Raw genomic sequence first — 72,089 nt, 5'->3', positions numbered from 1 at the left:
TATTGATTTAGCTCAAGGAGTTAAAGGAGGTGAATCGAGCAAAGGCAAAGAAAAGGTTATCGAGTAGCCGAGTTGGAACCGTCTTACCCAACACGAGGTAAGTCATTAAGCATGTAGTTGGTATTATTTCAAATGGTCATAATGTGTATGTATTGATGCTGAATGGAATGAATAAATATACATATATATATGCATGTACGTATGTGATGATGAAATTGTTGAATGAAAGAAAAGAGGTAAGATGTACTGAGTTGTTGATCTCGGCACTAAACGTGCGGGATAACCATTTATGACCATGAGATTGGCGCTAAGTGCGCGGGATTAAATTGTACAGCACTAAGTGTGCGATTCGACTATGTTGCACTAAGTGTGCGAAATGAATATGATGCACTAAGTGTGCGAATTGACCATGCGGCACTAAGTGTGCGAGTTTGACTATGTAGCACTAAGTGTGCGATTTGATTACGTAGCACTAAGTGTGCGAGTTGATTATATAGCACTGAGTGTGCGGGCTCAATATACATTCGTGAATCATTATGGACACTATGTGTGCGACACTATTGAGTCGATCGCGGACAGCGGATCGGGTAAGTGTCTTGAGTACATGGCTAATAGGTGCTATGCTTATACTTGGTGTTGAGCTCGGTAAGTTGAACCTATGTGACAAATATACTTGAAGTCACGTACATAAAATTTATCATAGAATGGGTGAAAGGCCGTTTAGTTGTATGTTTGTAACGAAAATAAAATGATTTATGAAAATGCCTCGAATATCCTATTGATGAGTAGGTGGATTGTGAATACATAAATTGGTATGAAATTGAATCGATAGGTTGGAGGAACTATGGTATGGTTCGGTATGGATGGAGTAAATTGTCTCATTCCATTTTGTTTCCTCTTGTGATAATGTTATTGATGTATAGTAGTGCATTGCTTATGACTTACTGAGTTATAAACTCACCCGGTGTTTCCTTGTCACCCATTATAGGCTGCTTGGACTCATCTATTTTTGCGGGGTCGGGATGTCATCGAAGTCATCACACCGGATAGCAAGTTTTGGTATTTTCTTCTTAGTTGGCTTAGAAGAACATTTTGGCATGTATAAGCTATTACGTTGTGTTTGAATTTTGGCATGTAAACTTTAAGCCATGCGAAAATGGCACGAATGTTCGATTGAGTTGGATCAAGGGTAGGCATGAAATGGACCTAGTTACTTTCGTGACAGATGCTGGCAGCAGCAGTGTCATGAGATTGAAAAATCACTAAAAATAGTAGGAGTGGAATTAATTGATGAATAAATTATGTAATCGAAGCTCGATGAGTCTGCTTTCATGAGGAAGTAACGAAAAGATCATATGGGCAGTATATTAAGAGATAATCAGATTTTTGTGGGACAGGGCCAGAACGGTTTCTGGATTCCCTGCTCCGACTTTGGAATTTCATTAAAAATTAACCAGAGATAATTAGGGGTTGTACCATATATGTACAGATTCCTCTCTGAGTCTAGTTTTCATAGAAATAAACGGCATCAGTATTGGAGCCCCGTGCAGGGAGATATCCAAGTCGTAATGGGAAAAGGTCAGTGTAGTCGACCCCTGCAACTTAGGAGACTTTGACTAATAAACTGTACTAATTGGCCCGACCAAAAATTCTAGAAAAAAATACATAGATGGGCACATGAGTCTAGTTTCGGGGAAAAATTACGAAACTGATTTTCGAGTTACGAAACTCAAGATATGATTTTTAAAACGACTAGTACACAGATTGGGCAGTGTCTGGAAAATAAATTTTGTAAGGGGTTAAAGCCAGTTAACACCTCGTGTTCGACTCCGGTGTCGGTTTCGGGTTCGGGGTGTTACATTTTATTGGTATTAGAGCCATGGTTTAGTCGGTTCTAGGACTACCATAGCACGTATGAGTCTAGCTATACATGCCTTAATGTTAATGTTTAAAAGGGTGATGACTTCTGACGGTTGAAATGTTTTTGTTTTGATTAGTAAATGGATCCCGGTGAAGAAAGAACCCTAGCGGATGACGTTGAGAGCGTAGCGGCTGCTCCTGCACAAGGGACGCCACCTGTTGAACCTCAGTCATCTGCGAATAATCAAGGTGAGGGGGCTAAACAAGCCTTCTTTACCATGATGAATGAGTGGGTCGCGCAATATGCCCGAACCAACCCGGCTGTCCAACAATTCCCAAATTTGAATAATCCACCCCAAGAGCCTGTAAGGCCATCAGTCGCTGATCCTGTGAGGCTGAGTAAGCCACCTGTAGACTTGATTAGGAAGCGTGGGGCCGAGGAGTTCAAGGCCATAGTAACTGATGATGCCGAAAGGGCCGAGTTCTGGCTTGATAATACCATTCGGGTGTTCGATGAATTGTCATGCACACCCGATGAATGTCTAAAATGTGCCGTATCTTTGTTGCGAGACTCAACCTACTATTGGTGGAGGACCTTGATTTCCATAGTCCCGAACGAGCAAGTAACTTGGGACTTCTTTCAAACGGAATTCCAGAAGAAATTTATTAGCCAACGGTTCATTGACCAGAAGCGTAAGGAGTTCTTGGAACTCAAGCAAGGCCGTATGACTGTATCTGAATACGAACATGAATTCGTAAGACTTAGTAGGTATGCCCGGGAGTGTGTAGCTGATGAGGTTGCTATGTGCAAAAGATTCGAGGAAGGATTGAATGAAGATTTAAAGCTACTAATGGGTATTTTGGAAATAAAAGAATTCGTAACACTAGTCGAACGAGCCTGCAAGGCGGAAGAACTTGGAAAGGAGAAGAGGAAGGCTGAATTTGAAGCTAGAGATTATCGTAAAAGATCGACGGGTAAAGCTCCGTTCTCAGCTGTAAAGAAGTTCAGGGAGGACATTAATAAGTCGAGGGCGACTGCGGGAATTTCCATCAGGGCAAGACCATCGATGGGCTCCCGAGCTACTTCGGTAGCTAGTGTGGGCAATAATCGTCACGAGAAACCTAAATGTCCCCAATGTGGAAGACGACACCTAGGTGAATGTTGGGGCAAGTCTACTAGCAGGGCCTGTTACGGATGCGGTTCGAAGGACCACCTCATTAGAGATTGCACGGAGCTGGATGAGAAGAATAAGATTCAAGGTGCAAGACCTAGTGGAGTGACATCTAGAGGTAGACCACCGAGAATTTTTGGAGGCAGGGGTGGTAGTCAGAGGGGGGCTTCTGATACGGCCGATCGCGCCGAGAACCGTGCTCCTGCTAGAGCATATGCCATTCGCGCACGAGAGGAGGCATCCTCCCCCGACGTCATCACTGGTACCTTCACTCTCTTTGATACTAATGTGATTGCATTGATTGACCCTCGTTCTACTCATTCATATGTATGCGAAACCTTAGCAACCAGTAAGACTCTACCTGTTGAGTCTACTGAGCTCGTAATTCGAGTATCAAACCCTTTGGGCCAATGCGTACTTGTTGATAAAGTGTGTAAGAGATGCCCTCTAATAATCCGAGAATCCTGTTTTCCGGCCGATTTGATGCTTTTGCCGTTCGACGAGTTTGATGTTATTCTTGGTTTGGATTGGTTAACCGCGCATGATGCGGTTGTGAATTGCAAAAGCAAGACTATCGATTTGAGGTGCGCAAATGACGAAATAATCCGAGTTGAGTCTGCGGACTTAAGGGGGTTGCCAGCTGTAATATCAGTAATGTTGGCCCAGAAATATGTAAGGAAAGGGTGCGAAGCATACCTCGCGTATGTACTTGATGACAAGGAGTTAGAAAAGAAACCCGAATCGGTGCCGGTGGTCTGTGAATACCCGGATGTTTTTCCTGAAGAGTTACCGGGTTTGCCACCTGTTCGGGAGGTAGAGTTTGGTATTGAGCTTGTACCTGGAACTACGCCTATTTCGATCGCTCCGTATCGTATGGCACTAACCGAGTTAAAAGAGTTGAAAGCTCAGTTGCAAGAATTGACGGATAGAGGTTTCGCTCGACCGAGTTTCTCACCTTGGGGTGCCCCAGTATTGCTCGTGAAAAAGAAGGACGGAACCATGAGGTTGTGCATTGATTATCGTCAACTGAATAAAGTGACGATAAAGAATAAGTATCCGTTACCGCGTATTGATGATCTGTTCGATCAATTAAAGGGAGCATCGGTGTTTTCAAAGATAGATTTGAGATCGGGTTATTATCAGTTGCGGATTCGAGATTCGGACGTACCCAAAACTGCTTTCAGAACGAGGTACGGTCACTACGAGTTCTTAGTGATGCCGTTCGGGCTCACTAATGCCCCTGCGGTGTTTATGGATTTGATGAATCGGATCTTCAGGCCGTATTTGGATCGGTTCGTAGTTGTGTTTATTGATGACATCTTGGTCTATTCAAGAGATGAGACCGAACATGCTGAGCATCTGAGGCAAGTGTTGCAAATTTTGCGGGATAAGCAGTTATATGCTAAGTTCAGTAAGTGTGAGTTCTGGTTAAGAGAGGTTAGCTTCTTGGGTCATGTGGTATCCGCATTGGGTATTCGAGTTGACCCGAGCAAAATTTCAGCCATACTTAACTGGAAGCCTCCGAGAAATGTTACCGAAGTCCGGAGCTTTCTAGGGCTCGCCGGTTATTACCGACGATTTGTCAAAGGTTTCTCGATGATAGCCACACCAATGACGAAGCTACTTCAGAAGGATGTTAAGTTCGAATGGACGGAGAAATGTCAGAAAAGCTTCGATCAACTGAAAACTCATCTGACTGAAGCTCCAATTTTGGTGCAACCCGAATCGGGTAAAGAGTTTGTCGTTTATAGTGACGCATCCCTACTTGGGTTGGGTTGCGTATTGATGCAGGAAGGTCGAGTTGTGGCCTATGCGTCGAGACAATTGAAGCCACACGAGAGAAATTATCCGACCCATGATCTCGAACTAGCCGCCATTGTGTTTGCATTGAAAATATGGCGACATTATTTGTTTGGTGAGAAGTGCCATGTGTTTTCGGATCACAAAAGTCTCAAATATTTGATGACTCAATGAGACTTGAATCTGCGACAAAGACGTTGGCTTGAGTTGTTGAAAGATTACGAGCTTGTCATTGATTACCACCCGGGAAAGGCTAATGTGGTTGCGGACGCCTTAAGCCGGAAATCATTGTTTGCTTTGCGAGCGATGAATGTACACTTGTCTGTTCTACCTGACAATGTGTTAGTAGCTGAATTAAAAGCCAAACCATTATTGACTCATCAAATTCGTGAAGCTCAGAAAGTTGATGATGAATTGGTTGCAAAACGAGCTGAGTGTGTTCCGAACAAGGAATCGGGGTTTCAGATTGATGATGATGGTTGTTTGAGGTTTAGAAGTCGTTTGTGCATTCCAAGGAATTCGGAACTCATTCCGATGATACTGAACGAAGCCCATTGTAGCCGAATGTCAATTCACCCGGGGAGCACGAAAATGTACAACGACTTGAAACGTCGGTTTTGGTGGCATGGTATGAAGCGAGACATCTCCGACTTTGTTTCGAGATGTTTAATATGTCAACAGGTGAAAGCGGAACATCAAGTGCCTTCAGGATTACTTCAGCCGATCATGATACGCGAGTGGAAATGGGACCGAGTCACAATGGACTTTGTGTCCGGACTGCCATTGTCCTCAAGTAAGAAGGAGGCGATTTGGGTTGTTGTTGATAGGCTGACTAAGTCGGCTCACTTTATCCCCGTGCGTACGGATTTTTCATTGGATAAACTAGCCGAATTGTATGTTACTCAGATTGTGAGATTACATGGAGTACCTATTTCTATCGTGTCGGATAGAGATCCGAGATTCACCTCGCGATTTTGGAAGAAATTGCAAGAAGCTTTGGGTACCAAGCTGCATTTTAGCACCGCTTTTCATCCCCAAACCGATGGTCAATCCGAGCGGATAATTCAGATACTCGAGGATATGCTGAGATGCTGCATCCTTGAGTTTAGTGGTTCATGGGAACGGTATGTACCTTTGATTGAATTCGCTTACAACAATAGTTTTCAATCAAGTATTAAGATGGCACCTTACGAGGCTTTGTACGGTCGTAAATGCCGAACGCCATTGTTTTGGACCGAGCTCGGTGAAAGTAAAATTTTCGGAGTTGATTTGATTAAAGATGCCGAACAGAAAGTAAAGGTAATCCGTGAAAGTCTGAAGGTAGCCACAGATCGTCAAAAATCGTATGCGGATCTGAAACGGAAGGACATTGAATATCAGGTGGGAGATAAAGTGTTCCTCAAAGTTTCGCCTTGGAAAAAGGTACTCAGATTTGGCCGTAAAGGCAAGTTGAGCCCGAGATTCATTGGGCCGTACGAAATTTCCGAACGAGTGGGGCCGGTTGCATATAGATTGATTTTGCCTCCTGAACTTGAAAAGATTCACGACGTCTTTCATGTTTCGATGCTTCGGCGCTATAGATCTGATCCTTCGCACATAATTAGTCCGTCGGAGGTTGAAATTCAGGCTGATATGAGCTATGAAGAAGAACCGATTCGTATCCTAACTCGTGAAGTGAAAGAGTTGCGAAATAAAAAGGTTCCGTTGGTTAAGGTGTTGTGGCTTAAACACGGGATCGAGGAAGCAACCTGGGAAACCGAGAGCTCGATGAAAGAACGATACCCAAACCTATTTACCGGTAAGATTTTCGGGGACGAAAATTTCTTATGTGGGGGAGAGTTGTGACAACCCAAATTAGACCCTGGTCGGAATGTGGTTTCGAGACCACATTACCGAGCCAAAAATTTATTTTCGTGTTTTAATTGCATAAATTGTTGTGTGACAGTGAATGTATGAGAAATTAAATGTTAATATTAGCATTAGGATTGTGAATTCATTCAAAAAGGACCTAGTTGACGAAGTTAGGAAAGATGATAGATGAATTATAAGGATTAATTAATAATAGGTTGAGGAAGCATGGCTTTGCATGTCAATTTGCCCATAAAATTCATGGTGGCCGGCCAAGGAGTGATAATGCTCCACTCATTCTAATTTAATATGTTTCTTTGGTGAACAAATGATGGGGATAATAATAGAAAAGGGAACAAAAAAAAATGGGTGTCATACTTGCCATCTCCTAGCCGAAAAACCAAGAAAAAGAAAGGGAGAAAAGAACTTGGAAGGAATTCGGCCATTGCTTGTGCCTAGGGAGAGTGTTTGATGTTGTGGCATGAAAAATGAGGGAGTTTGAATGCTTAATAAGGAGGGAAGAAGGAGTGTTCATATTTTCTTTCTTTTGCAATTGTTCTAACTAGAGGAAGAAGAGGAAGCAAGATTCGGCCAAGGTGGTCTTTTAGACCAAGGTATGTTCAATGATATTTTTGGAAGCTTACCCTACCTTTGGGGTGATGAGTCTAGATTCTATCTATTCCATGGTTGGATTTGGGGTTGTTGGAGAGTTAGGATTCGGCTAAGGAGTTTAAAAATAAAAGCTAGTTGATACCTTGATGCTATTAGCATGCTAGTTATATGGATGTGTTAAGTTGCTTGTTATGTTAGCATGAAAGTTGAAAATTGTTAAGCTATTTTGTTGGAGGTGCCGAACTTAGGACTAGGAAGAGAATGAGTATTCGGCTAACATAGTGGAAAGGTGGTGTTGCCGATTGCTAGATTTAGACTAGGGGAGTGGCTATAATGGGCATTAAGATGTGGGACTTAAGAAATGTAGTTATATGTGGACTTACATGACGTTACAAATAGATGTGAAAATATGCTAGATTAGGAAAACTCGATTAAGTGTTCATGAGATGAAATTAGCTGTTTAAATGATGTTATAGTTGACATTGTACATGTATACATGCATTTCGGCCATGGTCTTTGCTTGAATTTGAGATTTGTAATGTGATTTTCCTAAATTGTCTATGAATTTTTGGTTGTTGATTCCATGGTAATGGTATATTGAATCCATGAAAATTTAGTAAGGTTGCATTCGGCAACTTGCTTGGAATTAAAAATTGATGTCTAAGCTTAGGTGATTTCGATGATGATATATATATATATATTCATAAGTATATTTAGTTGATTCGGCTTTGGTAGTTGCATGAGGCTATTGGCCGAATATACTAACATACATATACATGTGAAATTGGATTGTAAATATTTAGCAAGGTGGTTAAACTAGTTAAATTATTGATTTAGCTCAAGGAGTTAAAGGAGGTGAATCGAGCAAAGGCAAAGAAAAGGTTATCGAGTAGCCGAGTTGGAACCGTCTTACCCAACACGAGGTAAGTCATTAAGCATGTAGTTGGTATTATTTCAAATGGTCATAATGTGTATGTATTGATGCTGAATGGAATGAATAAATATACATATATATATATGCATGTACGTATGTGATGATGAAATTGTTGAATGAAAGAAAAGAGGTAAGATGTACTGAGTTGTTGATCTCGGCACTAAACGTGCGGGATAACCATTTATGACCATGAGATTGGCGCTAAGTGCGCGGGATTAAATTGTACAGCACTAAGTGTGCGATTCGACTATGTTGCACTAAGTGTGCGAAATGAATATGATGCACTAAGTGTGCGAATTGACCATGCGGCACTAAGTGTGCGAGTTTGACTATGTAGCACTAAGTGTGCGATTTGATTACGTAGCACTAAGTGTGCGAGTTGATTATATAGCACTGAGTGTGCGGGCTCAATATACATTCGTGAATCATTATGGACACTATGTGTGCGACACTATTGAGTCGATCGCGGACAGCGGATCGGGTAAGTGTCTTGAGTACATGGCTAATAGGTGCTATGCTTATACTTGGTGTTGAGCTCGGTAAGTTGAACCTATGTGACAAATATACTTGAAGTCACGTACATAAAATTTATCATAGAATGGGTGAAAGGCCGTTTAGTTGTATGTTTGTAACGAAAATAAAATGATTTATGAAAATGCCTCGAATATCCTATTGATGAGTAGGTGGATTGTGAATACATAAATTGGTATGAAATTGAATCGATAGGTTGGAGGAACTATGGTATGGTTCGGTATGGATGGAGTAAATTGTCTCATTCCATTTTGTTTCCTCTTGTGATAATGTTATTGATGTATAGTAGTGCATTGCTTATGACTTACTGAGTTATAAACTCACCCGGTGTTTCCTTGTCACCCATTATAGGCTGCTTGGACTCATCTATTTTTGCGGGGTCGGGCCGTCATCGAAGTCATCACACCGGATAGCAAATTTTGGTATTTTCTTCTTAGTTGGCTTAGAAGAACATTTTGGCATGTATAAGCTATTACGTTGTGTTTGAATTTTGGCATGTAAACTTTAAGCCATGCGAAAATGGCACGAATGTTCGATTGAGTTGGATCAAGGGTAGGCATGAAATGGACCTAGTTACTTTCGTAACAGATGCTGGCAGCAGCAGTGTCATGAGATTGAAAAATCACTAAAAATAGTAGGAGTGGAATTAATTGATGAATAAATTATGTAATCGAAGCTCGATGAGTCTGCTTTCATGAGGAAGTAACGAAAAGATCATATGGGCAGTATATTAAGAGATAATCAGATTTTTGTCGGACAGGGCCAGAACGGTTTCTGGATTCCCTGCTCCGACTTTGGAATTTCATTAAAAATTAACCAAAGATAATTAGGGGTCGTACCATATATGTACAGATTCCTCTCTGAGTCTAGTTTTCATAGAAACAAACGGCATCAGTATTTGAGCCCCGTGTAGGGAGATATCCAAGTCGTAATTGGCAACGGTCAGTGTAGTCGACCCCTGCAACTTGGGAGACTTTGACTAATAAACTGTACTAATTGGCCCGACCAAAAATTCTAGAAAAAAATACATGGATGGGCACATGAGTCTAGTTTCGGGGAAAAATTACGAAACTGATTTTCGAGTTACGAAACTCAAGATATGATTTTTAAAACGACTAGTACACAGATTGGGCAGTGTCTGGAAAATAAATTTTGTAAGGGGTTAAAGCCAGTTAACACCTCGTGTTCGACTCCGGTGTCGGTTTCGGGTTCGGGGTGTTACAGAACAACCTAATTAAGTACATGTGAATTAAATGAATTTGATGATTGATGTGAATCGAACATATAAGAAATGGTTTCATGTTTATGTTCAACTATGAGACCTTGTGTTAAATCGACAATCAATTTCGTTCAATACATTAAGTTGGCCAGGTATGCGATATGTACTTATGCATGTTAAATCGATTGGAATTGAATCATGAATGTGAATTGAGAAGCATAGGTAAAGATGCCTATGTCATATATGTGAGTAAGGGTAAAACCATCGTAAATTATCGATAAGGATGGGCTATGTGCGGAACCATCTTATAATTGCTAATTTGAAGGGTTGTGTGCGAATCAGTGAGCAAGATGTATTGTATTGAGATGATGCTTCAGTGAAAATATACATATGTTCTTTGTGTTGAATGAATATTAAATTAAAGTTATGAGCCGTATGTGACTAGCATATCTAGTCGAATTTGATACTATTAACTGATGTACTAAGATATGTGTTCCAATGTGGAAATTAAACCCTATATGGTTGAAAGGATGAAAATCTTTGTTCATAGATATGTGTTTCAGTTATACATGATTGAAGTATAACTTATGAAAGTGGGAAAGAACTGGTGAAATGTTATTCGGGCCTTTGAGCCTAGCAGGCTATAATGCCGGTGATATATTATTCGAGCCTTTGAGCCTAGCAGGCTATAATGCCGGTGAGATATTATTCGGGCCTTTGAGCCTAGCAGGCTATAATGCCGGTGAGATACTATTTGGTCTTTCGAGCCTAACAGGCTATAATGCCGGTGAAATGATATCGGGCCTCGAGCCTAGCAGGTGAAATGCCGGTGATTTGAGAAAAGTCTAAGACTAATGTACCTCATGTTAGATTGACAAATGAATATATTCAATACGTTAAGTGGGCCAGGTATGCATTATGTACTCATATGTGAGTTTGATTTGAAGTGAATCATAAGTGTGTAATGTGATACATATGTGAAAAAATGTTATAACTATATCTATGATCATGATACATTTGGTCAAGGTGTGAAAGTATGTGAAGGTATTTGATTTATTTATGTTATATGAATTCAGATTAAGTGTTATAAGAATGCTGAATGTGCATTATGTGCATGTGTATATTCGGCCAGATGGCAACATACCTAGAATATGGCCGCTTGAGAAATTTAATAATCGAAGTATAATTGTGTTTATTTGTTTGCATTGCTTAAAACTTACTAAGCTTATGAAAGCTTACTCCATTGTTACATTCCTCTGTTTTATAGATTGTTGACTCCAGTTACCTGCTCGGCTTGGAGTTCGCCGGAGATATTATCACACTGTCGAGCTCAAGCTATTGGTGTAAATAAATCCTAATATTTTGAGTCTATGGCATGTATAGGGTTTTAATGTTGAGTATGTGATATTATAATTTAGCAAAAGGTGTTGGCTTGTATTGATAAAGTGTTTTGGCCATGTGAATTGGCCTATGTTGGCTAGTGATGTTTTGGGCCTCGTAAGCCCATATATGTGACAGATTACATGTGAAAAGAAAAGTTTTAAATTGATTGAAATTTTTCGACACGGTTTTTGTGTGATTGACTGAGTTTAAGTCAGGTAACACCTCGAACCCTGTTCCGGCAAGGGATTTGGGCGAGGGGTGTTACAAAATAGCTTAACCAGAATATGAGTAAAAGTGTCAATATGGTTGATTGCCTAAGGAAATATGTAGTTATAATGCTTATTATTTTCATATGTTTAAGCTTACTCCCTCCTCTCCATTTCTTTAGTGTTGTCAGGTCAGCTCAGGGTTGGAGATCGTCGGAGGTAGCATCACACTATCAAGCGATCAACTCCAAAGTATTGTCATACGTGTATTAAACACTTTCAAGTGAGTGGCATGTATAAGGACTAGTGTAACACCCCCTTGCCCGAGACCATCCCCGGAGTCGAGCACAAGGCGTTAACAGATTTAAATTATCACTTAAATAATTTCAAACAATTTATTTCACCTTTCGTAATAAACTGCCCATCTGCGTCATAGTCGCTAAAAAAATCATATCTCGAGTTATGAAACTCAAAATTAAAATCCGTAAATTTTTCCTGAAACCAGACTCATATATCTATTTACAAATTTTTTTTCCAGAATTTTTGGTTGGGCCAATTAGTACATTTTATTAGTTAAAATTTCCCCTATTTTAGTGTTCAACTTTCTGACCTCTTTTCACTACGAATGACTTTTCACTCTGTAAAGAATTTAGATGACTATGCCGTTTATTTGTACTAAAATTAGACTCAATAAAGAATCTATACATATAAAGTATGACTCCTAATTATTGTTTTACAATTTTTAGTGAATTTCTAAAATAAGAACAGGGGATTCAGAAATTGCTCTGACCCTATTCCATCAAAACTCACTTTTCTTATAAAATACAACTCATTTACCTATTTTGTTTCTTCCATATGAAAATAGACTCAATAAGATTCAATTTAATATTTTATTCATCTTCTAATTTTGTCTCTACTGTTTTTAGTGATTTTTCAAACTCACGTCATTGTTGTTGTATGATACTATTTTATAGCAAATTTCACCTTTTTATGAATTTCCACGGATTAGATAGCACATTTAGTATACATAACACCAATATGATCTTCATTAGCCATTCCAATGGCTAATCATTACCAAACATTTCCTTACCACCATATAGCCATATCATAAGATCATATACACAAAATGATTATAATGCTATACATGCCACACCCAAAATATACAAGCCATTATACCAAAATGATCCATGGATAGTGTGAGTGAGCCTCAGACCGTTCCCAATTTCTGAGCTGGCTTATCAAAACTACAAAGAATGGAAAGGAGGGAGTAAGCATAAATGCTTATTAAGTTCACATGTAAATAGCAAGTAACATAATCATGCAATCCAACATAAAACATCATTTGTATAAATATCACCAAGACATTCATGTTACATTTGCACTTACTATCTTACCACGATTTCATCACACCAAGTCCTCAACCTGAGGGTTTAAGCTCATACCTGTCCAAATTTTCTCATTCACCACACTTACCAACATGTCACCTTCGTCATAAGCATTCTCCTTATTCACTTAAGATTCACCCGTTGAACACATCGGAATATAATTTGGATACACGGATTGCATGCACATAAGTGCCATACCCGCAGCTAAACAAACTCAATAGCCTGCGAAAATTATGTAGCCAAGCTACCATGTAACCCGCCCATAAGCAAACTTGGACTCAACTCAATGAGCTCGGGCGTTCGCATCCATAAGTGAACTCGGACTCAACTCAACGAGCTCAGAACTCAAATATCCTAGTGAGATGTCACTTGTATCCTAATCTATTCCCAAGGTTCAAACGGGATTTTCCTCAATCACACATCTTTGCTGTCTTCCACGGAATGTCGGAACCGAACTTGATAGCATTTCATATTTATCAAGTAGCTCACATAATTTGCATATTACTAAATAATAATCCACAAAGCATAATATTTCATGATAATAATCATCATATCATATAAATAACATTAAATTACTTAAAATGACAATTATGTTACTACATTTACACCTGAACTTACCTCAGTACAAAATGTTAGAAATCGAGCCTATTCCTTGTAAACTTTATTTTCCCCTCGATCACCACTCGAATCTTGTTTCTTTTGATCTAAAATAACAAATTTAGCTTATTTAATACTCACATTTATTAAAACAGTCATTGACTCAAACTTTGGCAAAATTATATTTTTACCCCTAAATTTTTACATATTTACACTTTTTCCCCAAGGCTCGGAAATTAAAATTCATCCTATTTTCTTGTTTTTTATGACATACGGATCATTTTTCCCTTTTATGGCAACATCAAATTCTCACTCTAACAAGTACTTATGAACATTGGGTATTTTTACCGATTATGTCGTTTTACTCGTTTTCACGTAAAATCGCTTAGCAGAAGTTGTTTAACACAATTTCAAGCTTCATATTGTACCATAAAACATCAAAATATACACATTTCACCTATGGGTATTTTTCTAAATATAAACCCTAGGTTAAATTATTGCTAGAATAAGCTTAATCAAGTTACCGAGACTCCAAAAACGTAAAGAACATTAAAAACGGGGCTAAAATGGACTTACAATCGAGCTTAGAAGCTTGAAAAACCTAGCTATGTCTTCCTCATGTGAAATTCGGCCAAGGGGTTGAAGATTGACAAAAATTGGCTTTTAATTTTGTTTTTAATTCATTTTAATATCTAAATGACCAAAATGCCCTTAATTAAAAACTATGGTGTTTTATCTTCCTTTAGGTATTTTTGTCCAAACTAGTATAATGGTCTAATTAATATCCAAGGACCTCCACTTTAAAAATGCATTACTCACAAGTACTTAGTACCTTTGTGAACTAGAACACAGATTTTGCAACTTTTGTAATTTAGTCCTAAATATCAAATTGGACCCTCTATCGATAAAATTTCAAAATGAAACTTTAACACAATCATGAAATCATGCCATAGACCTTAAAATGATAATAAAATAATTATTTCTATCTCATATTTGTGGTCCCAAAACCACTATTCTTATTAGGCCCTAATTCAGGATATTACATCTCTCCCCCCTTTAGGGATTTTCGTCCCCAAAAATCTTACCGGTAAACTGGTGTGGGTATTGATTCCTCATAGTTTGCTCGGGCTCCTGTAACACCCCTTACCAGTACCCGAGGCCGGGATAGGGTACGAGGCGTTACCGGACAAACATACAAACATTAAACTAAAATACGGGCCATAAAATTTCATTCATATTTCAAAATGTTCATTCACTTACACATAGTCCCTTATTCTACGAAGCCCAAAACATACTTTAGAAAGGGTTCGAGACTAAACCGAGAACTTACGAAAATCTTGGAAATTTCATGCTTTAAGGCTCCACACGCCCGTGTCCCAAATTCATGTTCCATACACGGCTGAGACACATGGTCGTGTTTCTGCCTGTGTGGAATATACCTAGGCTATTTTCCAAGCTTTGGTCAACCTTAATCTCTTACACACTTATACAAAATCAAAAGCATATAACATGGTATTCATTTAATGATTAAATATTCTCAATTAAACCGCAAACATACCATTTGTATGTCATCATACACGTGTCTCTCATACTCATTTTACCTTGTTTATTATAGTACCACTTATACATTTATACCAAGATTATCATCTTACCAAATATCTTCAGCTTAATCATCAAGCATTCATATTTAAAACTAGATCATATCTTTATAAAATACCACAATTCAGATATGCAAAATAACATGTTTGCCTGAAACATTTCAATTCGACTCCATACCCAACAAGCATTACATTGAGACTAGTCATATATATATATACATGTCATGGTACATATCATTCTCTTTCTGTTTTCTTATAAACACATATCATTTATTTCATTATATCAATATTGCATATACCATAGTTTCCATGTATTCCACATATATTTATTTTCCTCCTCCTCCTCTCCATTCCACATCCTTAATGTATATAGCATTCTTGTAAGTACGATTTCACAATTTACTAATAAATGCTAACATCAAACTGTCCACACGAGTCATAGTCACTTACTTATTTATAATTCGAGCTACAGAGCTCCAAATTAAGATCCCTAAATTTCCCCTAAAACTAGACTCACATATATTTCCACCATAAAATTTTCATAATTTTTGGTTGAGCCAATTAGTACAGTTTATTCATTAAAATTTCCCCTGTTTCACTTTCTAACAGTTCTGACATCTCTTTACTAAAAATTAATTATCTCACAGTAAAGAACTCGGATAATGTTCTTGTTGATTTATATTGAAAATAGACTCATTAAGGATTTTAAAAATATAAGTTTAATCCTCTAATTATTTTTATCCAAATTGTTTTGATTTTCCAAAGTCAGAACAGGAGATCACATAATCATTCTGAACCTGTCTCAGAAAAACATAAATATCTCAAAATGTAGAACTCCTTTTCTTGTTCTATTTCTTTTATATAAAAATAGACGCATTAAGATTTAATTTGATATCTCATTGAGTCTCTGATTCAATTTCTACTATTTTTTGTGATTTTTCAAAATCACATCACTGCTACTATCCAAAATAGTTTTATTGCTAATTCACTCTTTCACACTTTCTTTGTATTAACCTCATTTTAACATACATATCACAAATCATTTTCACCATATTTCATACATCACAAGTATAGGCCCATGATCACAAGGTCACCATGAAATCATCCTCATGTATAACTTACTTGTTTATGACTTTTCCACATCCTAGTCACTTAATGAACACATAATTCACATAACCAAGTTCCTGCACTTATTCATCACAAAACTCAGAAAACAATACATAGAGAGTCTCCCGTTGAACACTTAGGATCTATCCTCGATACTTGGTGGTTTCAGAACATAGCTCCACCCATCATATAGTTCGGCTCTCTTGTACACATGGTGAACACTCAGTACCACCCATGTGACCTAGCCAATTTATCTCGTAGCTCTCTTGTCTACATGGTGTCCTTCACCTGGAACCACGCATGCGACCTAGCTACATATATCCCGTAGCTCTCTTGTCTACATGGTGTACACATAGTATCACCCATGCGACCTAGCTACATAATAATATCTTGTAGCTCTCTTGTACACATGATGTGCACCCAGCACCATACATGTGACCTAGCTACATACTATCTGTATCATCCAATCTTTCCGAAGGTTCAACCGGGATTTCTCTCTCTTTTCCAACAATTTCACTAATCAAGTAATTATCCACAAACATATTTCTAATATTATTATAAAATATCATAATACAAGTACTATTGATGTATTACTTACATATAAACTTACATCTCATTTAATATCAAGGCAATAACATTAAATTACACATTGCCTTATTAAAAATCATATGAACTTACAATTTCCCATAATATCCATAATCATAGAAATCACATTTATATATGATAATTCAATGCATTTCATGTACCATAGACATATTTTTAAATCAATTCATAAACTTGGCACCATAATCATTTAATTTAACATAATTCAATTAATTCACTAAATTTAACTTTCAAATATAAATTACAGCATTATTGCTGTATTATTATCATACCAACTTACATACTTTCAACACCTCGAAAATTATAATAAATATATCAATTTTACATTGAAACATGCATAAATTAATGCTTATTATACATATGAACTTACCTCGATACTAAAACAACCATTTTACCAACTTTCCCAATTTTCGATTTTTCTCTCATTCTAAGTTCAAATCTCGTTTTTCGGGATCTAAAACATCATATTTTACTTATTTAATTAATGTACTATTCAAAACAGTCCTTAACTCAAACTTTGGAAAAATTACACTTTTGCCCCTAGGCTCGGGAATTAAACTTCATCCCTTATTCTTATGTTTTATGACATGCTGATCACTTTTCCCTTCTATGGCAACATCAAATTCTCACTCTAACATATACTTATGACTATTAGGTATTTTTACCGATTAAGCCCTTTTACTCGTTTTCACTCAAAACCGAGTAGCACAAGTTGTCTAACATAATTTAAAACCTCATATTCTATCATAAAATAGAAAAATAAACACATTTCACCTATGGGTATTTTTCCAAATATGAACCCTAGCTTAAATTATTGCTAGAATAAGCTTAATCAAATTGTCGGGATTCCAAAAACGTAAAGAACTTGAAAAACGGGGTTAGAACGGACTTACTATTGAGCTTGGAAAGCTTGAAAACCCTAGCCATGGCTTCCCCCATGCTAATTTCGACCTCCATGAAAAAGATGAGTCAATTAATATTTCAAAGAAATTTCATACTAGAAACTTCTAGAATGCAGGTTTTGCAACTTATTCAATTTAGTCCCTAACTTCAAATTGAGCATTTTATGCATAGAATTTCTTCACGAAATTTTCACACAATCATGCAATCATATCATAGACCTCAAAATAATCATAAAATAATTATTTATATCTCGGATTTTGTGGTCCCGAAACCTCTGTTCCAACTAGACCCAATTTTGGGCTATTACAGCTCCCATGTAGCCTCTTCTACCCCGTGCTTTTGCCATAATACTTTCACGAGAGCGATACTTTTATTTCTTAGTTGCTTGACCTCCCGAACTAAAATCTTAATTAGTTCTTCATTGTAAGTCATATCCGGTTGTAGCTCAATTTCCGTCAGTGAAATTACACGTGAAGGATCCGAACGATACCGGCGTAACATAGATACGTGGAACACATCATGAATCTTCCCTAATTTAGGTGGTAGTGCTAACCGATATGCTACCGGTACAACTCTTTCAATTATCTCATACGATCCGATAAAACGAGAACTCAACTTGCCTTTCTGACCAAATCTAAGAACTTTATTCCATGGAGACACTTTTAAAAATACCTTATCACCGACTTGAAACTTGATTTCTTTTCGTTTCAAATTCGCGTAGGATTTTTGTCTATCTGAAGCAGCTTTCAAACAATCTCGAATCACTTTCACTTTTTTCTTTGGTTTCTTTAATTAGATCAACTCCAGAAATCTGATTTTCTCTGAGTTCAGTCCAATACAATAGCGTCCGACACTTACGACCGTACAATTCTTCATAAGGTGCCATCTTCAAACTCGTCTGATAACTATTATTGTAGGCAAATTCTACCAACGGTAAGTATCTATCCCAACTACCTTGGAATTCCAATACACAACATCTCAGCATGTCTTCAAGTATCTGAATTACTCTCTCTGATTGTCCATCAGTTTGTGGATGGCAGGCAGTGCTAAAATTTAACTTCGTACCTAATGCCTCTTGCAACTTTTGCCAAAACTGCGATGTAAATCTCGGATCTCTATCCGAAATGATCAACAAAGGTACTCTGTGAAGTCTAACAATCTCACTGATATACAATTCAGCCAACTTATTAAGAGAATAATTAGTACATACCAGAATAAAATAAGTCGATTTAGTCAATATGTCGACTATTACCCAGATGGCATATTTCTTCCTCGGAGTTAACGGCAACCCTGATACAAAATCCATAGTAATTCGATCCCACTTCCACTCGGGAACCATGATAGGCTGAAGTAGTCCCGAAGGCACTTGTTGTTTAGCTTTCACTTGTTGACAAATTAAGCATTTCGATACGAACTCTGAGATATCTCTTTTCATTCCATTCCACCAATACATTTTCTTCAAGTCATTATACAGTTTTGTACTGCCTGGGTGAATTGACAAACAACCACTAGCTTCCTGCAAGATCTTTTGAATCAACTCATCATTTTTTGGTACACAAATCTGATCTTTAAACATCAAGCAACCATTAGAACCGATTCTGAAATCTGATCCTGTATCAGCCTTACATTGCTTCCTCTTAGCTTGCAAATCTTTGTCACTTTTCTGAGCTTCACCAATCTCTTGTAAAAATATCGGTCTTGCTCTCAACTCTGCTAGAATCAAACCATCGTTAGACACCGTCAACTGAGTATTCATAGCTCTCAAAGCAAACAATGACTTTCTACTCAAAGCATCGGTAACCACATTCACTTTCCCCGGATGGTAGTCAATCACAAGCTCGTAATCTTTCAATAATTCTAACCATCTTCGGTGTCTCAAATTCAAGTCTTTTTGTGACATCAAGTACTTGAGACTTTTATAGTCGGTATATACTCGACACATTTCACCATACAAATAATGTCGCCAATTCTCTAAAGCAAACACTATAGCAGCCAGTTCCAAATCATGAGTCGGATAATTCCTTTCGTGAGGTTTCAACTGCCTTGAAGCATAAGCCACCACTTTTCCTTCTTGGATAAGTACACATCCCAAGCCATTTAGAGAAGCATCACTATACATCATAAATTCTTTACCTGACTCGGGTTGTACTAACACTGGTGCCTCAGCCAGTAACTTTTTCAATTTCTCAAAGCTTTGTTGACATTCTTCTGTCCATTCAAATTTAACATCCTTTTGGAGTGGTCTGCTCATAGGAGTAGCAATTATAGAAAATCCATTTACAAACCGTCGATAATAACCAGCTAGACCCAAGAAACTTCTAACCTCAGTTACATTCTTCGGTGGTTTCCAATCAACAATAGCCAGAATTTTACTAGGATCAACTCGTATAGCATCACTTGAAACAATATGACCTAAAAATCCAACTTCTCGAAGCCAAAATTCACTCTTACTAAATTTGGCATACAACTATTTATCTCTCAAAGTTTACAAAACTATCCTCAAGTGCTCAGCATACTCTATCTCATCTTTCGAATAAATTAAGATATCATCAATAAATACCACAACAAACTTGTCCAAGTATGACTGAAATATGCGATTCATTAAATCCATAAACACAGTAGGAGCATTTGTTAAACCGAATGGCATAACTAAAAATTCATAATGGTCGTACCTTGTTCTAAAAGTAGTTATAGGCACTTCTGACTCTTTTACTCGCAGCTGGTAATATCCAGACCTCAAGTCAATCTTTGAAAACCATGTTGCTCCTTTCAAGTGATCAAACAAATCATCAATTCTAGGAAATGGATACTTGTTCTTGATTGTTACCTTATTTAACTACCGATAGTCTACACACAATCTCATAGAGCGATCCTTCTTTTTCACAAATAATACGGGAGCATCCCAAGGCGAAAAATTCGGTCTCACAAAGCCTTTGTCAGTCAACTCTTGCAACTGCGACTTTAACTCTTTCAACTCTGTTGGAGCCATTCTATATGGAGCAATCGAGATCGGAGTTGTTCCCGGTATCAACTCAATACCAAATTCTACTTCTCTGACAGGAGGCAAACTCGGTAACTCTTCTAGAAGTACATCTGCAAATTCACATACAATCGGCACCGATTCAATTTTTTTCTGAAATTCCTTTGTATTCAATACATACGTGAAATAAGATTCATAACCCTTTCTCAAATATCTCGGCTAATATCTCTGAGCCGATATCGAAGAAATCACACTAGGCAATGCCTCTGATTCGTCTGATTCAACCCACAAAATTTTACCATTTTCACATTTTAATTCAATAACCTTTTGTTTACAATTTACTTTAACATCATGCAATGTCAACCAATCCATACCCAAAATAACATCAAATTCGTCAAATAGAAACAACATCAAGTCAGCCGAAAAATAATGACCTCTAATCATCAAAGGACATTTCTTGCATACTTTATGAACTATAACACATTTGCCTAACGGGTTTGACACTTTAATCATAAATTCTGTAGACTCAACAGGTATACTCATATTAGACACCAATTTCATGCACACATATAATGAGTAGAACCGGGGTCAATCAAAGCAATAACGTTAACATCATAAAAATAGAAAATACCAGTGATCACATTGGGAGATGAAGCATCTTCACGCACCCTTATGGCATAAGCTCTAGCTGGAGCTCTAGCTTCAGATTTAAACGCTGAATCTCTGACTACATTCTCGCCGCTTGCCTCATTCCCAGCATTTCTCGAAGATCTTCCTCTTGAAACTGCACCATTAGGTTTTGCACCTTGAAATTTTTCTTTCTCGATTCTCTCAGGACAGTCTTTAATAAAATGATCTAGAGAACCACACTGGTAACATTCGTTAGTTCTACATGGACCAAGGTGACTTCTACCACATTATTGGCACTCGGGACTAACAAATCTCGAATTTCCCACGCTAGCCACAAAAGTAGTCTGTGATTTAAAACCCGTATTTTGCTTCTTATGATTCCCATACGAATGTCTGGCTGAAACATGAGAACGAGAATACAAATCTCTAGATTTTCTAGATTGCAGTGGGAATGCACTACTCATCGATCTTTTCTTCAAATTTCTAGTCTCAGCCTCAGCCTTTCTCTTTTCTTTAATTAGTTCTTCAGCCTTGCAAGCCCAATCAACAAGTACTACGAACTATTTTAACTCAAGAATTCCCATAAATACTTTGATGTCTTCATTGAATCCGTCTTCAAATCGTCTGCACGTTTTAGCCTTTGAAGGAATAGATTCTCTAGCATACTTACTCAGCCGAACAAACTCTTTTTCATACTTAGTAACTGTCATGTTTCCTTGTTTCAACTCGAGTAACTCTTTACGCTTCTATTCGACAAATCTCTCACTGATGTATTTCTTCCAAAATTCTTCTTAAAAGAACTCCCAAGTCACTTTCTCTTTCGGTACCACTGAAATCAATGTCTTCCACCAATAATAGGCTGAATCTCTCAATAAGGATATAGCACATTTTAAACACTCTTCAGGTGTACAAGACAATTCATCAAATACCCAAATAGAATTCTCAAGCCAAAATTCTGCTTTCTCGGCATCATCATCAACATTTGCCTTGAATTCTTCATCCCCTTGCTTGCAAATTTTGTCAACTGGGGTTCTATGAAATTTCATCAAATCCATACCATGAGGCATCGAGGGTACAAGTTGAGGAATTGGGGGAGGTGGGGGAGGTTGTTGAGCATTCGGGTTCGTACAAACGAACTCGGTGTACCATGCATTCATCATCTGGAGAAAGGCTTCTCGAGCCCCTTCTCCTCCTCCTTGACTAACAGTAGGAGGTCAGTTTTCAGTCGACACCACCCCTTCAACAAGAGCTAGTGCATTGCTCTCTACATCATCGGCCACAGTTGGATCGGGATCCATTTACTATAAAAAATCATTTTAAAGGTCAGGAATCGTCACACTATCACAATATATATATGGCATGTATAGCAAAACCCGTACATATGCCACGTTAGTCCGAGAACCGACTAAACCGTAGCTTTGATACCACTAAATGTAACACCGCCTTACCCGAGACCGTCACCGGAGTCAAGCACGAGGCGTTAACAGACTTAAATTATCACTTAAACAATTTCAAACAATTTATTTCACCTTTCATAATAAACTGCCCATCTGCGTCACAGTCGCTAGAAAAAATCATATCTCAAGCTACAAAACTCAAAATTAAAATCTGTAAATTTTCCCTGAAACTAGACTTATATATCCATTTACTAAGTTTTTTCTAGAATTTTTGGTCTGGCCAATTAGTATAGTTTATTAGTTAAATTTTCACCTATTTCAGTGTTCGACTGCTCTGACCTCTATTCACTACGAATCATTTTTCTCTCTATATAGAATTCATATGACTATGACGTTTGTGTCTTTTAACGTGGACTCAATAAGGAATCTATACATCTAAAGTATGACTCCTGATTATTTTTGTATAATTTTTAGTGAATTTCTAAAGTAGGAATAAGGTATTCAGAAATCGCTCTGACCCTATTCCAACAAAACTCACTTTTCTCATAAAATACAACTCGTTTACCTTTCCATATGAAAATAGACTAAATAAGATTCAATTTCATATTTTATTCATCATCTAATTCTGTCTCTACTATTTTTAGTGATTTTTCAAACTCACATCATTGCTGTTGTATGATACTGTTTTATAGCAAATTTCACTTTGTTATGAATTTCCATGGATTAGATAGCACATTAAGTATACATAACACCAAATATGATCTTGATTAGCCATTCCAATGGCTAATCATTACCAAACATTTCATTGCCACCCAATATCCATATCATAAGATCATATACCCAAAATGATTATAATACTATACATGCCATACTCATAATATACAAGCCATTATACCAAAATGGTCCACGGATAGTGTGAGCGAGCCTCCGACCGTTCCTAATTTCTGAGCTGGCTTGTCAAAACTACAAAGAATGGAAAGGAGGGAGTAAGCATAAATGCTTAGTAAGTTCACATGTAAATAGCAAGTAACATAATCATGCAATCCAACATAAAACATCATTTGTATAAATATCAGCAAGACATTCATGTTACATTTGCACTTACTATCTTACCACGATTTCATCATACCAAGTTCTAACCTGAGGGTTTAAGCGCATACCTGTCCAAATTTTCTCATTCACCACACTTACCAACATGTCACCTTCGTCTTAAGTATTCTCCTTATTCTCTTAAGATTCACCCGTTGAACACATCGGAATATAATTTGGATACATGGATTGCATGCACATAAGTGCCATACCCGTAGCTAGGCAAACTCAATAGCATGTGGAAATTATGTATCCAAGCTACCATGTAACCCGCCCATAAGCAAACTCGGATTCAACTCAACGAGCTAGGGCATTCACATCCATAAGTGAACTTGGACTCAACTCAACAAGTTCGGATGCCTAGTTACATCTTAGGAACTCGGACTCAACTCAACGAGGTCGGAACTCAAATATGCTAGTGACATGTCACTTGTATCCTAATCTATTCCCAAGGTTCAAACGGGATTTTCCTTAATCACATATCTTTGCTGTCTTCCACAGAATGTCAGAACCGATACTTGATAGCATTTCATATTTATCAAGTAGCTCACATAATTTGCATATTACTAAATAATAATCCACAAAGCATAATATTTCATGATAATAATCATCATATCATATAAATAACATTAAATTACTTAAAATGAAAATTATATTACTACCTTTACACCTGAACTTACCTCGGTACAAAATGTTAGAAATCAAGTCTATTCCTCGTAAACTTTATTTTTCCCTCGATCATGACTCGAATCTTGTTTCTCTTGATCTAAAATAAAAAAAATTAGCTTATTTAATACTCACATTTATTAAAACAGCCCTTGACTCAAACTTTGGCAAAATTACATTTTTACCCTTAAACTTTTACATATTTACACTTTTCCCCAAGGCTCGAAAATTAAACTTCATCCTATTTTTTTATGTTTTATGACATTATGATCATTTTGCCCTTTTATGGAAACATCAAATTCTCACTCTAACATGTACTTATGAACATTAGGTATTTTTACCGATTATGTAGTTTTACTCGTTTTCACGTAAAATTGCTTAGCAAAAGTTGTTTAACACAATTTCAAGCTTAATATTCTACATTAAAACATCAAAATAAACACATTTCACCTATGGTTATTTTTCCAAATATAGACCCTAGGTTAAATTATTGTTAGAATAAGCTTAATCAAGTTACTAGGACTCCAAAAATGTAAAGAACATTAAAAACGGGGCTAAAATGGACTTACAATTGAGCTTGGAAGCTTGAAAAACCTAGCTATGTCTTCCTCATGTGAAATTTGGCCAAGGGGTTGAATATGGACAAAAATTGGCTTTTAATTTTGTTTTTAATTCATTTTAATATCTAAATGACCAAAATGCCCTTAATTAAAAACTATGGTGTTTTATCTTCCTTTAGGTATTTTTGTCCAAACTAGTATAATGGTCTAATTACTATCCAAGGACCTCCACTTTAAAACCCCATTACTCGCAAGTATTTAGTACCTTTTTGAACTGGAACACACATTTTAAAACTTTTGCAGTTTAGTCCTAACTATCAAATTGGACCCTCTATCGATAAAATTTCTAAACGAAATTTTCACACAATCATGAAATCATGCCATAGACCTTAAAATGATAATAAAATAATTATTTCTATCTCATATTTGTAGTCCCGAAACCACTATTCCAACTAGGTCCTAATTCGGGATATTACAACTAGTTTTTATATTAGATGTTGTTATGATTAGGCAAATGTATCGGCTTATATTGATCTATTTTATATAGCCATGAGATACGGCTTATTATGGTTATGGCTTGTAAGCCTAATTATTTCTACTATGGGTTAATGCATGTCGTGAGATTATAATTGGTTGCTATGAATAATTAGTATAAGACATGTATACGATGAATGCCCTAGAACCATTCGAGGTGGTCGTGGCCATGGAATGAATATGTGGCCTGGTAGTAAGTTGATAATGATTAAACATGGATAATTTTAGAATGTGTAGAGATTAAGTGTTGGGTAATAAACACTTGTAAGACAACATGCAAATTATTTAATTGAATCTTTCTTAAGGTCGATTAATCATTAAATTGATGCTATAATTTGGGTCCATGATGTGTAAAGTATGGGAAAGAATTAAGGACAACATAAGGCTTGGAAAATATCCTCAGTGTTGGCCACACGGGCAGAGACATGGCCATGTGTCTCAGCCGTGTGGAGGACACGGTCTAGCACACGGGTGTGTGGCTTGACTGTGTGGATCAATTTGTTTGGCTAATGTCATAAATAGAGAGTTACACGGGTTGAGGAAATGGGCGTGTCCCAAGCCACACAGACATGTGTGACTACACGGCCCAACCCACACGGGCGTGTGACTCTCCAAAGCAAGAAAATTGGTTAAGTTGCCCAAAGATTTTCAAAGTGCTCAGTTTAGTCCCGAACCACCCTAATGTATGTTATAGGCTTCGAAGGCATGTATAAGGGATGATATGCATGTGTTTGAGATGTTTTAATTTTGGGCAAAAAACTTTTGTGGCTCGGTTTTGCATGTTGTGAATGTTTAAGTCTGGTAACTCCTCGAACCCTATCCCGGCGTCGGATACGGGTAAGGGGTGTTACAAGTAATGCATAAATTGAAAAGAGTTTCTTGGAAACACCTTTGAAAAGTTCCTTCATAAAACATTCTTCTCAAAAATATGGATTTAGTATACTTATGCTCAAGAACAAAAATTTTGAGTTTTATGCTACTTAAGTATACATATCATTCAAATTAATCTTAATTATTATTATGATAGCAAAAATAAACTAAATGCTTTCTTAATAAATATATGTTAAATCCCTACCAATTTGATTTTATTCCCTTATTTAAGATTAAGCTGCAATCATTAAGTTTAATTTATGCCTTCATATGTTTAACATAACAATTTCTCTCCACTAATGTAGATAGCAGAGAAACTTGAATCAATAGGTCTTTTAAACAGGTTGTAACGTGGTTGGGTTAGGGGTAGGCAAAATATAGATAAATTTAGGCTAAAAAACCCTAGACCCAGCTTATATCAGACCTTTGGAATAAATACCTTCAATACACTAACTCATTTTGCTTTTACACACTCTTTTGTACATCTATTTTTTTCAAGTACATATGCTCATTCGTCTATTTTTTTAGAGTTGGATACTTCTTTTCAAGTCCCCCACACTTAATTTCAAAGAATATTCTAAATAGTACTGAGTCTAGTGTTTGGGACAATTTAAAGATAATTATGAGAGAAGTGATGGATGAAAATGTTAAAATAAAATTAGGCCATATAGTCTCAAAGTTGGGTTTTAATGGGTAAAAATTCATCAAGGTTGGCTTGAAAGACCCAAATGGTCCAAAAAAAAAGTTGCTTAAATCATTTTCAACATTCCATGCTTTCTAGGATTTCACCTCAAGAAATTACTAAGTCAGATCTAGAGACTTCTAGAGACTTAAACTTTCATGCATGCCTAGCTTTCCTAAGGAACTAAAAATTTTATGGTATGATTTACATAATTTATTGAGAGTAAATTTATGTCATAATTCAACTAACAGAACAATTATTGAGATAATAGAAATTTATTCATACTGAAGTTTAGCATACTTAACAAAATTTCAAAATTTTGAATAGAATATAACCTAAATATAATTAAAAGAAAACATTTATTCTAAGAGGAAATAATTTCAATTTTTCAGTCCCCCTACATAAGATGAACAAATTTCCTCATTGTTAAAAGTGAATAAATTGTAACACCCCTTACCTACGTCTGACGCCGGAACAGGATACGAGGCATTACTGGACTTAAACATAAACATTCATGCCAAAACTGGGCCATAAAATCTCTTTTAATTCAAAACCTTTCAAACACATGCATGTCGTCCCTTATTTGGGTCTACGAAGCCCAAAACATTCATCGAAGTCGATTCGGGACTAAACCGAGAACTTTTAAAAGTTTCAGCAAAAACTTAGAATGTTTTCCCATGAAACAGGGTTACACACTCGTGTGGACATAGGGACACGGCCGTGCCCTCAGGCCGTGTAACACTCTGTTTATGACGTCAGCATGCACATCGAACCACATGGCCGGGCCACACGACCGTGTCTCCAGGCTGTGTCCCTCACACGGTTGAGACAGACGGCCGTGTCTCAGCTCGTGTGGCCAACACTTCATCTATTTTCCAAGCCTTCATGTTACCCATAATCTCTTACAGCCTTATGCACATCAAAATCGCAAAAACTTGGCATAACTTTAGTGATTAAACACTCATTATTAAGACATATCCTTAACATTAACATGTCCTCTTAAAAGTAATGCATCTACTCATGCAATACCAAGTCTAGATTCCTTATTTCACATTCATAAGACTTGTCATTTTGATGACCACTTTTACCATTATACTATGGTTACCAACTTATCCATCAAGCACTCAAGTTCAATCATTATCACGTTGTATTTATAACGTGTGATTACTACATGGCTATGACCACCTCAATTGGTCATAGAGCATACATCAAACACACATGTCATATTACTAACCATGCATGGAAAACAAATATAATCACCTTATAAACATCAGACATGACATGAATAGCTAGGCTTACAAGCCAAAATCAATATGAGCCACATCCCATGGCCATATACATATAACTCAATATAAGCCAAGACATTTGGCCAAAGCAAAATAATACATGTCAATCAACTAGATCCCTATACATGCCACTCACTTGAAAATTTTAATATATGCTTCATTATTCCAAAGGTAGCGACTTGATAGTGTGATGCTGTCTCCGACGATCTCCAATCCCGAGCTAACCTGAAAACACTAAAGGAAAGGAAGGGAAGGGATTAAGATTTATAGCTTAGTAAGACCGTGTGAAAATAATAAGCAATCTATCAACTTGCTTCTCATGGTAATACAACCCAATTTACATTTTTACACATGTTCCAGTCAAGCTATTTTCTCGAGTCACAGTCACTAAATTATTTATATCTAGTGCTACAGAACTCCAAATTAAGTTCTGATAATTTTCCTTGAAACTAGACTCACATATCTTCTTACCATAAAATTTTACAAATTTTTTGTTCATCCAATTAGTACATTTTATTTTTTAAATTTACCCATTTTCACTATCTAATAGTTCTGACCCCTCTTCACTAAAAAATATTTATCTCATAATACAAGACTCGAATGATGTTCCCGTCTATTTATATTGAAAATAGACTCATTAAGAGTTCTAAAAATGTAAATTATAACTCATAAATAATTTTTTTAAAATTTTAAATGATTTTATCAAAGCAGAACAACGGATTTCAAAGTTATTCTGACTCTGTCTCACATCAATTAAAATATTTCATAATATGAAACTCTTTTGCTTACACCATTTCTTCTATGTGAAATTAGACTCATTAGGATTTAATTTCACATTTTATTCAGACTCTAACTCAATTTCCACAATTTTTAGTGGATTTTCAAAGTCGGACTATGGCTGCTTTCCAGAACTGCTTTAGTGTAAATTAACGATACTACGTTTATCACACCATATTAATTCATTTTCACCACATTGGTAAGGTTACATATTCATACATCATAATTATAGACCTATAATCACAAGGTCATCACAAAATCATTCTCATAAGCATGAATTACCTATTTACATCTTCACTAAATGTGCATCATAAACTGAAATAATTTCTCATGAGCTTGGCATACATACCTGTGTTACTTAACATGCTCATATTCATTCCTTACTAATCATATAACATGAATTGAATTCACATCTCATCAATTTCATGTAAGTACCTGTACCACTCACAATATGGTCATAACCTTTCTCATTTAGCTTAAACCGTAACTCTCACCATTAAACCATTCGGAACACTACCGGATATACAATAAGCCTCAAACGTGGGGTACAATACTGATGCCATATCCCAGACATGGTCTTACACTCTCATCCATCAAGTGATCCCCTGTCCCAGACATGGTCTTACACTGACTATCAGAATCGAGGCCGACGCCATGTCCCAGACATGGTCTTCACTAGCTCTTGCATATCCATGCCGATACCATGTCCCAGACATGGTCTTACATTGATACATCTCATATTCGATACATGTCCCAGACATGTTTTACACTGGCTTACATCTCGAGGCCGATGCATGTACCAAACATGTCCTACACTAGCTCTAATTTTGATGCCGATGCCATGTCCCAGACATGGTCTTACACTGGCTCTTATAATGTGGCTGATGTATGTCCTAGACATGTCTTACGCTAGCACACAAATAACCCGAATGTCATGGCATGAATATTCGAAGTGTTTCTTAAAGTTCAAACGAAAATTCTACTATCTCAATATTCATCATACATAATCATTTCCACAACCAAGCAATTCATGCTATATCAATTTAAACACATATAATAACAATGTAGATGTATTATTTACAGACAACTTACTCATTTCAATGGAATATCATATTCCATCAAATCTCCAAGCATTCAATCAACACATAAATGTTATTTACATTTGACATCACTTTCTCATATACAATATCATCAACATAAACTTTAACACAATCATGGAAAGATAGGTTCTCAAGTATAATAACAATGGCATAAATATCATGCTCATTTAATCACACGAACTTACCTCAAATGCAATTTCAGCTAATTATACCCTTTTTGTCTTTAACCACACACTTTCTCGATTTAAGCCCAAATCTCAATTTTCTTGATCTAACATGATCAAATTCACTCATTTAATCACTAGATAAATTTGGAAATTTAAAATTCACATTTTTGGCAAAATGACCATTTTGCCCCTAGACTTTCACAAAATGACCATTTTACCTTTAGGCCCGAAAATCGATTTTTATCGAATTTCCTTATTAGCCAAGCCCAACTGACCAATTATCACTCTTATGAAAACCCCAAATTTCCACTATTTCACAGAATACAACCTATTTTATAACTTTTACAAAATAGCCATTTTAGGTGTTTCCATGAAAATCCTTTCACAAAAGTTGTTTATTACACAACCAAGACTCATTTTATTCCATAAAAATTCAGTAAAAAACATAAATCCTTTCATGAAAAATCCCTATACAATCAACCATTTCACAAAATAGTCCCCCCATTAGCTAGTTCATGCTACAAGGGTTCCAAAAGTACAAAAAATATCAAAAATAGGCATCTAAATCACTTACTTGTAAGGGATATAAGCTGCCAAAATTTTTGAGCTTTCAAAACCCCTTCTTTGCTGGTATTTTCAGTTTTGGGGAAGAAGGAAGATGGAAAGATGACATCAATTTTTTTCTTTTTGTTTTATTTTGTTACCAAAAAATTCACCTAATGCACATCAACTTTGACTTTTCAACCTTTTTCTATCTCATTGATCAGCCACTAACATATTTATGGTCTATTTACTCAATAAAGACCCTAATTTAATGTTCTATAGCTATTTGACACCTTTAGCTAGCAAAACAAAACTTTTGCCCTTTACGCGATTTAGTCCTTTTTCGCAATTAAGCATGAAATCGCTAAAATTATTTCACCAAAATTTTCATGCACTCATATAATCATGCTATAACACATAAAATATCATTAAAAATAATTTCTCCAGCCCCAAAATAGTGGATCCAAAACCACTATTTTGACTAGGCCCAAGATCGGGCTATTACATAGATACTATACACCAGGTAGGATTCTAGAAAAGAGGAGGTGATTCAATTTGACTGCTTAAGTACCAAGCTCTCTCTAGATCCAATCTTAGACATGTACATATTTGTTGCCACACTTCTTATTTTGTAACTTTTCCATTTTTATTTATGATTTCCACCTCGTATTTTATTATGTAGGAAATAAAAATCCTAATAGAACCTAATCCTAAAAATATTAAATATCCTAAGAAAGAAAATGAGGTAAAGATCCCCCCTTTTATTTATTTGCAGTTCCCTCAAAATCTAACTCATCTTTTACTTCATTGTCTTTGTTTTGCATGAATCGATTCGTTCGCTCTTTGATATTGGATTCCATGGTTCAAATACAAAATCTGGAAACTCAGGCACACAAATAAATAGGTCATTGAATATTTTCGTAAAAGCACTTCCCATTGAGTCATCCTGTATTTTTGAATATCTCTAGTAAGTTTGTTGTTGCCACTGCATATGTTGCATTAAGTCCATCAACTTTGATAGCTCATCACAAAGATCTGGGCGAGGCGATTGAGTTTTGAATGTTGAGGTCACCATGTTAGGTTCAGTTATTGGTTGAATTGGTTTTACCCTATTAGGGATTTTAGCTGACTGCATTGGCTCGATCTCTGTGGGATTTTCTTCTTCTTCTTTAGAATCCTCGCTCACTCCATCTCATTGCTACATAACAGGATCTGTGGCTACTCAGTAGAGGTCCCAATCTGTGATTGTGCCCTATCTATAGCTTATCTTCTTTACGTTTGTAAAAATTTTAGCTATATGATTGTGCCCTATTTATAACTTGTCTTCTTTAAGTTTGTAAGAATTTTAGCTTTCAAGCACAAAATTGTTATCGAAAAGGGAAAGTAAGCTGGGCCATAACGTTTAGCAGCACAATTTCTCATTTCCCTTAGAATGATTTTTCCCACATCAATGGTCTTTGCCATTAAGATCGAGTAGAACAAAACCTATAACAACCAATTTTTAATCAAATCAGAACAATGGTTTCGAGACCACAAATCCAAAGTCTAAATAATTATTTCATTATTATTTTGATGTTTACAGCATGATTGAATGATTGTGTGAAAAATTCGTTAAGAAATTTTATCATTTGAATGCTTAATTCGGTAAAAAGGACTAAATCACGTAAAGTGTAAAAGTGAAGTTCTATTAGCTAAAGGTGTCTATGTAACATCCTGATTTTCGGATTTATTCGCGGTTTTCAATATTTTGTAAAGATTTTGAAATTTTGTATTTAGATGTGGAATTAATATTTTGAGTAGGTAAATGGGCTTATAGAAGGCCCATGTGTTGGCCAAAACCCGGTTGAATTTTTGAATTTTGGACTTAAAAGGTTAGGGGTTCTAGCTAAGTGGCCTTAAGTGGAGTGATGGGAAAATTGCATCACAAAAAGAGACTTGGTAAAGTGGCCAGGGTGAAGCCACTAGGCTCCTAAAAAGGTGGCGTGTGGAGCTTTGAGGGAGGCATGGGATCGATTCCCTGTGGTGACAAATAGATGCATTTATTTTTAAGTGCAGGAGGGGTAAGTGTTGGAGTCCAAGTGGATTCCGCTTGAGGAGAGTTTGGATTAGTCCAAACGCTTGGATTAAGGAGTGATAAGGGGAGAGATTTAAGGGATTAGGAGAGAGGATAGGAGTTGGCCGAATATTGGGAATTGAAGGGGGAAAAATCGGCAGAGGGTTATGAGGTTAGTATTTCGGCACCTAGAGTATTGAGTGGTGCCGTTCTTTTCTGCTCAGACATCACCAGGTTTTCTTTTCTCTCTTCTTCCTCTCTAGCCGAAACTACCACCTCCCCTATTCTTCTTTTTTTTCTATTTCTCTTCTTCAAAACCATTCATCAATTCTGCTGTTCATCAATACTTTTGCCGAAGTCGCAAAAGCCGAAATCCTGTGATCACTGCTTGTGTCGATTTCTTCAAAGCCAGGTCCTTCTATATTCTTTTGTTTTTATTAATCCACGATTATCTTTTCTTAATCCTAGATACCTGACGGCAATTTTACTTCAAGGTTATAGTTCCATATTGTCATCTCCTTCTTCACCGAAAAGCCGAAAAACCAGAGATTTGGGGGCTTATAGCCGAAACTTCAAGACTTTGGGAGTCGAGTTCTACCATCGTGTGATAGATAAATCTACACCAGATTGCGTGGAGATAAAAAAGGAGTAAGGGGTAAGTGTTCATCATCTCAGATCTGGTCATATTTTACAAAGTTAGGAAAAGCCGAAGTCCCTAAAATCTAGGGAGGCTGTCGACTTGGGCATGTGGCTCTAAGGATTTTTAACTGACGTTTTTTGTCAATGATTAGTGTCTTCTTAAGTGTTGGATTGAAGGCGTGGGTTGTTAGAGCAATCGGATTCGGAGCTAGCTAGCGATTTTGGCAAAAAGGTAAGGTTTCAAAGGCTTTTAGGGACATGGTTCGACCATGGAAAAGTAGGTTGTGGGTTTAGTGATTATGGTTTGTAAATAAGAACTGTGCTAATCAATTGTAGGACATCGAAAGAGATCTCAGTAGCAGTCATTGCGAATCAGGTGTGTACCGAACACCCTTTCTTAGTTCAATTCGGCAAAAGCCGAAATGCCAAAATTCTGGCATTTCATAGGCTTGTGGGTATGCGAATGCTCTCAAGACATAGAGTAATTTTTAGATCTAGCACCGTAAAGTGGTAAGTAAGCTCGTGTGACATTTTAGCGTACTTCGAAAAAAGAGGGCCTCGATGGGCCAAAACTGGGCCCAATGGGCTTACGGACCAATATGGGTAAGATATGGGCAAAGTAGGATGTTAGTTAGATGGTGGAACCAAATTGCATAAAACGGCTAAAAAATTACTAAAATAACGTGTGTAGTTGCGTAAGTACGAAATTACCCCTCAGGGCATAAATACCGAAATACCCCTAGGGTTTAAATTGGCTAAACTACATGATTGATTAATACTATATTGTACATGATATGCTTTATTAATATTTGTTGCATGGGATTGGGTTATTGATGGAGGAAGTATTGAAAGTGGTTCATCCACGTACTGGAGGCTTTGCCTCAACTTACTGATATTTGAGCAGCGTTGCTGTAACTGTGGAGTGTAGGGCTGGGTGGGTTGAGATATTCCCCACATGGAGTGTAGGGCTGGTACGGGGCAGTGTAGCGGTTGGTGGGTTGAGTAGTCTCCCTAGATGGGTTTGCATGCATTACTACTATTGTTACCTATGTTACTGAACTGGGCCTATGGGCCACACTGTTATGTTAAAAAAAGGGCTAAGGCCTTGCTACTATGTTCTGAAAAGGGCTTGGTCCACTGTGTACTGTTTTCTAGATAGGGCTTAGGCCCAATGGGCTCGAGCTGATTGGGGCTTTGGATGGGTTTTTGTATACACTGAGTTTTCCCAAACTCACCCCTTTTTCCTTCCATCCTTGCAGGTGAGCCCTAGTTGGTGGACTTGGAGCTGGGCGGGATTCGGAGTGGCCACACGTTTTCTACAAATTCGTTTTCTTCTGGTGAACTAGATTTTCCATATTTTCGTTTATGGTTTTGGGTTTTTTTATAATAAGGCCGCTAACTATTTTTATAGTTTGGGTTGTTTCTTTATTATTTAATTCTATTATGATAAAGCTGATCTATGATAACTAACGAAATAGATTAGCTTTAGGACGCGTTTTCAAAAACATTAAGTGATTTCAAAATAACACGAATACGAGTAAGACTTCCGCTAAGCAAACGTTTTCAACCTTAATCATTTTCTTAAGATGGACCTAACCAAACAGTTTTCTCAAAATTATACGAGATGTTAGAGTGTGGCAATGGCGGTGTGCATGTCTAGGATTGGATCCGAAGGGAGCTTGGTACTTAAGCAGTCCGACAGACTCACCTCCTCTTCTTCCTGGTTTCCTACCTGGTGCACAGCTTCCATTCACTTTAACCTACTTTTAAAAGTGTCTTTTACAATACCAACTAAGTTTTCCAACTAAGTAATACGGAATATTTTGAACGCTTCGATCTGGCGCATCAGATCCGGTCATAACGTCTAGGCCGGGTTTGGGGTGTTACAGTCTAATAGCTATGGAACCTTAAATTAGAAATCCTTATGTCGTAAACAGACCATTTTTAGTGTTAATGGAAAAAGATGGGCATGCATAAATGAATTTTAATGGTTTATTTTAAAGGTTAATGTTGTAATTTAGTTATTAAAGTAAAATAAAAAAATCAAAATTTTAAAGGTTATCATCTTCCTAGCCAATTTTTAGCAAAGAAGAAAGCCATTTTAGGGCTTGAAGCATTTGGTCATCTCCTAGCTCAATTGTAAGTCGTTTTTGTTTAGTTTCTAATGATTTCTATGTTTTTGAGATCGTTGCAACTAGGTCTAGCTAGCCCAGGGACTAATTTGGAAAATTGTTAAAGATTTTAGATGTTACTATTGATGAATACATGAGTATTTTGATGTTTAATGATAGACTATGAATGTTTTATGACAGTTATACAAGTTTTGTTAAGTGATTTTTAGTGAAAATACAAATTAGGGATTTAATTGTGAAATGTGGAAACTTTGTGGTTAAAATGTCAAATAAATGAAAAATACAGGTTGTTAGGGACCTAATTGTCATTCAGCTAGCGTGGGTTGTGGTTGAATGCATTAATTTGTGTTTTTATAAAATAATGACTAAATTATAAAAGATGTGAAACATTGGAGTAAATGTGTAAAAATGCCTTAAAGTGAATTTTGGACTAAATTGAATGAAGAGATGATTTGTAACAACTAAATTAAATGGAGAGATGATTTATAACAACCCGATTTTAGGCCTAGTCAAAATAGTGGTTTCGGGACACACATTCGACGTAGAAAAATTTATTTTTCTTATATTTTTATGGTCTACAGTTTTACAAAATGATTCTGCGAAAATTTTGTTTGAAAATTTTGACGTTTGAACACTCAATTTAGCAAAAAGGACTAAATTATAAAAAAGTGCAAAACTTGAGTTCTACATGCTAAAGGTGTCTAATTGCTATGAAATTTCAAATTAGAGGTCCTTAGATGGTAATTATACCATTTGTTAAGTTAGTGGACAAAAATAGACATGAAGTAATAGAATTTTAATGTTTTAAGAAAATGGCATTTTGGTCATTTGGTAATTAAATGAATTAAAAAGCCAAAAATCAAGCCAAAATCCTGTTCATCTTCTCCCCCCTTTGCCAAAATTTAGAAGGAAGACATAGCTAGGGTTTTTCCAACTTTTAAGCTCGATTGTAAGTCCGTTCTTGTTCCGTTTTTAATGCTCTTTACATTTTTGAAGTCGTTATCACACGATCTGCCTATTTCTACCACTAATTTGAGAAATGATTAAGGTATAGGGTTTGAACCATGTTAGGCATGTGTGTATTTTGATGTTTAATGGTAGATTATGCAAGTTTGATGTTTGCAAAATGACTTTGCTATGTTATTTTTGATGAACATGCTTAAAAGGACCTATTTGTAAAAAGATATAAAATGAGTAGTAAAAATGTGAAAGAATGGAAAATGTGGGCTCTTATAAGCAAGAAAGAGGTTTGGCTAGCTTGGGAATTGAAGAAATTGAATCCATTTCATTTTACGAGCCTAGGGACCAAAGTGTAAAAATGTCAAAGTTTAGGGGCAAAAATGTAATTTTTTCCATAGTGTAATTTTTGGGCTGAATTGAACAATGTAAATATTAAATGAGTTAGTTTTGTTATTATAGATCAAGAGAAACGAGGTTCAGACTTAAAAATAAAGTGTTTGACGATTATGTCCTCTTTCTACTATTTTTGTACCGGGGTAAGCTCATATGTAAATAATGCATTGTTTTAATTATGTTTTAAATGCTTTATTATTGTATGAATCATGATTGACCCTTGAACATATTCGACAAAGTTTCGATAAGCATGAAATCTCGGTTGAACCTTAGGAATAGATAGGATACAAATGTCACGACATTAGGGCTATTGAGTTTACGTGTAAGACCATATCTAGGATATGGCATCGATATGAGACTCCGTATAAGACCATAGCTAGGCTATTGGAATCGATATGAGATTACATATAAGACCATATCTGAGACATTGGCACGGTACTGTCTGTACGAGATTCCTGAGTATCCTTTCGTATTTTAAGTGGTTCAACGAGTAATTTAACGAGTATGTCAAAGATGAATTGTGTGCAAATCCAATTCGAGATGGCTCAGCTATGTACGTAAAACTCATACCTAATGAGCTCGATATGTGATGAACCCTCGATAAGGTTATAATTGAGTAAGTTATGATTATAAGATCTTAATAATATTGATGCCAATTATCATCATGTTAATTGTAGGTTAAATTTTTGGATATGATGCTTATTATTTGTAGAGGAACTTACTAAGCTATATAGCTTACTCCCCTTTCTTTTCCCTTGCCTTATATTGTCACCAAGCTAGCTCAGGGATCGGAGACTGTCGAAGATCCACTCACACTATCAACTTATTATTTTGGGCACCAATGAGTTGAACATTTTGAGTTATGGCATATATAGGGACTTGGTCATTTTGTTATGTGTCATAATTGAATTGGCCTAATGTGTTGGCCTATATTGGTTGGTAATTCACATTGTAAATGGCCATTGAAAATGGCTAATATTGGTATAAGTATATATATATGATGATGCTTTTCATGGATGTGGGAATTTTCATGTTTTGAATTGATATGTGTGTAAAGTTTGTGTATGATAAATGTTAGTATGTGAATGATGTGTTGATTTCTTGGTTATGGCTGATTTGGTTGTATGTATGTGCTTGGATTGGTGTTGTGTGTTGTTATGTAGGTATGTGCATGCAAGGGTTACAAAATGGCTTGGTAAATAGTCTTATTTTTGTCCACAGGGTAGACACACGGACGTATGTCTAGGCCATTTGTGACACACGGCTTGCCCCATGGGCGTGTCGTGTGTCCCTTTCAGCTTAATTGTTGTAAAATAGAATGCTCAGAATTGAGTAAATAGGTAGAGACATGAGTATGTGTCTTAGCCATGTAGACGACATGGCCTCGAACACAGGCATGTGCCCTAGCCGTGTGAGGTCTGCACCAATTTTATGAAAATTAATTTTCCACACTACCTAACACACGGGCGTGCGACTTGGCTGTGTGAGCTCAATTTGGTCATGAGTTACAAGTCAGAGACTTACACAGGGTCAGGACATGGGCGTGTGTGACCACACAACCTGCCCACACGGGCGTGTCTTATATCCACACAGGCATGTGACCCCTGTTTAGTGAAAAATTTCCTAAGTTTGGTAAAATTTTCTAAAGTTCTCAGTTTAGTCTCGAACCACTTCCAATGCATATTTTGGGCCTCGTAGGATCGTTTTAGGGATGATATGAATGTATGTGAAAATTTTAAATTGGATTGAAATTTATGTTTCGATTTTTTATGATTGATTGTGTATAACTCTGGTAATGCCTCGTACCCTATTCTGGCATTGAATACTGGTAAGGGGTGTTACATTTAGTGGTATCAGAGCTATGGTTTAGTCAATTCTCAGACTAGCATAGTGTGTGTAAGAGTCTTGCTATACATGGCATATACTAGCTGTGATAGTATGATGACTCCTGACAATTTTAAACTATGTTTTGGCTCGAGAGAGCTGATGTGGATGATGATCCTGAGAGAGTCGAGTTTTGGCTTAAAAACTCCATCAGGGGATTTGATGAGCTGTCCTGTACACCGGATGAGTGTTTAAAGTGTGTCATCTCACTACTGAGAGATTCTGAATATCACTGGTGGAATACACTAGTATCTGTGATACAGAGAGAGAGGATTGCATGGAAATTCTTTCAAGAGGAGTTCTGAAAGAAATATATTAGTTAGTGGTTCATCGATCAGAAACGTAAGGAATTTTTTGAGCTGAAACAGGGTCGAATGTCAATTACAGAATATGAGCGAGAATTTGTCAAACTTAGTAAATATACTCGAGAGTGTGTTTCCACCGAGGCTATCACGTGCAAGAGATTTGAGGATGGATTGAATGAGGATATTCGTATGTTAGCTGGGATCTTAGAGCTGAAAGAATTTGTGGTGCTAGTCGAGCGAACTTATAAGGCCGAAGAGTTGAATATAGAGAAGAGGAAAGTTGATTGTGAAGAGAGAGATTCAAGGAAAAGATCGATAAGTAAGTCATTTCCATCTCAGTCAAAGAAATCAAAAGAAATGTATTCTCGTTTGAATGTATCAGTTGGGTATTCCCACAGAGACCGAGAAAAGCATTACTCGAGTTTTAAACTCAAGCCACTTCAATGGCAAGTGTGGGTAATAACAGACCCGAATGTTAGCATTGTAGAATAAGACATTCCAGCGAGTGTAGGATGAATGACCGGGCTTGTTTCAAGTGTGGCTCTCAAGAGCATTTTATCCGAGATTGTCCCGAAATAGCTGACAAAGAAAAATTTCAAAGTGCAAGGTCGAGTAATACTACTAATATGGGTAGGCCACTGAGGAATACTGGAAATGGAACTAGTAGTAAAGGTGTGACAAAGGATTCAGCTATGAGATCTAAAGCTCGAGCACTTACTAGAGCCTATGCCATCAATGCTCGCGAAGAAGTGACATCTTCCGATGTTATCACTGATACTTTTTCTTTCTATAATACTAATGTAGTTGCATTGATTGATCTTATGTTTGTGTGAAATTTGTAACTAGTAAGAGCTTGCCTGTTGAGTTTACTGAGTTTGTGATTAGAGTGTCAAACCCCTTAGGAAAACATGTATTAGATGATAGAGTTTGCAAGAATAGTCCCTTGATGACTTGGGGTTACTATTTTTTGGCTGATTTAATGTTGTTGCCATTTGATGAATTTAATGTTATTTTTGGTATGGATTGGTTGACACTGCATGATGCCGTAGTGAACTGTAAAAGAAAGATTATTGAACTGAAATGTGAAAATGGTGAAACTTGTCGGATTGATTCAGATGCGTCGGGTGAGTTACCTGTTGTGATTTCTTTATTGTTTGCCCAAAAATATGTAAGGAAAGGTTGTGAAGCTTATCTTGCTTATGTGTTGAATTCAAAAATGTCTGAACTGAAAATTGAGTAAGTGCTGATAGTTTGTAAATATCCTGATGTGTTTCCAGAAGAGTTGCCTAGGTTACCTCCAATTGGAGAAGTTGAGTTTGGTATTGATTTAGTACCAGGGACCTTATTGATATCTATTGCTCCGTATAGAATGACTCTGACTAAATTGAAAGAATTAAAAGCTCAGTTGCAAGAGTTGACCGATAAGGGTTTTGTGAGACCGAGTTTTTCTCCCTAGGGTGCTCCAGTGTTATTTGTAAAGAAGAAAGGCAGATCCATGAGGCTTTGTAATGACTACCGATAGCTCAACAAGGTGATTATAAAGAACAAGTATCCTTTACCAAAGATTGATGACTTGTTTGATCAGTTGAGAGGAGCAACGGTATTCTCGAAAATTGATTTGAGATCTGGCTACTATTAGTTGAGAGTTAAAGAGGCGGATGTGCCGAAAACCATTTTCAGGGCAAGGTATGGGCACTATGACTTTCTTGTTATGCCTTTCGAACTAACTAATGCACCTGCTGTTTTTATGGACTTGATGAATAGAATCTTCCAACCATATTTAGATAAGTTTGTGGTTGTCTTCATCGATGACATCCTGATTTATTCTCGAGACGAGTCCGAGCATGCCGAGCATTTGAGAACTATATTGCAGACATTGAGGGACAAGAAATTGTTTGCTAAATTCAATGAAAGTGAGTTTTGGCTCCGAGAAGTTAGAGTTTTGGGACATATTGTTTCAGGTGATGGTATTTGGGTTGATCCAAGTAAGATTTCAACAATTGTTGATTGGAAACCGCTGAGGTATGTATCTGAATTTAGAAGCTTTTTGGGCTTAGCCGGATATTACCAACATTTTGTCAAAGGATTTTCGATGATTGCTATTCCTATGACCAAGTTGCTGCAAAAAGATGTAAAATTTGATTGGACTGAAAAATGTCAACAAAGTTTTGAGAAGTTGAAAACATTTCTGACTGAGGCATTGGTTTTAGGACAACCTGAATTGGGAAAGGAATTTTTAATTTATAGTGATGTGTCATTGAATGGTTTGGGTTGTGTGTTGATGCAAGAGGGCAAAGTGGTAGCTTATGCCTCGAGATAGTTGAAACCACACAAGAAAAATTATCCGACACACGACTTAGAATTGGCTGCCATCATTTTTGCTTTGAAAATTTGGCACCATCATCTGTACAGTGAGAAATGCCACATCTTTACTGATCATAAGAGTTTAAAATACTTGATGACTTAGAAAAATCTAAGCTTGCGACAACAAAGATGGCTCGAGTTACTGAAAGATTATGAACTAGTGATTGATTATCATCCGGGAAAGGAAAATGTAGTCACAGATGCTTTGAGCAGAAAATCTTTGTTTGCTTTGAGAGCTATGAATACAAGATTGTCCTTGTCTAATGATGGTTCAATTTTGGCTGAGTTGAGAGCCAAATCGGTGTTTATTCAGCAAATTTGTGAAGCTCAGAAAAATGATAGTGAATTGTAAGCCAAAAGAGCTCAGTGTGAATCGAGTAGTGATGCACACTTTTGGATCAGTTCAAATGATTGTTTGATGTTCCGGGATAGAGTATGTGTACTGGAAAATGAACATATTCAGAAATTTCTACATGAAACACATAGTCGTTGCTTATCAGTTTATCCGGGTAGTACGAAAATGTATAATGATTTGAAGAAATTGTATGAAAAGAGATATTTCAAAGTTTGTTTCGAGATTTTTGATTTGTCAATAAGTAAAAGCCGAGCACCAAGTGCCTTAAGGTTTACTTCAGCTAGTGATGGTACCTGAGTGGAAATGGGATAGGATTACGACGGATTTCGTAACAGGTTTTCCTTTGACTTCAAAAAGGAAAGATGCTATATGGGTTATTATTGATAGATTGATGAAATTGGCTCATTTTATACTGGTACGCACTGACTACTCACTTGATAAGATAGTTGAATTGTACATGTCACACCCCGTACCCATATTTGATGTTGGAATAGGGTAAAAGGCATTATCGAACTTATACACAAATAATCATACAAAATCGAGACGTAAATTTCCATCCAAATTTAAAACTTTCCATATACATTCATATCGTCCCTAAAACGAGCCCACGAGGCCTAAAACATACATTGGAAGCAGTTCGGGACTAAATCGAGAACTTTAAGAGATTTCAAAACACTTAGAAAATTTTTCATGTTTTAAGAGCCACACGCCCATGTAGCTTGGGACAAACCCGTCTGGGCAAGCCATGTGGTCACACACGCTCGTGCCCCTAACCCGTGTAACTCTCTATTTGTCACCCAAGAGCAAATTGAAGTCACACGGCCAAGTCACACACCCGTGTGCTAGGTCGTGTGGTTGATTTAGAATTTATGATTTTTCATAAAATAGGAGAAGACTTTAGAAGCTCAGGTCACACGTCCGTGCCTGAGGCTGTGTCATCCACACGGCTGAGACACACTCCCGTGTCTCTGCCCGTGTGCTCAATTCTGAGCATTCTATTTTGTAACAATTAAGATGTAGGGGACACATGGCCAGAACACACGCCCATGGGGCAAGCCATGGGTTACACACGGCTTAGACACACGCCCGTGTGGACAAAAAACAAGGCTATTTACCAAGCCATTTTGTCACACTTTAATGCACACACCTACACAACAAAACATATCACCAATACAAGCAATTACATTCAACCAATTTAGCCACAATCAAGACATCCACACATCATTCACATGCTACCATTTATCACATACGAACACCACATACTTATCAACTTAAACCATGCAAATTTTCACATACATGAAAACATCATCATATGCATATATACTTAGATAAATATTAGCCAGTTTTAGTGGCCATTTACAAAATGAATTATTAACCAACATAAGCCAACACATTTGGCCAAATCAATTATGATACATAACAAAATGACCAAGTCCCAATACATGCCATAACCTAAAATGTTGAATTCATTACTACCCAAAATAATAAGTTGATAGTGTGAGTGGATCTCCGACAGTTTTTGATCCCCGAGGTAGCTTGGTGACACTATAAGGCAAGGGAAAAGAAAGGGAGTAAGCTATATAGCTTAGTATGTTCCTATGCAAATAATAAGCATCATATCCAAAAATTTAACATACAATTAACATGATGATAATTGGCATAAATATTATTAAGATCTTATAATCATAACTTACTTAATTATAACCTTACCGAGGGTTCATCACATCCGAATGACTGTGACAGAGTACAAAAGAGAATTTGTACGGTTGAGCAAGTACGCTTCGGAGTATGCTTCTACTGAAGAAATCCTGTTCAAATGTTTCATTGATGGGTTGAACGAGGACATTAAACTTTTAGTCAGAATTCTAGAATTGAAAGAATTTGTTTTCCTGGTTGATAGAGCTTGCAAAGCCGATGAGCTTAGCAAAGAAAAGAGAAAAGTAGATTTAGTGGCTATAGACTCGAGAAAAAGATCAATGAGTAAGCCATATCAGTCTTCATCAAAGAAATTCAGAGACTCGTTCACTCATCCAAATGTTTCAATCGGGCATTCCAGTAGAGATTGTGGAAAACAACACTTTAGTCCTAAAACTTAAGCTACATCAGTATCAAGTGTTGGCAGTGTGAGAAATTAAGACCTGAATTTTAGCAATATGGAAGATGTCATCTTGGTGAATGTAGAATGAATAACTGAGCTTGTTTTAAATGTGGCTCACAAGATCATTTCATACGGGATTGCCTTGAATTAGATGAGAAACATAGCTACTCGAGCGAGGCTGCTTTGAAATGCTGGAAATGTGACCAACAGTAGAGGCACAACAAAAGATTCGACTATTAGATCTGAAGAGAGAGCACCGACTAGAATTTATGCTTTTCATGCTCGCAAAGAGGAATCATCACCTGATGTTATAATTGGTACATTTTCTCTTTACGACACCAATGTGATTGCATTGATTGATCCTAGATCAACTCATTCATATATCTGTATGAATTTAGTGTTTAATAAGAATTTTCCTGTTAAGTCTACTGAGTTTGTTATTAAAGTATCGAATCCCTTAGGCAAGTATGTGTTAGTTGATAAAATTTGCAAGAACTGTCATTTAATGACACGGGATTACTATTTTCTGGCTGATTTGATGCTACTATCTTTTGATGAATTTGATGTAATTCTAGGTATGGATTGGTTGACACTACACGATGCTATTGTGAATTATAGACGAAAGACTATTGAATTGAAATGTTAGAATAGTGAAATCATTCAAATTGAATAAGACGAATCGAGTGTGTTGTGACAGCCCTAATGTGACCCTAGTCGGAAAGTGGTTTCGGGACCACAAGACCGAGTCGTAAAATAATTAATTGCTATATTCTATGCTTATTATGTGTGAACATGAGTATGTGGAAGTTTCATTCCCTAATTTTACCAATTGCATGAGAAATTGTTAATAGGGATCGATTTGAGACATGGTGAAAATATGATAGTCCAATTTAAAATGGTCTATTAGTGCATGTACCAAAAAGAGTGGACTTGCATGTCAAATAGACCATTTTTGAATGTGAATGGCCGGCCAACATACGCATGCATTATGGTGTTCCCTTGTCTTCATTTTTTTATATTTGGTGGGAATTATGTATAATAAATTTATATTAGTAAGTGGTGATAAAAACAAAGTTCCATCATCTTTTCTATCATCTTGCCGAAACCATAAGGAAAAGAAAAGAAAAATGGAAGCTAGGACATTCGGCCAAGTGAGTTTATAGATTAAGGTATGATATCATGTGGTTCTTTTGGCATTTTTTTTGTGAAGTTGAGTTGTTTTGATGCTCATAACATGACCCATGTGTTGATTTTTGAGTTGTGTTGCAAGAAACCTTTGGTTATGTTCTTATATGCCAAATTGATGATGTTTTGTAGTATGTGATTTGAAATGGTTATAGATGAATATGAACTAAGAAACATGTATTATTGAGTAAGTAGAAGATAGAATGGGGTTTAAATGGGAGGTTCATTTGATTTATTTTTGTCCTTGTATGAAAAGTGGTTCTTTGTTAAGGCCGAATGAGTCATGCTAGATTAGTTGAAAAGAATGTTCATGTTATGAGGTAATTTGAATAATTGACCGAAACATGGAAGGAAGGGCAAGATTTATAAATTATGTTTGAGGGTGAAAGGAATAATGAAAGTTGTATTAAGTTTAATGTGCATACTTTAGTCTAAGTGTTGAGGAGTATTCGGCTAAGATAGTTGAAATGTGGGTGTTGCCGATTTTTAAATTTAGATTATGGGAGTGGCTATAATGGGCATTAAGATGTTGAACTTAAGAAATTAGAAGTAAATGAACTTGATAGTATTTAAGAGATAGAGGTGATATATTAATGTTGCACATTCGGCTATGGTTAGGCATGTTGATGATCTTATCTTGATTTAGATAATTAGGCATAAAAGGGTGGTAAAGGGGATGAAATTGTCGAATGATTAGTTGGGTAACAAAAGAAGCATTCGGCCATCACTTGAGAGCTTGTGTGATGTTGGGTTTAAAATTAGCAAAGGTAACTTACCTAATGCATGTGCATGTGTGATTAGATTTTTGATGATATGGTAGTTGCATGAGGTTATTAGCCGAATATACTAACATACATATACATGTGAAATTGGATTGTAAATATTTAGCAAGGTGGTTAAACTAGTTAAATTATTGATTAAGCTCAAGGAGTTAAAGGAGGTGAATCGAGCAAAGGCAAAGAAAAGGTCATCGAGTAGCCGAGTTGGAACCGTCTTACCCAACACGAGGTAAGTCATTAAGCATATAGTTGGTATTAATTCAAATGGTCATAACGTTTATGTAATGATGCTGAATGGAATGAATAAATATATATATGCATGTACGTATGTGATGATGAAAGTGTTGAATGAAAAGAAAAGAGGTGAGATGTATTGAGTTGTTGATCTCGGCACTAAATGTGCGAGTATAAACATTTATGACCACGAGATTGGCGCTACGTGTGCGGGTTTAAATTGTGCAGCACTAAGTGTGCGACTTGACTATGTAGCACTAAGTGTGCGAGTTTGACTATGTAGCACTAAGTGTGCAAGTTGACTATGTAGCACTAAGTGTGCGAGTTTGATTATGTAGCACTAAGTGTGCGAGTTGATTATATAGCACTGAGTGTGCGGACTTAATGTATATTCTTGAATCATTATGGACACTAAGTGTGCGACGCTATTGAGTCGATCACGGACAGCGGATCGGGTAAGTGTCTTGAGTTCATGGCTAATAGGTGCTATGTCTATACTTGGTGTTGAGCTTGGTAAGTTTGAACCTATGTGACAAATATACTTGAAGTCACGTACATGAAATTTATCGTAGAATGGGTGAAAGGCCGTTTAGTTGTATGTTTGTAACGAAAATAAAATGATTTATGAAAATGCCTCGAATATCCTATTGATGAGTATGTGGATTGTGAATGCATAAATTGGTATGAAATTAAACCGATAGGTCGGAGGAACTATGGTATGGTTCGGAATGGATGGAGTAATTAGCCTCGTTCCATTTTGTTTTCTCTTGTGATAATGTTATTGATGGATGGTAGTGCATAGCTTATGACTTACTGAGTTATAAACTCACTCGGTGTTTCCTTGTCACCTATTCTAGGTTTCTTGGACACATCTCTTTTTGCGTGGTCGGGCCGTCATCGAAGTCATCACACCGGATAGCAAGTTTTGGTACTTTCTTCTTAGTCGGCTTAGGAGAATATTTCGGCATGTATAGGCTATTATGTTGTGTTTGAACTTTAGTATGTAAACTTTAAGCCATGCGAAAATGGCATGAATGTTCGATTGAGTTGGATCAAGGAGTAGGCATGAAATGGACCTAGTTACTTTCGTAACAGATGCTGGCAGCAGCAGTGACACGAGATTGAAAAATCACTAAAAAATAGTAGGAGTGGAATTAATTGATGAATAAATTATGTATTCGAAGCTCGATGAGTCTATTTTCATATAGAAGCAACGAAAAGATCATATGGACAGTATGTTAAGATATATTCAGGTTCTCGTGAGACAGGGCCAGAACGGTTTCTGGATTCCCTGTTCCGACTTTGGAAATTCATTATAAATCAACCAGAGATAATTAGGAGTCATACCATATATGTATAGATTCGTCTCTGAGTCTAGTTTCTATAGAAACAAACGGCATCAGTGTTGAAACTCTGTGCAGGGAGATATCCAAGTCGTAATGCACAAAGGTCAATGTAGTCGATCCCTGTAACATGGGAGACTTTGACTAATAAACTGTACTAATTGGTCCGACCAAAAAATTCTAGAAAAAAATGTGTAGACGGGCATATGAGTCTATTTTCAGGGAAAATTTACGGAAATGGATTTCGAGTTTCAGAACTCGAGATATGATTTTTTTAGAGACTAGTACGCAGACTGGCAGCTTGTCTGGAAATTTTTTTTTTAAGTGGGTTGAAGTCTGTTAACACCTCGTGTTCGACTCCGGCGACGGCCTCGGGTTCGGGGTGTTACATGTGTAATAGCCCGGTTTTAGCTAAATCAAAGCAGTGGTTTCAGAACGACAAATCCTATGTCACAAAATTATTTTAATATTATTTTTGATGTTTATAGCATGTTATTTGATATGTGTAAAAATTTCGTTAGCTAATTTTATCGTTTAATTGCTCAATTTGAGAAAAATGACTAAATCGCATAAAATGCAAAATTTTTGTTCTACTTTGATAAAGGTGTCAAATAGCTTTGACTTTTAAATATGATGGCACTAAATGGTAATTAGACCATTTTAAATGTTAGTGGACTTATATGGACATTAAATGGATGTTATTAAATGATTTATAATAAGGTTAGTTTAGTAATTTGGTTATTAAAGGTTAAAATAAATAAAACAAAGCTAATTAAAGATTCATTCTCATCATCATGCAACAAAAATTTAAAAGAATAAAAAGCTAAGATAGGGTTTTTCATTCTGCTAGGCAATTTCAAGTAATTAAGGTACGATTTTTTATCTGTTTTTAATGATTTTTATGTTTTTGAGATCATTGCTTCGTATTCTAGCTAGCTTGTACCTTAGATTTTGAAACTGTTAAAGATTTTGAGAGTTACCATTGTTGAATCTATGAGTTCTTTGATGTTTAATTTTGAAATATGAAAGTTTGATGATAGTTTTACATGTTTTGTTAAGTGATTTTTGATGAAAATGTATAATAGGGATTAATTTGTGAAATATACAAATTGTGTGGTAAAAATGTGAAATAAATGAAAGTTTTGAGCTGCTAGGGACTTATATGTAATTTAGCCAAGCTTGGGTTTATTGAAAATATGTGAATTTTGTGTATTTGTGAAATAAGAACTAAATTGTTAAAGGTGTAAAAGTTTAAGGGCTAAAGTGCAAATAGGCCTAAATGTATGTTTTGGAATAAATTGAATGAGTGGTTGATTAAAGGAGTTAATTTTGAATATATTTAGATCAAGAAAAGAGGAATCCGAAATTAGATTGAGGGAAAGACAAGATTATCGAGTAATTGACTCATTTCGCCGTTTTTATACTCGAGATAAGTTTGTATGTGACGATTTCATTATAAATGTATGTAAAATGCTTTGATATTGCCTAAACTGTGATTATGAGATTTTCATTAATGTATGAATTGTAAATACAACTCTACAGAATTATTCGAAGATGGAATCGACAAGCTAGAAATCTCGGCTGAACCTTAGGAATAGATTTGGATGCTTGTAATGTAACAGCCTGACCTAGGGCCTAGTCGGAATAGTGGTCTCGGGACCACAAATCTAGAGTTGAATAAATTATTTTATTATTATTTTGGGGTCATAGCATGTTAATATTAGTGTATGGAAATTTTGGTGAATTAATTTTAGCGACGGCTTGCTCAATTGTGAAAAAGAACTAAATCGCATAAAAGGAAAAAGTTGCAAACTAGTGCCCAAATGTTTCAATTAGCTAGAGGACTTAAATTGGGGGTCATTAAAGGGCAAATAGACCCTTGGGGAGTAGCTTGGCCGGCCATGAGATGAATTTTAAAAAACTAGTCAAAGTTTAGGTAAGTGATGTCATGATTTGGTGATAAAATAATGCCTAAGGCCTATCTAGCATTTTTCTTCTTCTCCATCTCTTCTCTCCACCAAAAATATAAAAAAATATGGAGCTTTGAAAACTAAAAATTTGTAGCAACTTATTCTTCTCATAATGTAAGTGATCTTGATGATTTTCTTGATGATTTTACATTTTTGGCATGCTTGTGTCATGGGCTTTCAAATGAGAGGACTATTTTGCAAAATGGTAATAAGTCTAGGGCTTCATTATGTGAATGTTCATGCTATTTTATGAAATTTTATGAAAGAATATGAGTCGTGGAAGAGTCTTAAACAACTTTTGTGAGAGGTGTTAACATAAAACACCCAAAGGGACTATTTTGCATAAGTTGTGAACTAAGGGATAAATATGTGAAATAGTGAGATTTTGAAGTTGCTATAAGAGTAAAAAGGGTTTGTCTAGGCTTAATATACGAAGAAATTTGATAAAAAATAATTTTCGAGCCTAGGGGAAAATGGTCATTTTACCAAGGATATGATTTTTTGATTACCTAATTGTGATTAGTGACTAAATGAGTGCATTTTACTATTATATATCAAGGGTTGTCAAATCCGAACCTTGACCGGGGGAAAGCCAAGCAAACTGACTAGTCGTGTGCATTTTGTAATCTGAGGTAAGTTGTATGTAAATAATACAACTATGTTGTTGATATATGTGTTTGAATTGTCATTGAATCGATATAGCATGAATTGGTTGATAATGATAATTGAGATAATAGAATTTCCGTTGGAACCTTAGGAAGTAGACAGGACATTCATGTCATAATAATTGGGACACTTGTGTGTGCTAGTGTAAGACATGTCTGGGACATGCATCGGCCACATTATGGATGCTAGTGTAAAACCATGTTTGGGACATGGCATCAGCACTGAGATAAGTGCTAGTGTAAGACATGTCTGGGACATGCATCGGCCTCGAGATGTAAGCCAGTGTAAGACATGTCTGGGACATGCATCAGCTACAAAATGATAGTCAGTGTAAGATCATGTTTCGGACATGGCATCGACTTGAGATATGAGCCAGTGTAAGACCATGTCTGGGACATGGCATCGGCACCTTACCCATATTCGAGTTTTAATGAATATCTAATGATACTCCGAATGGTTCAACGGTAGATGTTATGGTTTGAGTTAATGAGGAAAGTATAACCGTGTTGTGAATTGTACAGGTACCTAATTGGTACGCATGAGATATGAGAGCAATATACATATTATATTATGTGACTTGTATGGTTGGTAATGAGTAAGTTACATGTATGCCTACATCTGGGTTATGAATATGTTGACCATTGATGAAATTGTTGTTGTTGTATATTCATTTATATGGAACTTACTAAGCTTTTATGCTTACTCCTTCTTCCTTTCCATTTTTCTTACAGTGCCACTTATTTAGCCTAAGGATCATCAGACGTCAGAGATATCGATCACACTATCATCCGAAACACTCGGTATAGTTGAATTTATATTTTTGAATTATGGCATGTATAGGGTCTAGACTTTATCATTTTGTGTCTTGAGCATTTACCAAATGAATTGGCTTAGGGTAAATCTCACACTTTGTATTAAGCCTTGAGTGATGGCTAACATTCCTTTTTGAGTTTATAGAAGATGCATGGTTGCATGAATGTCTATTGTGGTTGAATTGATTATGGAAATTTTGCTTGTTTTGGTATTGGTTGGTTATAGCATGAAGATAGGTGAACAAGGGTGGCAATGAGGTTTGAAAAATAGTCTTATATTGTCCACACAGGTAGACACACGGGCGTGTGTCTAGGCCATGTGTGACACACGGCCAGCCCCAAGGGCGTGTGGTCTGGCTGTGTGTCCCCTGCATGTAAAAATCTCAAGTCAGTATGCATGGTAATAATCACACGGGCAGAGACACAGTCGTGTGTCTCAGCCGTATGGAGGACACGGCCTGGCACAAGGGCTTGTGCTTCGACCGTGTGACCTTTTGGTTATGATGACGTCAGAAACAGGATGCCCCAGTTTTTGGACACGGGCCAGGCACATGGACGTGTGCCAAGCCATGTGAAAACCACTACACCTTGAACTAAAAATTAAATTCCACATGGGCTAGGGACACGGGCATGTCCCCATAGACACTAGGCCGTGTGAGCCACACGGGTCACCAACACGGCCATATCAAGTCGATCACATGGGCGTGTCACCTCCCATACAGGCGTGTGCCCCTGTCTTTAGTGAAAATTTCCAAAGCTCTTTAAGAGATCTAGATTGATCCCGAATTAGTTTCTAAGTATATTTTGGGCTTTGTAGACCCACATTAGAGTTGTAAAGGTGAAATTTTAAAAGGTTTTTAATTTTTTCACATTCTTACGACTCAAGAAAGTTGGTAGCTTATGAATAAGTTAGTAATGCCTCGTATCCTGTTCCGGTGTCGGACACGGGTAAGGGGTGTTACATGTGACATGTTATAAGATGATACTAATTTGGCTTTGGGCCATGCATATCAGATGAGTTGGCTTCAGGCCATGATATTAGCACTTCGGTTACGAATTATACCGATTTGACTTTGGGCCATGCTTACCGGAAGTTTTGGCTTCGGGTGAAACATTTCAAATTAGGGTGATACGAGTCACAAAAGCCTAAATTCTTGAAGGCGAGGCCCAATAAGCAAATTCCCAGCCCAATCAAGAAATCCATCCATACTTAGTTGAAAATCAGGCCAAATTGTCAAAGTGGCCCAAGTTGTAAAGTTTTATTTTTATTTTTATTTATTTATTTATTTATTTACTTTGTAACACCCCGTACCCGAGACCGTTGCCGGAGTCGGACACGAGGGGTTCACAGACTAAATTCGCTTACTATCGCAGTCCATTTTAAAATTTTCCAGGCAGCTGGCTAACTGCGACACTGTCACCTTAAAAATCATATCTTGAGTTTCACAACTCGAAAATCAGTTTCGTAATTTTTCCCTAAAACTAGACTCACATTCCCATCTACATATTTTTTTCTAGAATTTTTGGTCGGGCCAATTAGTACAGTTTATTAGTCAAAGTCTCCCATGTTACAGGGATCGACTACACTGACCTTTTCGCATTACGACTTGGATATCTCCCTGCACAGATCTTCAATACTGATGCCGTTTATTTCTATAGAAACTAGACTCAGAGAGGAATCTATACATATATGGCATGACTCCTAATTATCTCTGGTGAATTTATAATGAATTTCCAAAGTCGGAACAGCGAATCCAGAAACCGTTCTGCCCTGTCTCACGAGAACCTGAATATCTCTTAACATACTGTCCATATGATCATTTCGTTACTTTCCTATGAAAATAGATTCATCAAGGTTCGTTTACATAATTTATTCATTATTTAATTCCAATCCTACTATTTTTAGTGATTTTCCAAATCTACATCACTGCTGCTGCCAGCATCTGCCTTTAAGGTAGACTTTACCTATTTCATAGTTTCCATGATTCAACTAGCCCTTTTAGCATGAATAGCACAAATTATGATAGTGATTAACCATTCCATACCAAATGATTATAACATTATGCTCAAACATATATAAGCCATTTTCGCATGGCTATATACATTAACCAAAATATTCTTCCGCCACTAGTCTATTTTATACATGCCATAAGATAATCCAAAACATAGCAGTACCAAATAGTGGATAGTGATAGTGTGACTAGTTGCTGACGATCCCCGAGCCTGTAGCTTCGCAATGAGATCTATAAAACAGAGGAAACAGAGTAAACGGAGTAAGCATTACAATGCTTAGTAAGTTTTAAGCAGTGTCAACAGATAACAATCAAATTATAACATAGTTGTTCGTATTTTTATTCCACTCTTCCTTCGGGCATACCATCCCTTTACCGAATATGCACATCTCATCATATACAATAGGCAGATAAACTTTCACATAAAAGTGAGCTCATGTGACATAGATATATCGTATGATTTCACATAACCTCTCACTCTGATCCGATGTCACATAATCATAGGAATAGTCTCATAGATTGCTCTCGTATGCGTCACATAACTACCTTATGATTTAGTGCAAATCAAGCTCACATATAAACTTGGAGTACATACCTGTTTAACCTTTCGCATTGAATATATTTATAAGCAATTCTTATTACGAAGTCTTACCCGGACATAATCTCCACACGAAGTTATCGGGTCTTACCCGGACAAAATCCCCACACGTAGTCATCGGGTCTTTAGAGCTCGGATATAGTACGAGCACGAAGCTTACGGACATTAATCAGTGATAATATTCTCGCATAAAGCCTGCGGGGTTTTAACCCGGATATAGTACTGACACAAATGCCCTTCGGGACTTATCACATTCATCACATCGGCCATTAGGCCCTATCACATATATACACACTTTCACATTCATCACAACGGCCATTAGGCCCTATCACATATATATACACTTTCACATTCATCACATCGGCTATTAGGCCTTATCACATATATACACTTTCACATTCTCAAAGTAAGCTATTTTAGCTTAGTTATAAGCAATTTAAACAATTTAAAAGACATTAAAAACTCAATTTGAGTAACCAAGTCCTGCTACTAAAATCACATATTCAACCAAACTTGACTACCAATATATATCAATCAGTCAAGTTTAATACCTAACATGTTCGAATATACATAAACTCTAAAAATAATAATAATAATAATTACTTAACACTTCCCATCTTACCATTTAATACCTAGTCGAATGTTCACTCATATATAAAATAAATAATCAAACATTATTATATATATATCATATCATTTTATTATTATTATCATTATTTATTTTATTTTATACTTTTCAACTCATCCATCTCTCATTTTTCCAAATCTATCATACATATTATATTTATAACTACCCACCATATAATTTCAAGTTCAATAATATCAACCACAAAGGTTTGATTACGTACCTTCATTATTACGAACATAAATATTACACTACTACTCTTGCATTTGAAAATTAGATCGTCTGATCATTTTCCTTCACCCGTTGTATTCGCACACTTAGTGCTATTGTTTAACTAGAAAGGCCATGAAATCGCACACTTAGTGCTTAATATTTTCCTTCGCACACTTAGTGCTCGATAATCAAACTCGCATGCTTAGTGAAATTTTCATATTTATTATTTCTATTTGCATTCGACAACACCAAGATTTTATATATTTCAACGCGGCTCACACAAATATATAAATTATATTTATTTAAACCAACAATAAATATTTGCTTAACGACTTACCTCGGATTTCGACGGACAGTCGAATTCAACTACTCAACGATTTTTTTTTATTTTCCCCGATCCACGTTCGATCTTTTTGGTTCTTGATCTAAAAATTTCGAAATTAATCTCATTCAAATAGAATTTCCTTCATTTAGGTACAAATACACATAATTGAGCAATTTACCAATTTACCCCTAATATTATGCACTTTTACAATTTAATCCAATTTTCTCAAAACACAAAATATGAAGAATTTGTATATACAATGCTAGGGCCGAATGTTCACTAAGCTTATATAAATCCTCCCATTTCACTAATTTCACAATCTAGTCCTTCAATTTAGTACTATTTTTCAATTTAACCCTAAATGCTCAAAATTACCAAAAATCCCAATACCAAAATGTTAATCTAACACATTTATTTTATTTTCTCACATCAAACATAAATTTTATCAAACTATTAACAATGACACTTCATGACTATATCATCAATTTCAAAATTTCAAGCATGGGCTTTATAGTATTCAAAGCAACTATCTCAAAAGTGTAAAAATTAACAAAAACCAAACTCAAATCACTTACCTAATTGAACATGCAAGGACCGAAAATATCAAAGCTGAAACTTTCCTTTCTTTCTCTTAGTTTCGGCCGAGTAAAAATAAAAGAAAGATGAACACTTTCATCTTTTATTAAATATAATATATTAACATATATTAAAGTATACCATAATGCCATAAAATATAACAAACAATTCAAGTCATTAATCCATGCATATTGGTCGGCCACCAATTCCTATTTATGGCCAAATTGCAACCTTAATATTCCATAATATAAAAACAATCATAATTTGGCCCTTATACATTAACCCTTAAATTTTCCATTTTACGCGATTAAACCATTTTTTCATCAATCGACTTCCAAACACTAAAATTTTTAAACGAAACTTTCACAAAAGCAACTTCACACATTTTAAACATAGAAAATGATATTTAAATATTATTCTAACTCGGATTCATGGTCCCGAAACCACCGTTCCAATTAAGGTCCAAATTGGGCTGTTACTTTATTTATTTTTATTTAATACATTTTAATATTCCATTTACCTTTTTGTCCTTTATAATAATACATAATTTCATATATGCCAAACCACCAATCTCCACTATCATAAAGTAATGGTTTAATTGATAAATAGGGACTTCTACTTTAGTAAAACATGGAAAATAAACACTTAAACAATTAGAATGTAACTTTTTGCATTTTACGCGATTTAGTCCTTTTTGCTTAATTAACTATCGAAACGATAAAATTTTTCAACGAAACTTTAATACCATCTTTTTGCCACTTTGTAAATATTTATAAAAATATTTACGACTCGATTTATAGAAATGAGGTCCTGATACCTCATTTCCTAAACCCACTTGACCTTAGGGTCATACCACTTGAACTTAATAAATCACTTATAAAACAAATATCACAATATCAAAAATATTTTTAAAAATCACAATTAACTCGTAAATATTAAATATAATATTTACAAACCTACTCGTCGGATTTGGTGACCCCGAAACCACTGTTCCAGTTAATCCTAAAAACGGGTTGTTACAACTCTTCCCCCCTTAGGGATTTTCGTCCTCGAAAATCTTAGTAGCGACTAAGTTAGGATAACGTCCTCTTATTGAATTATGTCCATATAAACATTAGCTCATCAATAACAATTGTAATTCATTACTGCTTTCACATCGATCTATAAAATCACTTTCTTATCTTAAAACAAATACATAAACATTTCTATAAGTATCCACATACATCTCATTTTCTTGATTTCATAAGCAATAATCACTTAATTGAATTTATACTTGCATTTCAAACACATATAAATCACATATTAACATGTATAATACATAACATCAACTCACATATTCATATCCCACATTTTCATTCATGTATAAGCTGTAACCTGGCTGAAAGTATACATATTCTCAAACATCCCAATGAATATCCTTTATAACTTTATCACATCTCAATATTCAACTTAACTTATTTCCAAAAGAAAAGTCAACTTCCACGTACCTGAACATTTAGTTCATTTAGTACATTCAATCATAGTTAACATTACCCGTATACAGTCGAATAGGCATAAAGCCTAATATAATACACTGGCATGAGATTTATTCTAGCGCATAACTCGTATATCCAAAATTATCAACATTCATCAAAAATTCTTTCAAACTTTCGAACGTCGAAACTTAATCAAAATAATTTCTTGAACAAGATTAACAAAATAGTGTTCATTCAGCAATAGCACATATAGCTCTTACAATGCCATATCCTAGATATGTCTTACATATTCTCACATATCGAGCCGATGCCATGTCCCAGACATGGTCTTACACACTATCTCAAATCAATGCCTTCGTCCCAAACGAGGTCTTACATGAACTCCACTTCACACACTTAGTGCCCACTGACCGATCTCGCACTCATAGTGCTCGGTTAAAGGAATTCGCACACACACAGTGCCTCTAATCATTCACATACATAGTGCTCTTATTCATTCGTTAATACACATTGATATGACTTAACCAAGTCTATAAACATCATGTATGTACACTTTTAAACATATCATCTCATTTAAATTTGAATTCGTATAGTAATGAGCACTTAAACTTTGCTCAAATTACCGGCACGAAGCCTACTAGGCACGAAGGCCCGAATACACGTCACCAGCATGATTACTCTTCGGGACCTAGCCCGGATATAACACCAGCACGAATGCTCTTTGGGGTTTAGCACGGATATATCACTAGCACGAATGCTCTTCGGAACTTAGCCCGGATACATAACTAGCACGAATGCTCTTCGGAACTTAGCCCGGATACATCACTAGCACGAATGCTTTTCGGAACTTAGCCCGGATACATTACTAGCATGAATGCTCTTCGGGACTTAGCCCGGATACATCGCTAGCATGAATGCTCTTCGAAACTTAGCCCGGATACATCACTAGCATGAATGCTCTTCGGGACTTAACCCGGATACATCGCTAGCATGAATGCTCTTCGGGACTTAGCCCGAATTTAGTAACTCGCACCAATGCCTTCGGATCTTAGTCCGGATATGGTCACTTAGCACAAAGCCTTCGGGACTTAGCCCGGACATCGTTCGAATAACCATGCACATTTAACAATAAATCATGACACATTCGTATTTCATTTTCATTAGCAAAACTCAAACACAAGACACTTATCATTCTTGCAATTTCGGCTCAATAGCCACACACAAAGAGCATGATTTTGATTTGCTTAAAGCATGATCTAATCAAATCATAATTTAAGCTCTATTACTCAAGAACTTACCCCTTTCCGCAGTCCGAAATCGACTTGGTAAGGTCGCACCCTTAATATAAATAATTGATAGAAAATATATATATATAGTGGGTTCGCACACATAGTGCTTAATAATCAACCACGCACACTTAGTGCCATGTACTTTAAACTCGCACACTTAGTGCCATGCATTTCAAGCCCGCACACTTAGTGCCAATCTCACAACCGTGAACACTTATTGCCCGCACACTTAGTGCCAATCTCACAACCGTGAACACTTATTGCCCGCACACTTAGTGCTGAAAACCAACCACTCTATACGCTTCACTGCCTTTTTACATTCGACAATTTCGTCTCTACATACATATACACATATAGCAATACACATTAGTATATCATTTACATTACTTGAATACAAACACAACATGCTTATCGACCATTCAACTTCCAGTTCCATAGCCACATACAAAAATCACATTTATAGTCATAACACTCCTTCAAAATTGCATCACTTATACCCTTATAATTCAATCCAAATCGAAATTCAAATACGAGTACATGATACGTACCTGATCAACTTAATAATTTAGGCATATCTAAATGAAGTTATATCGCAAATTCTCATAGTCAGAAGCTTGCTACAGCTCGATCGGGATCAAGATTCATTACAATACAGCAAACACATTTTAATATCCAAAAATCATCACACTATCATTTTATCACTTTATGGCATGTATAAATAGACTCACGCGTGCTACGTTAGTCCTAGAATCAACTAAACCGTAGCTCTGATACCAATAAAATTGTAACACCCCGTACCCGAGACCGTTGCCGTAGTCGGACACGAGGGGTTCACAGACTAAATTCGCTTACTATCGCAGTCCATTTTAAAATTTTCCAGGCAGCTGGCTAACTGCGACACTGTCACCTTAAAAATCATATCTTGAGTTTCACAACTCGAAAATCAGTTTCGTAATTTTTCCCTGAAACTAGACTCATATGCCCATCTACATATTTTTTTCTAGAATTTTTGGTTGGGCCAATTAGTACAGTTTATTAGTCAAACTCTCCCATGTTACAGGGATTGACTACACTGACCTTTTCGCATTACGACTTGGATATCTCCCTGCACAAATCATCAATACTGATGCCATTTGTTTCTATAGAAACTAGACTCAGAGAGGAATCGATACATATATGGCATGACTCCTAATTATCTCTGGTTAATTTATAATGAATTTCCAAAGTCGGAACAGCGAATCCAGAAACCGTTCTGGCCCTGTCTCACGAGAACCTGAATATCTCTTAACATACTGTCCATATGATCATTTCGTTACTTTTCTATGAAAATAGATTCATCAAGGTTAGTTTACATAATTTATTCATTATTTAATTCCAGTCCTACTATTTTTAGTGATTTTCCAAATCTACATCACTGCTGCTGCCAGCATCTGCCTTTAAGGTAGACTTTACCTATTTCATAGTTTCCATGATTCAACTAGCCCTTTTAGCATGAATAGCACAAATTATGATAGTGATTAACCATTCCATACCAAATGATTATAACATTATGCTCAAACATATATAAGCCATTTTCGCATGGCTATATACATTAACCAAAATATTCTTCCGCCACTAGTCTATTTTATACATGCCATAAGATAATCCAAAACATAGCAGTACCAAATAGTGGATAGTGATAGTGTGACTAGTTGCTGACGATCCCCGAGCCTGTAGCTTCGCAATGAGATCTATAAAATAGAGGAAACAGAGTAAACGGAGTAAGCATTACAATGCTTAGTAAGTTTTAAGCAGTGTCAACAGATAACAATCAAATTATAACATAGTTGTTCGTATTTTTATTCCACTCTTCCTTCGGGCATACCATCCCTTTACCGAATATGCACATCTCATCATATACAATAGGCAGATAAACTTTCACATAAAAGTGAGCTCATGTGACATAGATATATCGTATGATTTCACATAACCTCTCACTCTGATCCGATGTCACATAATCATAGGAATAGTCTCATAGATTGCTCTCGTATGCGTCACATAACTACCTTATGATTTAGTGCAAATCAAGCTCACATATAAACTTGGAGTACATACCTGTTTAACCTTTCGCATTGAATATATTTATAAGCAATTCTTATTACGAAGTCTTACCCGGACATAATCTCCACACGAAGTTATCGGGTCTTACCCGGACAAAATCCCCACACGTAGTCATCGGGTCTTTAGAGCTCGGATATAGTACGAGCACGAAGCTTACGGACATTAATCAGTGATAATATTCTCGCATAAAGCCTGCGGGGTTTTAACCCGGATATAGTACTGACACAAATGCCCTTCGGGACTTATCACATTCATCACATCGGCCATTAGGCCCTATCACATATATACACACTTTCACATTCATCACATCGGCCATTAGGCCCTATCACATATATATACACTTTCACATTCATCACATCGGCCATTAGGCCTTATCACATATATACACTTTCACATTCTCAAAGTAAGCTATTTTAGCTTAGTTATAAGCAATTTAAACAATTTAAAAGACATTAAAAACTCAATTTGAGTAACCAAGTCCTGCTACTAAAATCACATATTCAACCAAACTTGACTACCAATATATATCAATCAGTCAAGTTTAATACCTAACATGTTCGAATATACATAAACTCTAATAATAATAATAATAATAATTACTTAACACTTCCCATCTTACCATTTAATACCTAGTCGAATGTTCACTCATATATAAAATAAATAATCAAACATTATTATATATATATCATATCATTTTATTATTATTATCATTATTTATTTTATTTTATACTTTTCAACTCATCCATCTCTCATTTTTCCAAATCTATCATACATATTATATTTATAACTACCCACCATATAATTTCAAGTTCAATAATATCAACCACAAAGGTTTGATTACGTACCTTCATTATTACGAACATAAATATTACACTACTACTCTTGCATTTGAAAATTAGATCGTCTGATCATTTTCCTTCACCCGTTGTATTCGCACACTTAGTGCTATTGTTTAACTAGAAAGGCCATGAAATCGCACACTTAGTGCTTAATATTTTCCTTCGCACACTTAGTGCTCGATAATCAAACTCGCATGCTTAGTGAAATTTTCATATTTATTATTTCTATTTGCATTCGACAACACCAAGATTTTATATATTTCAACGCGGCTCACACAAATATATAAATTATATTTATTTAAACCAACAATAAATATTTGCTTAACGACTTACCTCGGATTTCGACGGACAGTCGAATTCGACTACTCAACGATTTTTTTTTATTTTCCCCGATCCACGTCCGATCTTTTTGGTTCTTGATCTAAAAATTTCGAAATTAATCTCATTCAAATAGAATTTCCTTCATTTAGGTACAAATACACATAATTGAGCAATTTACCAATTTACCCCTAATATTATGCACTTTTACAATTTAATCCAATTTTCTCAAAACACAAAATATGAAGAATTTGTATATACAATGCTAGGGCCGAATGTTCACTAAGCTTATATAAATCCTCCCATTTCACTAATTTCACAATCTAGTCCTTCAATTTAGTACTTTTTTTCAATTTAACCCTAAATGCTCAAAATTACCAAAATCCCAATACCAAAATGTTAATCTAACACATTTATTTTATTTTCTCACATCAAACATAAATTTTATCAAACTATTAACAATGACACTTCATGACTATATCATCAATTTCAAAATTTCAAGCATGGGCTTTATAGTATTCAAAGCAACTATCTCAAAAGTGTAAAAATTAACAAAAACCAAACTCAAATCACTTACCTAATTGAACATGCAAGGACCGAAAATATCAAAGCTGAAACTTTCCTTTCTTTCTCTTAGTTTCGGCCGAGTAAAAATAAAAGAAAGATGAACACTTTCATCTTTTATTAAATATAATATATTAACATATATTAAAGTATACCATAATGCCATAAAATATAACAAACAATTCAAGTCATTAATCCATGCATATTGGTCGGCCACCAATTCCTATTTATGGCCAAATTGCAACCTTAATATTCCATAATATAAAAACAATCATAATTTGGCCCTTATACATTAACCCTTAAATTTTCCATTTTACGCGATTAAACCATTTTTTCATCAATCGACTTCCAAACACTAAAATTTTTAAACGAAACTTTCACAAAAGCAACTTCACACATTTTAAACATAGAAAATGATATTTAAATATTATTCTAACTCGGATTCGTGGTCCCGAAACCACCGTTCCAATTAAGGTCCAAATTGGGCTGTTACTTTATTTATTTTTATTTAATACATTTTAATATTCCATTTACCTTTTTGTCCTTTATAATAATACATAATTTCATATATGCCAAACCACCAATCTCCACTATCATAAAGTAATGGTTTAATTGATAAATAGGGACTTCTACTTTAGTAAAACATGGAAAATAAACACTTAAACAATTAGAATGTAACTTTTTGCATTTTACGCGATTTAGTCCTTTTTGCTTAATTAACTATCGAAACGAGAAAATTTTTCAACGAAACTTTAATACCATCTTTTTGCCACTTTGTAAATATTTATAAAAATATTTACGACTCGATTTATAGAAATGAGGTCCTGATACCTCATTTCCTAAACCCACTTGACCTTAGGGTCATACCACTTGAACTTAATAAATCACTTATAAAACAAATATCACAATATCAAAAATATTTTTAAAAATCACAATTAACTCGTAAATATTAAATATAATATTTACAAACCTACTCGTCAGATTTGGTGACCCCGAAACCACTGTTCCAGTTAATCCTAAAAACGGGCTGTTACATACTTAGTTTAAATTTTTATGTCAATATTCAGTCCAAGAGTCCCAGATAAAATGACCTTTGACCGAATTTCCATATTAAAATAATTAGGAGTTTTTTTTATTTTAGTTTTCTAATTAGATTAGGACTAGTTATAAGGCCTATTTTTGAAGGCATGGCTGTCCACCTTGTTAAACACTTATCATTATTATTAAATTTCAGATTTGTTGAGAGCAGAATTTTCTTTGAGTTTTCTCCAAGATTTCTCTCTTGAGTTTTCTTTAGAAGTTGTTTTAACAATCTTGTGATTGTGGGAGCCATCTTCAACCTTCTTCTTGCCATTGATATTCTTTGGAGGGGAGATTAGAGCCGTTTGAAGGGAGTTGTGAGATCTTTCGAGATTTCAAGGCTTCTTAGGACTTATCTTTTAATTTCTTACTGTCAATTCTTTCTTTATTTTTACTTGTGCTGAATCATTATCTAATCTATTTTCTGTTCTTATTGTGTTTTCAGCCTTTTTCTATCTTAAGGAATCAGCCCAAAAATCCCCAATTTCTAGGGTTTTTCCATACTCTTTTTGGGTGAAATTAGATTGTCGAAATTTGGGGAAAACTATCTTGGTGTTCAATTGGGCAGAATCACAATCTCCTTGAGGGTTTCAAGAACCCTAACACTTATTTCTATTCTCAATTTGATTCTTTGCTGATTTGGGGATTTTATTTCAGATCTGAAAATTCAAAAATCTAATCTTTTAATTTTCTGTTTCGTTTCAGATCTAATTGTTTAGGGTTTTCGTGGGAGTTTCTCGTGACCTGGCAACTCGATCTTGGTCCGCGCGCAACTCCGTATCATTTGGTATCAGATTTTGGGCGTTTTGGGTGTTCTTGGTTGATTTCTAAACAGATCTCAATATTTTAAAGCAAAAACAGCAGTTTTACCCAGAAAAATCTTTCAAAAAAATTTTATTTGAGTGGGTAAACGTTGTCAAATTGATCTGAAATTTTACATACATATTTGTGGCATTGTAATTGAATAAAAAAATTTATTCCTGCAAAAAAATCAGTCAAAAAAGTCAAAAAATCGAAAAAAAGACGAAATCCAATAAAAATTTTAAAAAAATCAGCGGGTTGAGTTTGGTGCCCAAACTTTCCAGATCAAAAATTAAATATTTAAGGACATTCGAGATTTAATTTTGTGATTTTTTGAGATCGGGAACACCTCGAACGAAGTTATCAAGTTACTCCACAGTTTTTCGGGTTTTCTGTTTTCAGCAATTTTTATTGATTCTTAGCTGTAGGTTTTCATTTGTTTGCTTTTTATTATCCTTTTAAAATATCTAACACCTTCTTGTTTCTTGTGTTAGTAGGATTTAAACGTGTGCACAATCCTTCCTCGGTGCAACACGAATCAATTGGTGTCTCGTCAGTTTTTGGCATCCTAGTGCAAATTAGGATTCTTTGGTAGTTTGGTTCACACTCTCTAATTGGTTGATATAAACTCTGATAAAGAACTCACAAGATTGAATTCGACCTCATTGAGAATTTGATTTTTCTTTTTGAGTGATTAATGGTGAGGTTTGCTAACTTTTATTTTTGAGTGTTGAGTGTTTATTTTTTACAGGTTTTGAAGATGTCTACAGGTGATAATAATGATGCACTTATGAAAGTCCAACAATAGTTAGACAGACATACTACTGCAATCACACAAATAAATGCTACACTTCAAGTATTGAATACTACTTTGAATGAGGTACGAGTGAATCAAAAACATCAATATCGAGATCCAATTAAGGAAGATAGGGATAACCAGCCCCATAGGTGCAACCCTCAACGTGTCCCTAGAATGGATGATGATTGTCATGATCATGGACAATCATCTTTGGCAAAACCAAAGAGCGAGCAACAACGAGAACATCTCTTTCATACTCGCTGCCACGTACAAGGTAAGCTTTGTAGAGTTATTATTGATGGTGAAAGTTGCTCGAACATAACCAGCACGACGATGGTGGAAAAGCTTTGCTTAACCACTACCAAGCATCCACAACCTTATCAACTACAAGGGCTTAGCAACGAAGGCCAATTTAGGGTCACTCAACAAGTGCGCATCGCCTTTTCTATCGGTAAGTATCAAGACGAAGTTGTGTGTGACGTAATGCCTATTCAAGCCTGCCATTTGTTGCTAGGAGAACCGTGGCAACTGGATCGAAAAGTCACTCACGATGGTCGTACCAATAGGTATTCTTTCAAGCATCAAGGAAAGAAACTCACCTTAGTGCCGCTCACTCTGGAACAAGTCCATGAGGACCAAATCAAACTGAAAAATTATGTTAAAACAAGTGAGGAAAAAGAAAAAGAGAATGAAAAAGAGCAAAAAGAGATTGAGAGTGAAAAAGAAATTGAAGAAAGAAGAGAAAATGAATTAGAAAAAGGAACAAAAGAAAAAGACGTGGAAAGGGTAGTGAGGAATGTTTCCACTAACCAAGATATGATTTTTTCTTGTGTTGCTACTTTTCAGGTTCCCGAAAGATCGAAAGATAACTTTCAACTTCAATACCTCTCAAATGAAAGACGCTTTCATACGATCAACTTAAGCAAAGATGAAATCACACTACATGATCCCGAAGGTAAGCGAGGTAAGGAAATTTTAGAAACTGAGTCCAGTGCAGATTTGAAAATTATTGATAAAACTTTTGGTGACTTAATTCTTAAAAGATCCCCTCATTTTGATCCGATTAATTGTTACTCTTCGATTGTGGTTGATAAAGTCATTACGAAAAGAAGCGTGATTTGTTATTCTCTTGATTTACCTTGTGTAAAATCCTCGAATTTGTCCAAATCTGTTTTGGAGAATAAGGTAACGAAATTTTCCAAATTTGTTTTCAATTTATATTCGTGCCTTAAACAGTTTATGTGGTTGTACATGAAGTTTGAGTTCCATTTGACAAAGGTTAACTCAACAACGGAGATTCGACTACACTATGCCCCCGATGAGCGAAGGTTTGTTTTAAATGAAAAAGGTAAAATTGACCCTTATTCTTCTGCTTATCGAGGTAAGATGCTTGAAACCTTTGAAACACTTTTGTACTCCTCGGATAGTGATAAAGATCGTGTTGATGAACACTTAGATCGAAACGTGCTTGACTGTCCTATTTTATTTATTGATGATCTATCTGTTTTGATGGTTGATAAAAAGATTCTTGTTTTTGATAATGCATGTGTGAGTGAATCTATAGACCGTCGATTAATGCATGGTATGATTATGCAACTCTGTGAACCATGTGAATCTTTTCAAATACCTACTTGTGACGATTATGTTTACCATTTGATTTATTACTCGCAATTTATTCATGGTTTGTGGGAACAATGTGAGACGACTGAATGCCTTAAAACATGTCCATCTTTGTTTCAAATATTTGACGAGGCAGTGGTGAGTAAATTAGATTGTTTGCATGGTAATCTGAATCTGTCCATTCACATGCGTTATACCTGTTCTGTTATGCTTATGATTGGACTACAAGCTTGTTTCCGTTGCTATTTACTATCTCATGGCTATTCTTTTCAGTGGACTCAATTGCCATTAGTCCCATTCGATAGAGGAAAGTCGAGTTCATTTGATTTTTCAGATTCGAGGACGAATCTTTTTGAGGAAGGGGGGAATGATACGAGTCACAAAAGCTTAAATTCTTGAAGGCGAGGCCCAATAAGCAAATTCCCAGCCCAATCAAGAAATCCATCCATACTTAGTTGAAAATCAGGCCAAATTGTCAAAGTGGCCCAAGTTGTAAAGTTTTATTTTTATTTTTATTTATTTATTTATTTACTTATTTTAAATTTTTATGTCAATATTCAGTCCAAGAGTCCCAGATAAAATGACCTTTGACCGAATTTCCATATTAAAATAATTAGGAGTTTTTTTTATTTTAGTTTTCTAATTAGATTAGGACTAGTTATAAGGCCTATTTTTGAAGGCATGGCTGTCCACCTTGTTAAACACTTATCATTATTATTAAAATTTCAGATTTGTTGAGAGCAGAATTTTCTTTGAGTTTTCTCCAAGATTTCTCTCTTGAGTTTTCTTTAGAAGTTGTTTTAACAATCTTGTGATTGTGGGAGCCATCTTCAACCTTCTTCTTGCCATTGATATTCTTTGGAGGGGAGATTAGAGCCGTTTGAAGGGAGTTGTGAGATCTTTCGAGATTTCAAGGCTTCTTAGGACTTATCTTTTAATTTCTTACTGTCAATTCTTTCTTTATTTTTACTTGTGCTGAATCATTATCTAATCTATTTTCTGTTCTTATTGTGTTTTCAGCCTTTTTCTATCTTAAGGAATCAGCCCAAAAATCCCCAATTTCTAGGGTTTTTCCATACTCTTTTTGGGTGAAATTAGATTGTCGAAATTTGGGGAAAACTATCTTGGTGTTCAATTGGGCAGAATCACAATCTCCTTGAGGGTTTCAAGAACCCTAACACTTATTTCTATTCTCAATTTGATTCTTTGCTGATTTGGGGATTTTATTTCAGATCTGAAAATTCAAAAATCTAATCTTTTAATTTTCTGTTTCGTTTCAGATCTAATTGTTTAGGGTTTTCGTAGGAGTTTCCCGTGACTTGGCAACTCGATCTTGGTCTGCGCGCAACCCCGTATCATAGGGTCTAGTCGAAACAGTGGTTTCGAGACCAGAAATCTAAAATAGAAATAATTATTTTATGATTACTTGATGATCCATGATATGATTGCATGGTTGTGTGAAAATTTCATGAAGAAAGTTTATGCCTAAAGTGTCCAATTTGACTTTAGAGACTAAATTGAATAAGTTGTAAAACTTGTGTTCTAGAAGCTTCAAGTATGAAATTGCATTAGATTGTTAATTAGAGGTCCTTAAATAGCAATTTGACCAAGTTTTAAAATTTTGGACAAAAATGGGCATGAATAGGAAAATTTTGAAAGAAAGGCCTTAAGGGCATTTTTGTCATTTGGTAAATAAAAGAATAAAAAGGGAAAAAGAAAGCAAAATTTGTCCATCTTCTTCTTGCTTGTGCCGAAATTCCAAGGGTCACCACAGCTAGGGTTTGTTCATCTTTCAAGCTTAAAAGTAAGTGCATCCTAGTCCAGTTTTTAATGTTGTTTACATTTTTGAAGTTGTCATCAACTAATCTAACTATTTCTACCATTATTTTGATCTAGGGTTCATGTATGAAATTTGACCTATGTGTGACATGGTTGTATTTTGATGTTTAATGGAGGAATATGAATTTTTGATGTGTGATAAACATCTTTTACCAAGTGATTTTTAGTGAAAACTCCTAAAAAGGACTTGTTTGAAAAAGGTGTAAAAACGAGTCGTAAAAATGTGAAGTAAAGGAAAATGTGGACTGATATGAACATGGTGTAGGTTCGGCTAGGCTTGGGTAACCAAGAAAATGCATGGATTTCATTTTACGAGCCTAGGGACCAATTTGTAAATAAGTGAAAAATTAGGGGTAAAATGCAAATTTTACCAAAGTATGTGTTATGGGTCGATTTGACCAATGTATGTATTGAACTAGTTAAATTTCGCATTATAGATCAAGAAAAATGTGATTCAGGTCTTGATCGGGGGAAAAACAAAGTTTAGGAGGATTAAGCTCGTTTTTATCTTTTTTCTACCGAGTGTTGCCAAGCTAGCTTGGGGATCGGAAGACGTCGGAGACTCGATCACACTATCAATTGAACATTTGGATATAGCTAGTCTTATCATTTTGAGTATGGCATGTATAGGGACTTGGTCTTTTTGTTATGTGTCATATTGAGTAGCCAAATGTGTATGCAAATGTGTGTATGTTTTGATGTGGTTTTGGTTACTTGTGTATGGCCATGAGAGGTGGCTCATATTGATTATTTGGGTTGTAACCCTATTTATTGGTGCATGCATTCAAATGTGTTTATGTTTTGATGTGGTTATGGTGTGGAATGCCATATGGAAGTATGATGGTTGGAGTATGGGATATGTCCACATTATAAAGACATTGATTAATCTTGATGGTGAATGCTTGTGTAGCCAAATGTTCCATGTTGCATGCTATGAATTAGGATTGAGTATGTGAGTGTTTAAGGGTGGCAAATGGCTTGGAAAATAGCCTAAAAATTGTTCACATGGTTAGACACACGGGCATGTGTCTTGGTCGTGTGTGACACACGGTCTGCCCTATAGGCACGTGATTCGACTGTATGTCCCCTGCACCCTAATTATGCAAATTAGAATGCCTAGTAGTAAACACACGAGCAGAGAGATGGCTATGTGTCTCAGCCATGTGAAGGGCACGGCCTTAGGACGTGGGCGTGTGCCCAGGCCGTGTGAAGTCTGCACTTAATTTTTGGAATTTAATTCACCACACAGCCTAAGCACACGGGCGTGTGACTTGTCCGTGTGACCTTATTTGGTTGATGATGTCATAGTCAAAGAGTTACACGAGCTCAGGACACAGGTGTGTCCCAAGCCACACGACCTACTCACACATGTGACCCTCTAAATTAAGAATATTTACTAAGTTATCCCGAAGTTCTGAAAGTTCTCGGTTTAGTCCTAAACCATCCTCAATGTATGTTTTGGGCCTTGTGGGCCCTTATAAGGGACAATTTGCATGTGATTGAAAGATTTTTAATTTGGACAAAATTTTATGGCCTAATTTTGTATGAACGTTCATGTTTAAGTCCGGTAATAACTCGAACCCTGTCCCGCTGTCAGATACAGGTAAGGGGTGTTACATTTAGTGGTATTAGAGCTATGATTTAGTCAGTTCTCGGGCTATGTAGCATGTGTTTGAGCCTAGCTATACATTCCACACATAAATTGTGATAGTGTGACGACTCCTGACGATTTTAAACTGTGTTTTTCATATAGTAGTGGATCTCGACAGAGCAGTGGTGGATGATGTTGAAAGTAACGCGTCTGCTCCCACTGAAGAAGCAGTGCTGTCTGATAGTAGACCCACAACTGTTAGTAGAGGAGAAGGAGGCAGAGAAGCTTTTCTCCATATGATGGATGCTTGGTACATGGAGTTCATTCGAATGAACCCGAACGCTTAACCCCCTCCACCCCCACCTATTCCTCAACCTATCCCTGTAGCACCCCAAGGTATGGGTTCGTGAGACTGAATAGACCTCCAGTTGATAGGATTCGAAAACAAGGAGTTGAAGAGTTCTGACCATGAGAGGGTAGAGTTCTGGCTCGAGAATACCATTAGGGTGTTTGATGAGTTATCATGCACACTTGAGGAATGCATGAAGTGTGTTGTGTCCCTCTTAAGAGACTCGGCTTATCAGTGGTGGAATACCCTTGTGTTGGTGGTACTAAGGGATAGAGTTAACTGGGAATTCTTCCAAGAAGAATTTCGCAAGAAGTACGTTAGCCAAAGATTTATTGATCAGAAAAGGAAGGAATTCCTTGAGTTAAGATAGGGCCGAATGATGGTAATAGAATATAAGAGCGAATTCATGAGACTGAGCAAATATGCTCGAGAATTTGTATTGACTGAGGCCATCATGTGCAAAAGATTTAAAGATGGATTAAACGAAGACATCCGATTGCTGGTGGGTGTCCTTGAACTGAAGGAATTTGTTGTGCTCGTTGATCGGGCTTGTAAAGCAGAGGAACTAACCAAGTAAAAGATGAAAGTCAAGGCTGAGGCTAGAGATATAAAGAAAAGGCCGATGAGCAAGTCACTTCCATCCCAGTCTAAAAAATCTAGAGATATGCATTCTCGTTCTTATGTTTCAGCTGGCATTCGTACAGAAATTGTAAGAAGTAGAATTCGGGTTTTAAATCTCAGGCTACATCTATGTCTAGTGTGGGTAATGATGAGCTTCCAGACCTGAGTGCCAACAATGTGGTAGAGGTCATTTTGGTAAGTGTAGGGTAAGCGATGTATCTTGTTTTTGATGTGGTTCGTAAGACCACTAAATCAAAGACTGTCCTAAATGGTTGAGAAAGAAAAATTTTAGAGTACAAGGCCGAGTAGTATGGCTACAAAGGGGAGACCCTCGAGAAATGCCGGTAATGGGGCTAGTAGTAAAAATGTAACAAGGGATACAGCAGTGAGATCTGAAGCTAGAGCTCCAGCTAGAGCCTATGCCATACGTGCGCGTGAGGACTCATCTTCTCCTGATGTGATTACGGGTACTTTTTCTCTCTATGACACTTCTGTTATTACCTTGATTGACCCTGGTTCTACTCATTCATATGTGTGCATGAAATTGGTATATAGCATAAATATGCTTGTTGAGTCTACAGAATTTATGATTGAAGTGTCAAACCCGTTAGGCAAGCATGTTTTAATTAATAAGGTATGTAAGAAATGTCCTTTGATGATTAGAGATCATTGTTTTTCGACTGACATGATGTTATTACTGTTCGACGAATTTGATGTTATATTGGACACGGATTGGTTGACACTTCATGATGCTATAGTAAATTATAGACAAAAAGTTATTGAATTAAGATGTGAAAATGGTGAAATTCTCCGGGATAAATCAGATGAGTCAAATAGGTTGCTAATTGTGATTTCTTCGATGTCTGCTCAGAAATGTATTAGAAAAAGATGTGAAGCTTATTTGGCTTGTTTGTTGAATTCAAAAGAGTTTGAGCTGAAGATTGAACTGGTGCCGGTAGTATGTGAGTATCCGGATGTGTTCCTGGAAGAGCTGCCTGGATTACCTCCTATTAGGGAAGTTGATTTCGGTATTGAGTTAGTCCCTGGTACAACACCTATTTCAATTGCTCCATATAGAATGGCCCTGACTGAATTGAAAGAACTAAAGTCACAATTGCAAGAATTGACCGACAAGGGTTTTGTGAGACTGAGCTTTTCGTCGTGGGGTGGTCTGGTATTATTCGTGAAAAAGAAAGATGAATCTATGAGGTTATGTATAGATTACCGACAACTGAATAAGGTAA

The sequence above is a fragment of the Gossypium hirsutum genome, chromosome A04, assembly GCF_007990345.1.
Source record: "Gossypium hirsutum isolate 1008001.06 chromosome A04, Gossypium_hirsutum_v2.1, whole genome shotgun sequence".
Taxonomy (NCBI): domain Eukaryota; kingdom Viridiplantae; phylum Streptophyta; class Magnoliopsida; order Malvales; family Malvaceae; genus Gossypium; species Gossypium hirsutum.
This window is presented reverse-complemented; position numbering follows the sequence as displayed.